The sequence below is a fragment of the Talpa europaea genome (assembly GCF_964194135.1).
Source record: "Talpa europaea genome assembly, chromosome: 1".
Taxonomy (NCBI): domain Eukaryota; kingdom Metazoa; phylum Chordata; class Mammalia; order Eulipotyphla; family Talpidae; genus Talpa; species Talpa europaea.
The window spans coordinates 120,565,096-120,637,184 of NC_140073.1; the positions used below are offsets into that span (position 1 = coordinate 120,565,096).

General features: G+C 35.9%; 1 protein-coding gene across 1 annotated transcript; it reads left to right on the plus strand.

Annotated features, from left to right (window-relative positions):
• Positions 1–28,449: 28,449 nt before the first annotated feature.
• Positions 28,450–50,578, plus strand: ZC3H15 (zinc finger CCCH-type containing 15; the record flags this gene model as incomplete). Its single annotated transcript, XM_084241283.1, has 10 exons — positions 28,450–28,593; positions 37,444–37,545; positions 42,319–42,430; positions 43,280–43,432; positions 44,132–44,223; positions 45,948–46,130; positions 47,317–47,463; positions 47,623–47,724; positions 48,744–48,867; positions 50,388–50,578. The coding sequence occupies exons 1-10, from the start codon at positions 28,519–28,521 to the stop codon at positions 50,576–50,578; spliced, it is 1,281 nt and encodes a 426-aa protein (XP_084097409.1). The 5' UTR covers positions 28,450–28,518.
• Positions 50,579–72,089: the final 21,511 nt, after the last annotated feature.

A 72,089-nucleotide genomic window follows, 5' to 3' on the forward strand; every position in this document is an offset into this window, starting at 1 on the left:
ACTTTAAACATAAATGTCTTAAAATTTGCTGCAAATGGGAAATATAAACTATATGACATCTTGCTCAATTTTCTTGGATACCTGAAGAACAGGCAATATAAATCATTTGAACTAAAACTAAATTGTGTTAAGTCTCAACAGAAATGTCCTGCCAATATTGCATTTTCAATCCAGCAATGTCCTGAAATTATGAAAATTATCTTTTTCATCTATTTGTTACTGCTCTTTATCTAATTATTTAAATTACCCAGATAACTGCTCGAATCTATTCAGTCATACAAACTATACCTTGTATGAATTTTAACGATGTATGATATGCTACAGCCTGTCCTGACACAGGAGAAATAGAACTTGAGTGTACAGTAAGGTGTTGCCTATGGCAGGAGGTAGAACATTGAGTGCTGACCTGACCAGTCTTGGGGTACCTGTGCCCTCTCCCTCACATTTTCTCATCTATGGTCTTACACTTTGGATACTACATTGATCATCAAATTAAGAGCAACTTCCCATGAGAAACTAGAAATTTCGAGGAACTGTATTTATTTGCCTATTTCTATCTGCTTCCCGTCTCAATTACTAGCTAAGCAGGAAATCAAAGAGAAAGTTATTTGAGCCAAATTAGACTCATAAAGTGTATCAATCCATAAACTTTGGCCAGTCTTTGAAATCTGACTTATCTATCTAGTAAGTGCCCAAATTTGTGCTAGATTTCAGTATACAAAGATGAATGAAAAACAACTTCAAATGGAAATAGCTCTCAAACATTTTGAAAGAGACCAATTTAACGGTAACAAGACCAACCCTGACTCACAATTTACAAACAAATTTTGGGAGCTTTATGTATTAACCTTCTTTAGCCAGAGAGCTATAAATGATTTTTTAACTAAAATGTCTTTGTGCCTCAAAGTCTATAATATTGTATAGGTTAAAATTCTTATTGATTTGATGCATCAATATCAAATTAAATGAGCAAATTAAAATTAGTCAATATGATCACCTTGAATTATCAGTGATTTTTCACTTAAAATCAAGAGCTTCTGTAATTTAAAAATCACAACTAAGAGATTATGAAGTAGTAAAAGTATCCTTCCAGAAATTACTGAGAATTACAACTAATAAACACTGCTTGAGGAAAAAGAGTTCTTAAAAGAAAGTAACATGCAATAACATGATAAAGTTTCTGATGCAAATTTCAGTAATCCTTATAAATGATTTTCATAAGTAACTCTTTGCTTTTACTCCTAACAAATTGATCTTGAGTATATTTTACATATACTAAGTCCTGGGAATGTAAAAGCAAATATAAATGCCCATGCCATTATGGCACACTCTAGTAGGGAAGTCATATCAATAAATTAATTAATTAAACAAAAATAAGAAATAGAAACTGTGACATCATATATGTGCTTTATGTATTTGTATATATGCATGTATATATGAGGATATGAAAACTAAGCAGGGAGGTTTCCTGAGTTAAGATCTGAAAAATGAGTATCAGTTAATTAAAAGAAGAAGATGGTTGCATTCATTTGGAACCTCAGGAAAAGAATATGCAATGCCTATTGTGGGAGGTTGGGGAGTATGATGGAGTTGTGAGTGCAGTGAGAGGGGGAGAACAGCGTATGATAAAAACAAAAATTTGGATTACAAACATGAGAAAACTTGTTAGGAATAACTAGCTAGCAAAATGGAATGGTTTAATTTAGTATTTAATTTACAGAAAATCCTGATGAGATCCTGAGTAAACTAGAAGAGAAATTAACATCTGTCAGAGATACTTAGTGTCTTCTCTTTGATGGGAGATAGATAATGAGCACCTTTTCATATACAAGAGACAGTGGCACTATGCTGCATCATATAGTTGCTATTATTGAAACATGTACAGTTCAAATTTGGATAATGTGGACTGTATTATATGCTATGTGTTGAGACTCAGGAGAATAATATATTACTTTCAGGGTCACATGAATATAAAATATGTAGTGTTATATTTGTAAATTTACAATAATAGCATCAAATACATGATCAAAGATATTCAGCATTTTCCTTGATCTTCCAAAATGTTCCATGATGCAACAACAACATCTTTGCAAACAATTCTCTGGTTTAAATTCTGTCCAAGAGAGAAACAATCATAAAATGTGGAAGATTGAAAAAATAAGGCATTGCACTACTCCAGAAGCAATGTGTAAAACATGTGTTTTGGACTGTAAACAAGACTTTGAGGGTAAATAGCTTGCTTTGGAGTTGATTCAGAAGCCAAGGAAGAGTGGAGAAGTTAACAGGGTAGGGAAGAAGCCAGTTATGAGACATTTACATGTGGATTATGACTGTTGTCGACTGGGACTCAATCCTGCTGGAGATTCTTGGAGGGACTCTGTAGAACATATTTCAGAACTGTACCAATGAAGGCAAGGAGTCTGCTACTTATTTACCAACTTCTGTCACTGAGTGGTTGAGGGTGGCAGCTGAGACATTCCTCCCTAGCACTTAGGGTATGCTCCATATGCTGCATGTCCTTACAATCCCACAAGTCCTCAGACAGAAACACAGCTTCTGAAATGTTCAGAAATTGATTCTGCAAAGTTTCAGGGCATGTTCAGGATGAGTCGAAGTCTACAGTGAAAGCAAAGCTCTTACTACTTGCTTCCGAACCGCAGGAAATGCAGATCATCAGAATCCATGCCCCTGTGCTTGATTCATGTTTAGATTTTCTAAATATCAGTAGCAATTTCTTTCTAATCTTCCTTCTCCCAGACTTCCAACAGTGTGGTGTCTAATTTCCCATATGGAATGATTTCCACCTAAAATAATTTCTGGTTTCCTGACCATCCTAATATGAGCAGTATAGAACAGTATAGAAATAGATATAGAAACAGTATAGGAACAGATATGAACAGTATAGAAATAAAGATATAGAGATATTCAGGAAATATTTAATATCTAGAAAAATTTTCCTTGGTCAATAATTGAACGAGGGGAAGGGGAAACTGAAAACAAGTAACTAAAGTAGGATCTATATAAGAAGCAGATGTATTCAAGTTGTGGGGGGCAAGGAGAGGGAGATAATTCTTTTTAAAAAAGAGAATTTCAAAAGTTCAAAATGATGGGCATAAAACTATGTGGAAACATTTATATGGAAATATATAGAGTTTGAATGAGACTCCAGGACACCTAGATAGGAATTACATTAAGAAGGCATTTTGATAGATGTAAGAGCCCTCATTTTAGAAGAGATACTTGTATTGATGACATAGATTAAGCAGCCATATGAGTTTCAGCAATATATGAAATCAGAAAAAATTTCCCATGAAGATTTTTTTTATTATTTTTATTTATTGTGTGTGTGTGTGTGTGTATTTATTTATTTATACAAGCACTGGGTTCAGTCAGACGTGCGCGGGAGGGTGAGAGATTTCACCAGAGCCAGAGTGGAGAGTAGAACAGGCAGAAGACCGAAGTACACTGCTGAGGGGAGCAGCGGGCGGCAGGAGAGGTCTGCGCGCCATGTGGGACCCTCTCAGCGGAGGCCAGGGTCCGAACTGGCACTTCAGAGGCTGCGGGCAGCTTTGCAGCCCAGCGCTCAACTGCTGGGCCTCCGGGGAGGCCCTCCCATGAAGACGTTTAAAAATGAAAGTAAGTGCAAATATTGAAATACAAGCCAGGAGAACCTGGGGAGAAATTGAGGAGTGGCCAGAAAAAAAAAAAAAAGGTAAAAAGAAAACTAGAAAAGAATGATGGCAAAGAAACGAAGGAAGAAAAATTTCCAAGACTGACCACAGCATCAGGTTGAACAGACTTGGCAAGAAAGATAAGGTCCTAACATGGCCTTTGAAATTTGCAATGATGAAATCATTTGTAATTGAAGCAAAGGATTTTCAGAGGTATAATTGGCAAAAAACTTGGCTGAAATAGGTTGGCATTTAGAAATTTGTAACTGTCAAAGTGAGAAGAGTGAGAGAGGTTACTAGAAAAAATATGAATTTATATGAATGTAAATGTCTATATTATAAATTTCATAATGGATTGATATATTATTCATTTACTTAGTATATATTCAAGTAAATAAAAACACGGAATACACATATGAACATCTAAGATTTTTAAATTTATTCAACATTTCATCAGATTTTTTAAGACTTACTTATATTGAAAAAGAATAATTCTCTTAATTTATTAGCTTACCTAAGGGCAGTTATTTTAAATGTACTTTTCTACACATTTAAGTAATAGCAAATAAAAATTTGAGCTCCCTTATATGCTCTATTTAGTTTCTATGCTTCCATATTTAAAGCATGCTAAAGCTTTTAATGCACTAAAGCTTTTAATACACTAAAAATCACAACTAGAAGCTTAGAAATGTTTATATTGAGTATTTGTAAGTATGTTACTCCTAACTGCACCGGGATAATTCACACTTGTATTAGCAAAGTTACAAAAAGGCAATGCAATAAGGCTTTACAATTTTTTGTTCTAACAAAAATCATAGCTTATAGTATATACTACCTCTTAAAATAAGAATTTGGAAAATTCTATGCTAAGCACAGAGGAAGCAGTGTTTTCCCCTGTATTAGAATTTACATCTGCAGCACTAACTAAATGAAATACACAAGCCCACGTTCAACCAAGGTTTCCAGATCCTATACTAAACACCAGAGATATGAGCTTCAGAAAGACATGTCTTGCAGCAACTTTTTTCAAACCCGCTTGAGATCAATGAGAGATTTGTAAATCAAAATACTGAGTTGTAACAATATTTCTAAATGAATGGAATGGAATGGCAAGTCATGGCATGAAAAATATCAGAGTACATTGCCCATAGTAAATATAAATGGTGCTTAATGAAATTTAATTACAGTTTTATGCATAAGTCATAAAATATATTTTGTACTATGATTGAAAGCAAAAAAATTGGTAAGCTTTTTAAAGTTGTATAGTTTAGGGCCTCCCTTGGCGGCGCAGGCGGTTGAGTGCAGCGCTGTGAGGCTGTCCAGCCTCTGCAGCGCCAGTTTGATCTCGGCCTGCCAGCGAGGGTCCCACATGGCATGGCAGACCTCTCCTGTCACGCCCGCTACTCACCTCAGCAGTGTATTTCAGTCAGTTTGCCTGTTCTGTTCCCCGCTCTGTCTCTGGTGAATCCTCTCACCCGCCTGGGAATCTAGCCTGTACCCCGGTTCTTGTGTAAATAAATAAATAAAAATCTTTAAAAAAAAAAGTTGTATAGTTTAGGGTGGTGGTTAGGGTTGGGGAGGTTGGTGACAGACATATAAAAAGAACATTTTTAATAACATAGTATGTAATATAATGTAATGTGATAATATAAGTGCTGTGATGAAAACATCATGTTTTCATGAAAACTGTAGAAAAGTTATTTAATCTGGCCTATGGTGAAACAGGAATCTTTAAAACAGAAATAAATGCAGATATCAACCAGTTATACTATCAATATGTCACAGCATGAGGTCATTTATTAGATAGATTATGTAAAATATATTATATAAAAATAATTTGAAATACTGAATCTGGAAATTTTATGCCTCTTAAAATTCTATACAATACCACTTAAATATTAAGACTTCAAAAGAGAAAAATAATGTAGTCTAATTCCATTAAGAAATAATGTACTTGATAATTTTTATCCACAAATTTTGCTTTAGAGTTTACCCTTTAATATGTGAGTATTTTTTTACTTATCTGATGTGTAAGGTGCATGTGATAACCACTACACTACAGAAATCTTACTCACCTGGTATGTGGGAGTCACTCAACTAATTTCTGGATCTCTCACAGAGGGAATTTTTTTGTGTGTAAATGTGCATTTGCTACATCCATGGGAGGAGGAAGTTTGTTCAGAAGCTTCTATGTCACCATCATGGTCCAGGGTATTTGATATATAATAGCAAAAAATCAGTAAACCTAAAGTTGGTAAATGAAGGAATAATAGAATTAGCAGATTATTTAGAAGTCTGAATAGAACTATTTTAAAACTTTTTTTAACTACTAAAAATTGATGGGTTAAATATATGAGCAAGAGTGATCATGGAAAAGGCTGGGGAACAAAGTACTTATTTTTTGTTGAATCCTTTTTTAATAATTATGTGCATGTATTGCCCTAATTTTTGCAAAGTAAATTTCAGTTTTTTAGAGTTGCCCAACACTGCAACAATGCATCTAATGCTTCTCAAAAGTATTATCAAATAGTTGGGGTAAAAAGAAAACTAAGGGCCTCTATGATGGCACAAGGGATTAAATATCAGCACTACGAAGCAATCCGCAGCACTGCAGCACGGCTTGAGTTCGATCCCCTGCAGGGAGCTGACCCACATATGCAGCAGACCTCTCCTGTCTCACCCGCTGCTCCTCTCACCAGTGTATTTCAGTCAATCCACCTGTTCTGTTCCCCATTCTGTCTCTAGTGAATCCTCTCATCTTCCCACCTCTGGCTTACACCCCAGCTCTTTTATGCATAAACAAGGAAATCTTTTTTAAAAAGAAAAAGAAAACTAAAAGAGGGCCTCCCCGGTGGCGCAGCAGTTGAGCGCTGGGTTGCGAAGCTGCCCGCAGCCTCTGTGGCGCCAGTTCGATCCCCGGCTGCTCCTCGGCCACCGGAGGAGGGTCCCACATGGCGCGCAGACCTCTCCTGCCGCCCGCTGCTCCCCTCAGCAGTGTACTTCGGTCCTTCTGCCTGCTCTGCTCCCCGCTCTGGCTCTGGTGAATTCTCTCACCCTCTCGCGCTTCTGACTGTACCCAGTGCTTGTATAAATAAATAAATAAATAAATAAAATAACTCTTTAAAAAAAAAAAAAACTAAAAGAGTCAGGATTGCTTGAGTGTTAAAACTGTTAAAAGATGTATGAATTTTTTACCATTTTGCGAAAGTCAGCCTTTTATCAAACCAAAAAAAAAATTTTATGTGTTATCATGTTTATAATAGATTAATTGCAAAATACGGCCCAATTCTCCACTTATTCCTATATCCATAATCTTTGCATAATTTTATAACAGTTCTCACCAAGAAGTAAAGTCTGGTTCCCTGGTCCATAAAGTCTTATCAATTAGCTTGTGGTGAAAGCGATAATATGGGCCTCCCTGGTGGCGCAGCGGTTGAGCGCTGGGTTCTGAAGCTGCCCGCAGCCTCTGCAGCGCCAGTTCGATCCCCGGCTGCTCCCCGGCCACCGGAGGAGGGCCCCACATGGCGTGCAGACCTCTCCTGCCGCCCGCTGCTCCCCTCAGCAGTGTACTTCGGTCCTTCTGCCTGCTCTGCTCCCCGCTCTGGCTCTGGTGAATTCTCTCACCCTCCCGCGCTTCTGACTGTACCCGGTGCTTGTATAAATAAATAAATAAAATATAAAAAAAAAAAAAAGAAAGCGATAATATGCCAATTTCAAGTCTAAAATCCAAGCATTACTATTTCTTGTGACCCTGCCATCACTATGATAATAAATCTTCATTAGGATGAAAGACCATAAAAACAGAGCCAAGTCTTTCCAGATAAAGACATGCTAGGTCAACTGGCTCCCAGTTAACCTACTGACCACAAACCCATGAGTAAGCCCAGTTGACATAGGTTAAGACCACCCTAGGTCAGCAAACCAAGTTAAACTACCCATATATCAAAAAGCAAAACATAAGTACATTTTTCATGTCACTAAGACTTTTTTATTGCATATTTCACTTTATTTGTGATTGCTCTTTTATGATACTAGATGGCTGATGCAGAATCCCAGTTCAGAAAGTCTCCAGTTAAAATATACTGGACAGGGAGCCATGACTGTTCACCTGTATCTATAGCAATTTTTTTTGATAGTTGGATGTTGATATTTCCCTTATCTCGTCTCATGAGAGATCAGGCATGGGAGGCAGTATGAAAAGAAGTAGACATGAACAGCTAGAGAGTAAAATTTTAAAGATTTATTTATTTATGCAAGAGCTGGGGTACAGGCCAGAGATGGTGGTGGGATGAGAGGATTCACCAGAGACAGAGCGGGGAACAGAACAAGCAGACTGACTGAAATACACTGCTGAGGGGAGCAGCAGGCGAGACAGGAGAGGTTTGCCACACCATGTGGGACCCTCGCGGGCCGGCTGGGGTGGAACTGGCGCTGCAGAGGCTGGACAGCTTCACAGCACTGCGACACCAGGGGAGGCCCAAGTAAAATTTTAATTGTGACTGTGCAACTAAGTAACAGGGTCCTTGGATAAGGTAATTTATTTCTCTGGGGTAGTTCTTCATGAATCTGACTGTGGACTAGAAGTACTAAGGAATTTTTTTGTTTTAGGAATTTTTTTAATAGATTCTTAATTGGTCAGAGGTGGTACCCAAAAAAGAGCTTCATAAAACTGACTATAAGAAAGACTTGTTATCTCAAAGCCTTAGTCTTCTGATTTACAAATTATTTCTATGGGTTGTTCCAGGTAATGTTCTTTGTGATGTATTTTCTTTGGTGAGTTATTTCTATAAATACATATATTTAGAAAATAAGTGGTGCCTCAGCACCTAATAAAATAAATAGGTAAAAGCTTCTCTCTCTAGTAGTAAATTAACCACTCCAACATGAAAATTTCTGTGTGTTTACTATAAAAGAGAGTGCTTGAAAGCACAATAAAAATAGTTTGTTGTGGTAAGCAGAATTCTAAAATGACCATCACATGTCCCTAATCCTGGTGCGCATGCATACTCTCTCTCAATTATTTAATCAACTCTAACCTAGATGCTGGTGTGAAAGCATTTTGTAGATGTAAGTAATATTTACCAATTAAGTTAACCTAAAGATAAGGAAATTATCACCGGCAAGTTTGGCCTAATCAGGTGAGACTTTAAAGAGAAATTGTTTCTTCCACATAAGATATTCTAAGCAAGAGAGGGACCAATGGACCAATGTAAAGATATCCTATATTGATGGTTTTTAATAAAGAAGAGCCCACATGGCAATGAATGTGGGTGATCTCCAAGGTTTAAAATCAGCACTTGCGTGACAATCAAACAAATGGGAATCTCAGTTTTACAACCACAAGGAATTGAATCTTGCCACGACCATCTGAGTTTAAGATGCAAACACAGCTGAGGCAATCATCAACTTTTAGTTTTTTGGTTTTGTTTTTTTTTTTTAAATACAAGCACTGGGTACAGTCAGAAGGCGGGAGGGTGAGAGAATTCACCAGAGCCAGAGCAGGGAGCAGAGCAGGCAGAAGGACCGAAGTACACTGCTGAGGGGAGCAGCGGGCGGCAGGAGAGGTCTGCGCGCCATGTGGGACCTTTCTCCGGTGGCTGGGGAGCAGCCGGGGATCAAACCGGTGCTGCAGAGGCTGCAGGCATCTTCGCAACCCAGTGCTCAACCGCTGCGCCACCGGGGAGAACCATCAACTTTTAGTTTTGAGATGCTGAATGAAAATTGATTTGAGCTATGCCCAGATTTCTGAATTACAGAATTTTGAGTCAATAAATGGGTAATTTATAAGCCACTAAGTTTGTGGTAATTTGATGCAAAAAATTAAATTACACACTGATGGAAAGAGTTATTTTCTGAATTCTGAGAAGTTGAATTTCCTACATTAATTAATTAATTTTTAAGATTTATTTATTTATTTATACAAGAACCAGGGTACAAGCCAGATGCGCGGGAGGGTGAGAGGATTCACCAGAAACAGAGCGGGGAACAGAACAGGCAGACTGACGAAATGCACTGCTGAGAGGAGCAGTGGGTGAGACAGGAGAGGTCTGCTCTCCCCATGTGGGACCCTCTCTGGCTGACCAGGACCGAATCGGTGCTGCACAGGCCTTGGGACAGCCTCACAGCGCTGCACTCAACAGCCTGCGCCACCAGGGGAGACCCCCGTACATTAATTTATAATAGATTAACGAACCAAAACAGGGCAATACCTTTCCTTATCCTATAGAATCCTTAATATTATAAAACATAATATATTAAGCTTAATATTATAAAACATAATATATTAAGACGTTCAAATAGTCCCTTAAATCAAATGTATAGCAAAATCTTCATTGTATTGGTCCTCTTTACTTGCATTATAGTCTCTCCCATCTGCCATAAAAATGGGTTAATTTTCATTATGAATTTAACCAAAAATGTTATTACAGGTTTTAGAAAACCTCAACAATCACTTCTGACACATTTTCTACATGATATTATTAGTATTTTACATGTTTAATTTTTAATGCCCATGAAATATTCATTAATATTGCCAGTTATTCTTTAGTCCTACTGCTCTATAGGTAATTCTAGGTTAAGACCTGGCTGAAACCACTGCTCTGAAAGCATGGGGAAAAGGAAAGACAGAACCTATTCAGTTTGTTTTGTAAAATACTCTGAGGAATCTCTAAAGCACACTTACATAATAAGATAGCTGTATTTAGAATTTCAGCTGTTTTTATTCTTTTAATGGTTGCTTTAGTACTGATGTTATTAAAATAAAGAAATCGTATTTAAATTACCATGATAAAATAGCGACATAATTCATGTACTTTACAAAAGGTGTTGGCTGCCATCTCTTGGACTTTTTGAGCATTGTGCTTTCAAAAAGACAAATTAGGTTCTTCACGTTTACATTGCTAAAATTTCTTCAAGAAATAAATAAGAAAAATAGTAAAGAACTGAGCAGCAAAAATTATAGTTGCATGTAGTTGATTATTTCATTAACAGGCTGGTTTATAAAACATTTACATATATGGTTAAGTTTTCCTGGATGTGTTAAGAGATTTATCCAAATAGCAGTCAAAAATGAAAAATGTATACCTTATCCTAACTAAAATCTTGTTTGTTTGTTTTTTTATTTATTTTTTATTTATTTACACAAGCACTGGGTACAGTCAGAAGCGCAGGAGGGTGAGAGAATTCACCAGAGCCTGAGAGGGGAGCAGAACAGGCAGACTGACGAAGTACACTGCTGAGGGGAGCCGCAGGCAGCAGGAGAGATCTGCGTGCCATGTGGGACCCTCGCCCGGCAGCCAGGGATGGAACCAGCACTGCAGAGGCTGCTGGCAGCTTCGCAACCCAGCACTCAACTGCTGCGCCACCGGGGAGGCCCTAAAATCTTGTTATTTTTAATATTGCTTACATACCTCCACTTAGTTATTCTTCCATCTTCTCAGGTAGTTGTGGCAATAACACTGTTCATTCCTTAATATACTAGTTAATAAAATACCAAGATTGATTCTGTTCCTCTGAGACTAGCTGACAATGTAAATCTTCAACAGGTACCTAACTGTTATTTTTCTTTAGAATAATTTTATTTTGGAAACACCATATAGTTGAGAATAATAATACAGAAAGGAGGCTTTTTGGTATAGAATTAGGTACAGAAAATTATACTCATTTTGTGGAAGTTAGTGATAAAAATGTACATTTTAATTTTCTTGCCACTTATTATTGCTTCTGTATGGCTTCTGTTCATATTTGTCTGATATTATAAATTAATGATTTTCTAAAATTTAAAAAAGAAAATATTTGAGATGCCTCTCTAAATATATATATATAGTTTTACTTACAAAATATATAAAGTACAAGACTATAAAAATTTAAAACACAGAATATTAAAACAAGAGCAGTCTATCTCTCATTTAAAAAGAAATCCTATAACAACTTTCAAATAGCTAAATGAAAAATCTTAAGTGATTCCATTTTTCAAAGTCCTAAGTGTTAATAAGCTCAAACATGATAGTCCATATGAGTGTATGAGGAGTAGCAATCTTTACCCATAATTCATGAGTTGCAGTAATGGGATGAAAATAAAAGAATATTTTCCCACTTTTTTAAAGTTTGAGTTTCAAATGTGTTCAATTAAACAATTTAAGAAGGCAAAAAGAAGGCCGTATAATTGTTTCTGAGGTTGTGAAAATTGCTCGGGTATTTGAGAAGATCTAACTTTATGTGCAAGTAATTCTTGATTATGTTCCTTCTCACTAGGCAGATCATATAGGATGAGACTTTAAAAAAAGGAAAGAAAGATGGATCTGATATACAAATATTTTTTATTTTTTTTTTTAAAGATTTATTTATTTGTGCATACAAGAGCTGGGGTACAGGCCAGAGATGCGGGGGCGGGGAGGGGTGAGAGGATCCACCAGAGACAGAGTGGGGAACAGAACAGACAGACTGACTGAAATACACTGCTGAGGGGAGCAGCGGGCAAGACATGAGAGGTCTGCTGCGTCATGTGGGTTGGTCCTTTGCCGGCCGGGGATTGAACTGGTACTGCAGAGGCTTCGGATTGCTTCATAGTGCGGTACTTAACCCCTTGCACCACCAGGGAGGCCCCACAAATAATTTTTAATTCTAACTTGTTTGGTTAAGTAGTAAAACCTGCATTGCTTGATTTCTTAATTAGGAGAAAACTTTAAGTGATACAAAATACAGGTAGAATTTCAACAAATGTGATCAAGAAAATTTGTTGATGCCACTGACTTCAAATGGTAAATTCATTGTGACACCTGGTGGATATTGTTGAAAAAGCAAGTAATAACAGTTGCGTTTCCTAAATAGGAGTCACTCACCGCCTGTGGTTATTGAGCACTTTGTATGTGACTAGCCCAAATTTAGATGCTGTATTCAAAGCCTTAATATGAAAAAATTGTATAATTTATCTTAAAAAATTTCTCACAAATACATGTTAAGATGATAATATTCTGCATGTGTTTATAAAATAAAATATTGTTTGTTTCTATTTATTTTTTAATATGGCTTCTAAAATTTTTTCAGTTATATATGTGATACATATTTGTGGCTTGGATTATATTTCTAGTAAGTATATGTTGCTGTGAGAGCATCTAAGTCTTATATATTATAAAGGTATTATAAAATTTCTTTGCTCATTTGTGAAAATAGGAAAAATGTTTGTAATTTAAGATTGATATATGTAGTAGGAAGAATTTTGTGATGACTTGCAGTGATCAACACCCTTTATAATCCTCTCCCCTTGAGTGAAGGCACGATCCATGAATGTGACCCAATATCATTTCCCTGTATGGCAAGGGAAAGGGACTTTGCAGATGTAATGAAAGCTCCTAACTTTCTGATTTTGAATTAATCAAAAAGGACTTTTTTAAGGGAGCTAAGTTAATCAGTTGAGTCTTTAAAAGAGACATATGACCTTATATGGTTGGCCTAGAAGAACTCTGGGGATGGTAAGAGGATTGTTCTAGGAGTTGAAGACCTTAGTCCATGAGTTATAAGAAACCAAATTCTGCCAGAAACCAAAGACCTTGGCAGAAGACTCAAGCCTCACTTTAGTTGCAGTTCCATCTAACATCTCCATGGCAGCCTTTTGAGATTCTGAGAGGACCCATCTAAGCTCTCCCCAAACTCCTGATACATAAAAACTGCAGGGAAACAAGTGTACGCTGTTTGAAACTACAAATTTTGTGATAATTTGTTATACAACAAAAGAAAACTAATAACTGTGCCTGTAAGTCACTTTTTTTACTGTACTTTTTTTGTGTGATATGACTAACAGTTCCTGCAGAAGTCAAAGTCAGCAATGAAAAAAACTATAGAAGGGGGAAAATCTCAACTTTATAATAGCATCTACTGCATGATAACTTTATTGTAGTATGCATATTATCATAAAATAGAAAATAGAAACAGAACTAAATACTAGAAAATTATATAAAGTCTATATAACCCTCTCAACAGAACTGTGCTATTATGTAAATAATAGTGTAACTCACCTGGAGTTCTTCTAAGTGTAAAGCAGTAATGCATTCGTTTTTCCTCATCATTTAGGGCTATTTTTGTACTTAAGGTTAATACAGGTTTTCCCCAATAACCAAAAGTAGAACGTTCCTATTTGGTAGACTTTGATAAGTTATTTTGGGGGTCTGAGAATGATATGATAATTTATATGAAAAAAATTTGATCATTCCCAGACCTTAAAAATAACCAACCAAACCATATTAAATAGGAGCATTCTGATTTAAACCTTCAGACTCTTAATGGTGAAGGACAAATGGGTGATAGTAAAGGAAAATTTGTGGCACATGGAGAAATAAAACCAATCCCAGTAATCTCACATGCCCATGCTGGGATCTCTAAACAGAACTTTCAGTATTCTGGAAGTTTATCTAGTATTGTAAGCCTTTCAACATTCTTCATTAAAAAATTTAAAACAGTCTTGACCCATAGTTCCTCATGTTGAAAAATAGTCAGGCATCAAGAGCTATGCCCTGCAGCTTTACCAAAAATTCTGCACGTGGCAGGGGCTATGGAACTTCCTTCAATCAGTTTATTATCTATCAAGTTCACCATAATTTTTCTATGTTGTTGAGCCTTTGCACAAGCACTTTGTTTTTTATAGAATAAATTTCCTATTACTTCTATGCCTGGAAAGCATCACTTGTCCTATGAACTTTCCCTAATACTTCCTATGTAGTTTTTGATTTTTCCCAGGTTAAAGGATTCTTTTATTCACTGAGGTCAACGGAGAACAAGTGTAGCAAAACAGTTTTGTATTGTGTTATCTGCACTGCTTTCATCAAAGTCAGGGAGTGAAACTGTAGTTTTGTGGTACCCAAAAGTTCTCAAAAGCACAGGCTTGGATATACATATTTATACAAAAAACAAAAACAAAAAACTCCTTTCTGACCACCTGGGATTGTGTTAGACCCACACCTTGACTGGTCCCATTTGCATGGTATTTTTTTTTATTTTTATATTCCCCATACAATTGCAACCCCCTTATTTTGACCCCAATCCCTACTTTCTCCACCCCCCCCATAGTGTGTCTCTGGTTCATAATTGTTTGTTGATTTTGATTTTTTCTTTCTTATAGTTATTCTTTTTCCCGGTCCCTTATTTAGGTTTTCTAAATTCCTGCTATGAGTGAGACCATCTGGTATTTTTCTTTTTCTTTCTGGCTTATTTCGCTGAGCATGATCCCTTCCAGCTCCATCCATGTTGCTGCAAATTGCAGTATTTATCTTTTTTGATTGCTGAGTAATATTCCATTGTGTATATGTACCACATCTTCTTGATCCAGTCATCTATTTTGAGCATTTGGGTTGTTTTCAAAGCTTAGCTATTGTAAATAGTGCTGCTATAAACATAGGTGCAGGTGACCTTTGGAATTAATGTTTCTGTGTCCTTTGGGTAAATACCTAGGAGTGGAATTGCTGGATCATGTGGAAACTCTATCTTTAGTAGGTTGAGGAATCTCCACACAGCTTTCCATAGTGGTTGGACCAGGTTTGCATATTATTTTAAAATCGGAGTTACCTATCTTCTTATTGTAAGATCTCCCTAAAGTCTATTGGTCATTGAGTTTGTTTTCTATTTTTTCATTATATTCTTATGTCCTTAAATTGCTTTTTTACTATGTCAACACATTTCCAACATACTGTAAATCTACTTTTATATTGTCTTACATGTCATCCTAAGTGACAACTGTGAATTATTCTTCGTACCATAGTCTCAGAATACTTTACAGATTTTGTTACAGAATTCACCATGCTGTACAGTGACTACTTTTTTTTTTAGTGAGACATTTTATTTATTTATTCATTTATATTTTAACATTTATCAATTTTTTTACATTTTTTAGAAAATATTTGCTTCCCCCTATCCCCTCGGATTGAGTCCCCATAGAATTTCCTTCCCCAAGGCACCCATGAACCATCACCACAGTCCCCTGTGCTCCTCCCTCCCTCCCTCTTACCCCTCTCCCTCCTCCTCCCCTGCAGTATGTCTCTGGTTTACAATTGTCTGTTTTTGCTTTGTTGTGGTTTGTACTGTAATTACTATTTTTTTACACTGATGTCCTATTTGGTTCCCCTATATTCCTGTTATAAGTGAAACCATCTGATATTTTTCTTTTTCCTTCTGGCTTATTTCACTGAGCATAATTCCTTCTAGCTCCATCCACGTTGCTGTAAATGGCATGAGTTTATCTTTTTTGATTGCTGAATAATATTCCATTGTATATATATATACCACATCTTCTTGATCCAGTCATCTATTTTTGGGCACTTGGGTTGTTTCCAGGTTTTACCTATTGTAAATAGTTAAAACAGTTTGGTACTGGAACCAAAACAAACACAAAGTGACTACTTTATTTAAACTAATTACAGGAGCTATGCCTTATTCAACCTTGAATTCCTAATTTCTAGAAGGCAACAAAATAAAACAAACAAAACCCACTAACTCACCTAAATTAAGATATTTGAGGTAAATGTGTATTATCATTAAGAGTAAATTCCCTCTACTATGACTGATGTTTTAGTTGGCTGAACCATGTGGAAAACCTGGAAGGGAAAAGGTGAGGGAGGATTAAGCATGAAGTTGCAACTGTGTGCTTCCTTCATCTCCGGTTCTCTGTTCCCACACTGACTTAACCATTGTCCTTATCTAAGGTTGCAGAGCTAGAACTTCTTTGACAAGTATGTAAGAATTGATTAAATGTAACTTTCCCATGGATAAATTTGATGTTGTAGATTATAGAAGAAGAAAGTGAGAATAGATAAAAAGGATAATTCTTTTTTTTTTAAGATTTATTTATTTATGCATAAAAGACCTGGGGTACAGGCCAGAAGGATGTGGGGGTGGAGGTGAGAGGATTCACCAGAGACAGAGTGGGGAGCAGAACAGGCAGGTTGACTGAAGTACACTGCTGAGGAGAGCAGTGGGGGAGTCAGGAGAGGTCTGCTGCGCCATGTGGGTTGCTCCCTGGCCGGCTGGGGATCAAACTTGTGCTGCAGTGGCTGCGGATAGCTTCATAGGTTGCGTCTTAACCCCTTGAGCCACCAGGGAGGCCCTGAAGGATAGTTCTTAGGAAAAAAAAGTTTAAAACTAAACTCTTGTTTTCCACACTAGAGGTCATGAATACCCTTTAGGAGTTTTGGCTAGCTTCACTTCTTATTACTGGTGATATTTATTTTAATAATTATGGTGTAAAACATTTTGACAGTGAACATTTTGTGACTCCTATATTTATCTGAGATATTATCTTTGTTTGAACTTAGCCATTATTTAGCCTGCCTCAGCCCAGTTTATCAGCAATTGCAGTCTCTTTGTGAACAACTTAAGAAGCACTCATTATAAACTAAAGTATACCCCAGTCCTTAGATGCCTCAGGTTCATAGAGCCAAATCAATAGAATCATTCAAATCCAAGGTTAACACTTATCCTATTGATTAAACTTTTATTTTTGCCTTATTATGAAGAACAAAAGACCCTTGGTGAACTAGAAACATAAAAGCACCATAAATAATCTATGTCCCTTTTTACTACCAATTAATTTATATGATTTTTACTTTTGTAATAAAATTTATTTCATTGTAAGTTTTTATACCTCATTTTTTAATAATGCCTATATTTAACTATATGACACAATTCCTGAAAATTCTGTGACCCATTTTGTGAACCAATACTAGCTGTGAGAAATGTCAAAAATCAAATAGCTGGCTGCAGTACCCCACTGATCTTACTATAGAGTGAAAAATACCAGAATTGACCATGATTGGAGCCCTAGATAATAAAAATTAACTCAACATCTGCAAACAAGGGTAACAGACCTAAAGTTTTTTATTTACCTCTTCTGGAAAAATAGCAACCTGGTCTGTTCAAATGAGACACCTAAGTTTCCCATTGGTCAGCTTTGTCAATTACCATCTACGACAAAAGTTCTCTAATTTGGTCTCATGATCACTTTGTGTTTTTAAAAATTATTAGGTAACCAAAGCACTTTTGTTTGTGAAAGACACTCTCAATATTTGCATTAGCAATTAAACCTGAGAAGTTTCTTTAATATTTATTTATTCATTTTAAAGTAACAACAAGTTAACATAACTTGATCAAAGTCATAAACTGAGGTTTGCTGTGTTTATTTGCCTTCTTTTACACAATGGCTTTTTCAAATCAGTGTGTGCTGCCTTTGTCTCACAATATGAACAATATATTTTTACTGAAGGGACACCATTTGCCTTTTGTATCTATGAATTTTATTTTTGCACTTGGCATTTGAATTAATATACCCCAATACTCCTTTCAATTTGTCTTTTATGCAGTTGGTTAAAAAAAAAAACCACAAACCTACAGGTAACTCAGGTAATAAACTGTGATTTACTTGACCATTAATCTTCTGTAATGTGTAGGAGTCAGAAAGCTGCACAACTGGTCTATCGCATTCAATAAGATAACTGATAATGAAGTAACATGTCACTTCCTCCACCCTATCTTGTGGGCTTCAATAAAGCAACCCATATTTTCTTTCTCTAACAATTTGATCACATATTCCTTAAAAAAATTCCTTCCCCCACAAAACACATAGGAAAGAATGAATTTTAAACACATTAAAAATGCCAACTAGGGTCTCCCCGGTAGTGCAGCCGGTTAAGCGCAGCACTGTGGAGCTGTCCACAGCCTCTGCAGAGGGGGTTCAATTCCTGGCACAACAGGGAGATACCCACATGGCATAACAGACATCTCCTATCTCGCCCGCTGCTCCCCTCATCAATGTATTTCTGTTTGTCTGCCTGTTCTGCTCCCTGCTCTGTCTCTGGTGAATTCTCTCACCCTCCCATGCCTCTGGTTTGTACCCAAGTTCTTGTATAAATAAATAAATCTTTAAAAAAAAAAACTAACATGATTTTCTCCAGCAGTACTCAATAGCAGATGAATTGGAGAGAAAATGTAAATTTTCAGAAAGACAGCTCAAGGAGGGAAAACTGATCTGCAATAGGCACAGAAACCCTCCCAGTGAGTTTGCAAGTTACACCCCTATTCTTTTTTTCTTTTAAAGATTTATTTATTTATTTATTTATTTATACAAGCACTGGGTACAGTGAGAAGGGCGGGAGGGTGAGAGAATTCACCAGAGCCAGAGTGGGGAGCAGAGCAGGCAGAAGGACCGAAGCACACTGCTGAGGGGAGCAGTGGGCCGCAGGAGAGGTCTGCGCACCATGTGCGACCCTCGTCCAGCGGCCCGGGATCTAAAGGGCGCTGCAGAGGCTGTGGACAGCTTCGCAACCCAGCGTTCAACCACTGCGCCACCGGGGAGGCCCTACACCCCTGTTCTTAACCAATGATCACTTAAAAAAAAAAACAAACTGAAAAAAAGTGGAATACTGTAAGGTTTGCCACCTGATCTTTTCTCTACCTCCAAATACCTATATTGTGTCCACTCATATTCCATTTCTACTTTTTTAAGAGTCTGGTACTTTCTCTACCTTTCCAAGGAGAACCCCTCACCCTATGTTCTCAGTCTAAAGGTATTCAGCCTGTTTGATTTTACTTCCTCAATAATTCACTTATAATTTCTGCCTTTGTCTTTCACTTCTCAACCTATAAACACACTCAAGTTTCCATACTATCTTGAATATCTTTCCTTGTTTTTATCATTCCTTCATTCCCCCTTCTTTTACTACCAAAATCCTTGAACCATTTATATTTACTGTTCACACTTCCTAGATGCTGTTTCTATACACTATGCCATGGATTTCCTCTCTATCAACTCTAATAAAATTGAATCTCATTAAATCACCAGCACCCTTCTAGCCAGACCCAGTAACCTTTTCCAATTGTGAATTGCATATACCATGTGAACAACTCCTCCTCCTAAAAACTCTTTCTTGATGTTTTTCAACACTGCCCTTTCTTTCCTTATTTCGCTTCTTGCTTTTTGATATTTCCTCATATTTTTCTTCAAGTCTTTTGTGTTAGTTATCTATTATTTTGTAACAAATTATCCTAAAACTTAATAATGAAAAACAACAACCATTAATTACTTCAGTGTTTGTTGGTGAGGAATTCAGAAGCAACATGAGAGAGGAGAGGCATTGACTTTCTGACACAGGGTCCCTGACAAAACTGCAGTCTAAGATGTTGCCCAGGGCTACAGTCATCTAAAGGCTTGGATGAGACTGTGGGATCTACTTCCATGTCAGTTCAAGCACAAGGCAATTGGCAGAAAGTCTCACTCATTTCCTCTCTAACTTTTTACACATCTCAGTTCCTCACCAACTGTATGCCAGTAGCCTCAGTTCCTTTCCATAGGCTGCCTGAGTGACTTCACAACATGGCAGATAATTTCTCCCAGACTAAGCAAAGAGAGACAGACAGACAAAAAAGTTGCAGTACATTTTATGCTATAGTTTTTGAATATCACATACTGTCACTTCTATTTTAATTCTGCTGGTTGGAAGGAAGTCACTAAAGTTCAGTCCAACATTCAAGAAGGGAGGAATCAGGTTTTACCTCTTGAAGAATAGCAGTTCATTTGTGGACATATTTTTATATATTACCACAAATATATTTCATTCCTTGAATGTTACTGTTATTTATGGGTCTTACCTTTGTCCTCTTACCATCTCGTTTTATTTCCAGGGGTGATCTCAGCTGCTATGTTCTAAGCATGATCTGTATCATAGATGAATCTCAAATCAGTTGAGATTCATTATTCTAGTTCTGAACTTTCTTCCAAAATCCATATTTATATTTTCAACTGTCTATCATACATATCCCCCAGCAAAGCCAACTCAGCCTGGCCAAAACCAAATCCCCTTGTTTTCTTTTCTTGCTTCAAATTTGGCCCTGTCTTCTATATCTTCATCCCAGTTACCCAAGATAGAAAGCATGAAGTCATCCTTAGTTCTTACCTCTCCTCACTTCTCATATCCCTTGATATAGATTTATCCCTATAGTTTATACCTTCTAAATAACTTTCAATTTATTTCTTCTTGCCATCATCACTATTTTTATAGAGGCTGTCATCATTTCTCTCAAGACTATTGCAGTAACCCAATAATAGATCACTATGTCTAATCTCTCCTTGTTCTAATTTATCTTTTGTCAGATTTATCTTGGCTAAAATATAGATCTGAGATCATAAATTTCTATAAAAACCTTGAACGGTTCACTAATAACTTCAGTTTAAAGCCCAAGTTCTTTAAAATGATTTATATGGTCCTTTAAATTTGGATGCTAATGTTTTTAACTTCATCTCTTGTCATTGCCTCAATACAATTTCTCATTTCCCAAAAATATGAACTTTCACATATTCATATATTTGCACATTCTACTTTCTCTTCCTGCAATACCCACCTCTACACTCTGTTTGGTAATTACCTATATTTAGAGTTCAAACAACACCTCCTCTAAGCTCCTCTCTCTGAGTTCCGAACGTAAGCAGTCATTTATCTACTGTTTCCACATCATCTTGTATATACTGATAACATATCTTTGTCACCTACACATCATATTTAGACTATTTCAATTTAAAACATTTTGTGTTTATGTGCTCATAAAAATATGAATAAATTTGTCATACCATGCTTCTTGCTTTTTAATTCAGAAAATATGATTGCTAGTGACACTAGGTGTCCCCTCTAGTTATTTCAGAAAAAAAAAAAAACCAATTGCAGGAAGAGACTTATCAGTCTTTTGCAGAATTTTTAAAATCTTTTCTTATTTTGTTACACACATGCATCATTGAATAAGGCAAATTTTCATTTCAAGCCCAGCACATAAGTAACATTTTATCAGTGTCTATACCCTTCTCCAGATTGCTCATTCCCCATTTACCACAATATTAACACACTATTACAAACCCACATGCTGTAATGAGCAGCTCAGATGTCATCAGGAGAACTGGAAGAAAGTAATCCTACAAAAGTGTCTGAAAACCTAATTAGTAGTGTTTATTCTCAGAAATCTTATCCACTAATTTTGCCCTTTTCTGTGGAATCTTGTCATTTAGTGACATATATTACATTCCCATTATTACTAGGAAATTCCCCAGAAAGAACTGAGCAGTTAGGACATCCTGACAGTCTTTTATTAAATCCATGCTCAATAGAAAAGATAAATAACAAAACTAAATGCACTCTTACATAGCAAATGAGAAAGAACTCTCAGTTCTTGCCTTAGTTCCCGGCCACCATTCATTTTTAACACATTTATTGCATTCTTTCTAAGTGACAAATATTAGACATTTATGTAACAGTAAATAAGAAAGTCAATATCCCTTCTTCCATTAAGCCTATATTTTGGGGAAAGAGACACCCAATGAGGAAATAAAGAGACAAAACACAATGTAATTACAGACTGTGATAAATGCTATTAAAAAAAATGAGGAGAGTGATGAGGGCTACATTAACTGGGATGGGGGAAGCCTTTAGATATAATAGCTAGAAATAGCCATTTTGGAGGGGCTGGTATTTGAGCTGACACCTCTGGGTTCAAAGTGAGTCAGTCATGTAGAGATCTGGGAGAATAGATCAAATTGGGAACAAAAGTAAAAATACCCTAAATGCAGCACCCTAAATGACAACAAAGACCCCTCAAAAATGCAGGTTATCAGCAGATGGCAAGTATCCATGTACCCAGAAAAAGAAATATAGGTCAAGACCTATATTTGAATATAGGTTTGAATATCTGCTAACGTCAGATCTGTATGTCTTAAATTGGATGTCCAGTATGATTCATCCTAATTCGGAATGAGCAGCCACATTTTGAAAGCAAACTCCAGCATCAAAATTACCTGTTGATAAACTCCTACCTTAAAGATTCTTCTCTCTACATGTCACTATCACACTTGGCTCTTCTCACATTCCTGTCTGAGATACTTTTTCCATATTTGCCTTTTAAATGTTCCCTCACATTTTTTTTTTTTCACTGTATAATCCCCATCAAAGTTTTCCATTCTTAATTATGCTCATATGTTCCCCAGTCTCTCCTGAGTTTCCAAGTCAAATACTCATAGCCATTGAATTTCTCCATATGGATACCCCACTAGAAACCTAAATCAACAGTTAAAACTGAAAGCCTTATATCTATCCTGCTTCCTTAACCCACCTATTACCATCACTGATCCTTTGCCTATGTTTGGCACCTAGAAGATCTTTCCTACTTTCTAATTTATTTCCTCTCAGCTCCTACATTTACTCACCCAACCTCCTAATTTACATTCTTAATATTTATTGGAGTGAGCTAATTTAGAAATTAATGAGTTAAACCTGAATTCTTTACTTATTTACAGTAGGGCCTAGCTTACATAGTAATGCCAACTAATTGTGTGCTTATCATGCGCTGGGCTCTCTGAGTGGTTTATGTGCATTATATCATTTCATCCTTCCAATAGCCCTATAAACTATGAACAGTATAATTATTCTCTTTTATATGTGAGGAAACAAAGCTTAGGAGTGCTCAGCAATTTGCCTGAAGTCATTTATAGAAATGGAAGGAATGAGATATAGTCCACGTATTTCTCTAAAGTTTGACTTTTAAACACTGTAGCAGAGAAAAAACATAAAAAATTAGCTTTCTGGACAGAAAAATTAAGCATTCAACTTACCAGTTCTTTCCAGGAAAAAACTTACCACTTCAACAATTTTTAGATTCTGGAATAACTGTCACTAAATCCAGCTACACAGATGGCAAGGTGTTTGATTAATTAAATCAAATATTCTGAAATGTGTTCCAGTAGCAAACATCTGGAAGTTGTGGTACTATTTGGGTATAACCAAAGAACTGGGAATTGAGCATTGATATACTTAATTCCACCAAAAATCTCAATATATTTCTAGTGGAGAATAAAACTACATGTCACATAAATATATCTACATTATTTAGAATGTATATAAAATATTTTTCACTCACTGAAATATTTTGTCTGTTGAAACTGATTCTTTATCCATTTGGTTATCTTCTAGCTGAAAAACACCAGCAACCTATAAGTTTTTTAAGAACAAGTGTGAAGGTGAGTTCTTGAAATTGCGATTAAGAGGTTATTGCAAAAGCCCAAGCAAGATATGTGGTCCTGAAATAAGCCACTGAAGTAAGGAGGGCAAAATTTGAAAGATGCTTGAGTCATGAAGACATGATTTGGATGTTGAAAGAGGAATCAAAGATGTCTAACCAGTTCCTATTTATGGTACCTAGATATAAGCTAGGTGATAATTTTTGTTTTGGGTTATATACAACTATTTATGAAAAGCTCTGAGGTAGTAGAGAGTAGTAGGTCGGGTGTGGAGGTGAGGAATAGGAAAAATTAGTCTCAAATGGGGAGTATAAACTAAAATAACAGAAGATTAAAAAGCAAATGCTATTGAACTGAGAAAGACATGGAATTTCTTGTATCTAATTCAAAGGGACATGGGAAACAATCAGAAAGCTATTACTCCGGGAATGACATGATTGATAGAAATCTCCAGAAATGGTTTTAGCTTCAGTGAAGCAAAAAATATTTGGAAATTGTACATCTTGATTTCTTGACAACTGCCATAATAACAATTACCATAATGGCATCAAGAAATATTTCAAATAGAAACAGATAAGTCACCCACGTAAGTCACCCATTTAAGAAATTTTATGTCAATATAGTGTAGGTTGAAGTGAAGATTTATGGATTTGAAACTCAAACTGACAAGTTAAAAGAGATTTTATATTGGCAAATCTTTTTAATAGTTTATTATTTTGGAGGGGAAAATGTCTTAACAGAAACTGCTTACATATCAGGAGCATTTTGAAGCATTCAATATTTAAATCAAAATACTTTTTAATATGTAATGCCTCAACCCACAACATGGATAGGAAGCTTATCTGGCCAAATTAGTCTCCTTATAAGAAATTATTTAGATGATAATGGCAATGCCCACAGCATATGTTTGGTCCTTTATCAACAAGAGTCTGCCTAGTTTTCTAGGGCTGCCATAATAAAATACCACAGACTAGGTAATTTAAACAATAGAACTTATTTTCTTATAGTTCTGGAAGCAAGATATTGTTCTAGAAGCTAGGTATAGTTCTAGAAGATCAAGGTGTTGATAGGGTTGGTTTATTTTGAGTCCTTTTTTTTTTTTTTTTTTTGGCTTGTAGATACCTGCTTTCATACCGTATCCTCAGGTTGTGTTAACTTTGTGTGTAGGCATCTCTAGTACCTTTGCGTATCCAGATTTCCTCTTTTCTTTTTTTTTTAAAGATTTATTTATTTATGAGTACAAGAGCTGGGGTACAGGCCAGAGGTGTGTGTGGGGGGTGGGGGGTGGCAAGAGGATTTACCAGAGACAAAGCAGGGAACAGAATAGTTAGATTGACTGAAATACACTGCTGAGGGGAGCAGAGGGCGAGACAGGAGAGGTCTGCCGCACCATGTGAGTATCTCACTGGCCAGCCAGGATCACACTCGCACTGCAGAGGCTATGGACAGCTTCAAAGCGCTGAGCTCAACCACCTGCGCCAGCAGGGAGACCCCAGATTTCCTCTTCTATGTACACCCGTTGGATTAGAGTAGAGCCCACTTTAACAGTTTTGTTTTAATTAACTCATCCCTGTTTATAAAGACCCTATTTCCAACTAGATTCTGAGGTTCTGGGGCTGAGGGCTTCAACATATGAATCTTATAGGAAGGAAGGACCATAATTTAGAACACAATAGAGTCCTTGTTGTAAATAACTAAACATAAGTCTCACTTAGATAAAAGAAAAATAACTTATTGAAAAGATTGTTCACAGAATCTAAGGGACCCTGGAAATCTTAGGAAGTCCAGAATTTTGGTAAGTCTGGGAAATCAGGTCAGAAAAACAAAAGGAGCAAGAGATAATGGTATGTGGATGCTGTCCCTGGCCTACCACCATTGGATTTGTAATACATATATTCTTCTAATGCCCTGAAGAACTCTTGAACTCAAGAAATTCAAGAGTTCCCTTGAAATTTCAATTCCCTTGAGATTATAAAGTTCAGGCATGTGGGAAGGGTGAGGGCAGAAATGATCTATCTGCCTTCTCAAACCTAAATTATGATTTCACTCATATGTGGAACAGAGAGAAGAAGAAAAAAAAAGAATTGACAAAATAAACCAAAACAAAATTTAGAAATGTGACTGCAGAATTGAGGTTATTAGAAAGACAGGAAGGGTGAAGATAGGAACAATGTGGGTAGGGGGCCCAATGACTTAAGTTAAAGGACTATGGGTGCTTTGATGATGGGGTAGCATGGAAATATATATATTTGAGGAGGTATAAACTTACTTCCTTAAATTACATACAGTGGTGTAAACCAATGTTACCACAACTAAGAAAAAAATTTTAAAACAAGATAACATTTAAAGATATTAGATAGAGAAAAAGTATTACTTTTATTCTAACAAAAATTATATTGGCAAATTTTGTTGAAATTGAGAATATTCCGCTTTTAAAATGAGAAGTTTCATCATATACGTTATATAATTAAGAGTTCTTCTGATTTCACACATTATTTTAATTCAATAATCCCAATGGACAAACAACAGAGTTTGATACATGCATGGATATAGATTTAACAAGGGAATATTGCTGGGTAAATGATTTATGATCTGAAAAAATTTAAAATTATAGGGATGTACTATATCGAAGGCAGTAAATTCAATCTACCAAATCGAACCAGCTGGGCTCACCATTATTTTTTCTTTTTTCATTATTTCAATGGGGAGGGGAGGTAGTTACTCCAAGTTTGCGTTTCCACTGTTCTCTAATGTATTTCATTCACCCTGATACCCAAGTTTATATTCATTATTTCTGGGGCATTTATCTGTGCTTTTAAAAAATGATTTTACTTATTTTTTTTAAGATTTATTTACTTATGCATACAAGAACGGGGTACAGGCCAGAGATGTGGGAGGTGAGAGGATTCACTAGAGACAGAGTGGGGAACAGAACAGGCAGATTGACTGAAATACACTGCTGAGGGGGGCAGCCGGCGAGTCAGGAGAGGTCTGCTGCACCATGAGGGTTGCTCCCGGGCCGGGGATTGAACTCTTGCTGCAGTGGCTGCCGTTGGCTTCATAGGTTGCATCTTAACCCATTGCGCCATTGCATAGAAAAACTGGGGTGTAGTTCTGGGGTGAGACAGAGTGGGGAGCATAACAGGCATATTTACTGAAAAACGCTGCTAAGGGGAGCAGTGGATGAGACAGGAGAGGTCTACTGCGCCATATGGAATTAGCTCGCGGGCCAGAATCGAACTCAGGCTGTGGTGGTGGTAGTACTGAGACTTAACGCCCAGGCCACCAGGGAGGCCTGGCATTTAAATTTGTAACCCTGGACTACACCCTTAATTTTGTTTTTTGAAAGTTTAGTTTGAATTTTAAAGATGTAGAATAGAAAATATAGAATTCCTAATCTTGCTTCCACACCACAAACTATTTCCTTATTTCAGAAAACAATAAATTCATTGGTTTTGACTTATTTCTTATCTATGAAAAAAATGACCAGACAGGAGAGGGCTATCAAACTAGCTTCCATATTTAGTAATGTATTCTTCCCACTTTAGGTGAGAGTCTTTTCTCTCTACCTACATCAAATTTTCAGTGCAGAAACAAAAGCAAAGAAAGGTCAGAGGGAGAGAGGAATTAGGGATTATGAATTATAATTTATGAAGTTCCAGATTCTTTGTAATTTTCCTGTATTTGTTACTTACAATTTATCTACTTCATAAGAATAATTCTCTAAGGGAAAAAATTTAAATAACCATAGAACAATAGGGACAGTCAAGTAATGTGTATTTTTAAAAGTCCTTTGGTTTGTACAAGTTAATAGGCCCTATTCAAGTACCTTACAAAAGTGACCTACATTTGTTAGGTTAGTGCTAAGTATTTAGTCTTTGAAGTCATACTGCAAAAGTTGGAATTCCCAGTCTTTTAAACATATCCTGGACATGCTTCCTCCTTTCTGTGCTTCATCTATAAAATGGAACAGTAACAACCACAATGTAACTGTGGTGATTAAAATGTGTGTTATGTGACAATTGGTTTCCCGATTTATCGATGAAGCCTATTCAGATATGCTCTGCTCTCTCAAACTTAGTGTAGACAATTTCACATTATAAAGTAACCTTTAGGAATTATCTAGCTATTCTCCTTAATCTGAAAATAACTTCATAAATACAGTTTATCTGCAGACGCTCTTCCTGTGAAAGGTATCCCTCACAGGAAGGACACTTTCCATTTCTTCTTAAAATATTCATAGGCGCCTGAGCACATCGCAGGGGCTGGTCAGCCGGCCGGGTAACCTGGCACTTCAACCAGCCGCTGGGGCTGCTCGGTGGTCACTCGGGACAGGTGTGGCGCAGGCGACCATAACGCTGACGGCACGACGAGTCTCCATGCGAGGCAAAGACCGCCAAGAGCTACCCCTGAGCACCTAAAGAGAATGCGGAAGAAGGACACACAGAAGTGGGCTTCCACCCCCGCGTCCCGATTCATCCTCCCACCTGCGCCGGCCTAGAAAGGGCCAGGTGGGTGAGCTACATCACGTGTGACGCGCCGTCACTTTCCCACGTCCCGCCCCTGCCCCCTCCCGGCCGGCCGCGGCAGAGGCGCACGCGCAGCTCCGCTTCCGGGCGCCGCTCCTCGCTACCCACAATGCTCTGCGACAGCGACCTGTCGCAAAGGCCGCATTTCGGCGGCGAGTGAGCGACTGGCTTTTCCGTGGTGCGGCGGCGACGCGGCCCGCGCCTTCCTGCACCTCCTGCCAGGGGCCAGCTTCCCCTGACGGTGTCCAGCTGCGCTTAAGCCTGGCCGGTGCCACCTGTCTCCGCGATGCCCCCCAAGAAACAGGCTCAGGCCGGGGGCAGCAAAAAGGCGGAGCAGAAAAAGAAGGAGAAGATTATCGAAGTGAGTACCCGCCCCTTCCCCCACCGACGCCGCGAGCCCTCCCGGCACAGCCTCCCGGCTCCCGGGCTCCGGCTCGTGTTTGCCGGGCCACGTGTCCCTCCCTTTGGCCGGGTGTCGCCCACTGCCCCTTCTCCTGGCCGATGCTGACGCCGGGGTGTCTCATCGCGATAGTGACGCTGCTGGCGCCCCCACACCCAGCCTTTGCTTCGCCGCCCACACGCCGGCCTAAGCCGACCCGGTGCGGAACGACCCCCCAGTGCCGGCTGCTGGGTTTTGTTCCTCCCCAGTCCTCAAATTTGAAGAGTTTTCTGGGCTTGTGTGTTAAAAAAAATAACGTTGAATGGCTCGGGCCAAAGTCTTCCTCGAAGACCTCCTCCCCACGAGCCTTTGTGTTTTTTTTTTCCTTTACGTCTCACCTAGGAATAGTCGTTACTTATTTCGAGCCAATAAATGACTGCTGAGGGGCTTTTTCGAGTCGTCTCTAATGTGTTTAAAGTTCTTTAAAGGGTGGAGATTTCTTTGAGTCGCAGCCCACCGTCTTGGACCATAGAGCTTGATGTATATATTCGAAATTTAATAGAACAACAGTTTTAAAGAGATTAGTTTCAGTGTCACTAGTTAAGTGCCATACCCGAATGTGAGAGATGAGAATATATTTTAGTGCGTTGAGACTGAAGAATGCCATTGACCTTAAAGTTTTTATATTTGTTTGTCTTCCAACAGCTATATCAGTGAATTTCCTTAAAAGAATGAACCACATTTGAGATTCCATAAACCTATCATACATCCTCCAAGAACATAGTCCTCCCCTCGGTTTTTGCTATTTATCCTTCTCACAGTTAAATAGTTCCTTGTGAGCTTCAGATGTAATTGGAAATGGCAATGGCATGTTCCTGCATAACGTATATCTGAATAATAGACAACCTTTTGCAAAAATACTTAATTTTTATCAGAACGGAACCAAAATACCTGTGGGTGTTGTGAAACAAAATGTTTTATAAGTGATTATTGTTTTTAATATTTGATATTTCAAGCTTTGAAAATAGCAAAGTCCTGAGGGTTTATTTGTTTAAGCCCAATTAACTTGTTTTGGTCAATTTTCACATAATTTTTGCAGTGTGCTGGTTTAAGTAAAACATGTTTATGAAAGAGTCTGGTAACTTTGGCCAAATTCCAACTCTGAAGAACCCTTATGATTGCCAGTTTGTATTATTTAAAACTGTCGTGAAGTGGTATATTCTGAATTATTTTAAAATAATGATTACTACCATCACACCTGTGTTTGCTGTTACCTTTTTGAGTAATCTGTATAGGTGGCACTTAGATCTCTGGGGGTGCTATGTAAGGCACAAAGGGATGCCATTTTACTTCTGATTTTCCTTTACTGAGATTAAATTAATATGGTAGGCCATGATGCAAAGTAAAACTCCCATATAGACATGTTTAAATTATTACATGACAATTTAAAGTACATATTATGTGTTACTTAGCTTTAACTGTATACGGCTATTTTCTTTTTTACTTGGTAGGACTGGCATTTTTGTTTTATGAAATTGTTCATAAAAGTTATTCATAGTGGCCCATCAACTGAAATTGAAAAATAAAAAAGAATTGCAAAATAAGACAGTTGCATTCCTTGACAGACTATCCTAATAGTGGTGAGATTAAGCCTGTCCTCCTCCCTGCCATGTACATATTTAACATATACATATGAGGAGTTCCTTTTCTTTTCTTTTTTTTTTTTTTAATGATAGTAAAGTTTTGCAGGCCCAAGTATTTTATATGAATGTTTGCTACCACTGGAGAGGCACAGACTGTATTATTAAGTTACATCATTTATTGTACAGCTAGATTTGTAACGAAAGTTCTGTTTTCCAGCCTGATTAGAACAGTATTTTTTCTAATCTAACACTGACTAAAAACTTCCTTAAAGCCCCACCATATCTCAGGGGCTTTTGTAAAGGGTTAAGAGAGAGGTATAGCTTCCAACTCCCCATCAGGTTTCATCCAAAACAAAATTTATTTAGTTTTTGTATAGACTTTCCTAATTTCTGTTACTGGAAAGTGTTACTAATGCATTTTAGAGTTGAAGTAAAATATCTTTTATGACAAATTCATGATGAATGTAATTGAAACTTGGCTCATACTGGTTATTGATCTTTATGACTATTATAATTTTCTTGTATACTCTGTAAACTATTTCTAAGTAGTTCTGCCTACTTGTCCCCTCTTCTGTACCTCCTTTGCTTCCATTGTCACCACCATTGGTGCTTACTAAGGAAAACAGCATCAGCTTGTAACTTGGGAACTCTTAAGGAAAGGAAATTAATATGGCCCTTTTTTTTTTAAGATTTATTTATTTATATACGAACCGGGGTACAGGTCAGATGTGTGGGACGGTGATAGAATTCACCAGAGACAGAGTGGGGAACAGAACAGGCAGACTGACTGATACACACTGCTGATGGGAGCAGCGGGTGAGATAAGAGAGGTCTGCCCCACCATGTGGGTATCTCCACGGCCAGCGGGGATCGAACCGGCACTGAAAAAGCTGCGGACAGCTTCAAAACAGCTGCGCACAGCCACCTGTGCCACCAGGGAGGCCCAAGGAAAGGAAATTAAAAGAGGCAGCATAATCTAATAAAGGAAGCACCTGCTTTGAAGTCAGATAGATGTGGATTTGTCATCCAATATTTGAAGTTAAAATTTCAAGCTCTGTACTTCCATGCAAGTTGCATGACCTATTCAAACCACAGTTTTTCATCAGCAAAATGAAGTTAATTCTATGTTACAGAGCATGATTTTAAATGAGATGACATGCAAAGTACCTCATGTGTGGTGTATAATATGTTCAGTAAATGACCATTGTTATTTATTGATATTATAAGAACTACTTAGGAGAAATAGACTAACCTGCACTATCTATATAGTGCTTACTTCTTGTCACTTGAAATAATTTCTTTATATTAACCTGTAATTTACCTTCTTTAAACGCCACCAAATTTCATGACTTCATTTGATTAGTAAGTTTCATCTTTCTGAATTGAGTTTATCAGACTCATTCATTATGGTTCTTGTAGACATTTACACAATTGTGTCAAATAGCAAAAACTAAAGCCAGTTTTAAAAAATAGGTTGATTATGAAAGGAGGGAATAATCTTTGGGTTTAGGGCAAGCATAGTAAAGCATGTCCAACTGTGAACTTGTAACAGCAAGGAAATAGTAATGAGATAAATAGGTGGAATCCTATTTATAAATAGGTGGGTCTGTGAAGCATGGAGAAATTATTGGTTGCCAATGAAAAATTTACTGAGGTCAGTTGATGACTTGAAGTTGGATTAAACATCTGCAGGAAAAGATCTAAGTAAAAACTCCTCCAAAGGAGACATTCAGATGGCCTGCAGGCACATGAGAAAATGCTAAACATCACTTATTATAAGGAAAATGCAAATCAGAACTTCAGTGAGATATCCTCTCACCTCTGTGAAAATGGCCTAAATCAAAAAGACAACATGTTGGTAAGGCTGTAGAGGAAAAGGAACACTCATCCATTGTTAGTTGGAATGTACTTTGGTTTAGCCTCTATGGAAAATAATATGAAACGCTTCAAAAAAAAAAAAAAGTAAAAGTGGAAATACCATGTGATCCTGCAATGCCATTGCAAGGTATTTTACCCAAAGAATATGAAAACAGTAATACAAAAAGAGATAGGCACTTCATGTTCGTAGCAGTGTTATTCACAATCGACAAACTAAGGAACCCATCTAAATGCTCATCAGCAATGAACTGGGTGAAAAAAAAAAAACACAAAACTGGAATATATATACTCAGTGGAATATTTGGGTATCTAAAAATATGAAGTAGTGCCTTTTGGGACAAAATGGATGGGCTTCAGGACAAAAAGGATGGACCATTATTTATTTTTGTAAATACATGAAATAAGTCAGAAAGCGAAAAACAGTTTCCAAATGGTCTCACACATTTGCAGAATATAAATAACTGAAAAAAGCAAATTAGCAACACAAGAATAATCCTTAGGCTCTATGGAAAATATACTGGTTACTAGAGGGGAGTTAGAGGAGAGGAGATAGGAGAGAGAAGGTGTTAGGGTTGTGTCATAGAATGTTGGTGGGGGGTTAGTGAGATATGTGCATTTGGAGCTGTGAGATTTTATCCCCGAATTATGTAGTTATTGTAAACTAGTGGCAAATCAATAAACCTTTAAGGGAAAAAACTGCACTGAATATCCATTGCCAGGTTGTTCAACATATTAGTGCATTTGTGGGGAAGGGGAGATTATTGAGGTAAAACTGCTAATTTCTGTTTTCCTTACTGTGTTCATCTGCACTCCCACTCTCCTCCTTTTTTCAAACATTTTGTCTAAGAAGTGGAGGCTTGCCTGAGAAGAGCGGCAGGGTTACTCAAGAATGGGAAGGGGCCAGGAATAAAGGGTCAGTTTCGTTTCTTTTCCTACAGCAGCCATTTATTTATTTTTGTAAAGCTATATTTATTGAAGTGATGTTGCTTCACATGACAGTATGTATCAGAGGTATTAAGGTTTACACCTCTACAGATACATGTTATTTCGCCACACCCACTACCAAAGCCCCAGTAACCCTCCATTGGTTCCCCCCTTCCCTTTGCTCTCACCCCGCCATACACCCCCTTCTGGAAGGCCAGTGTACTCTTCCTCCTCCAGTTTTTACCCCACCCCCTCACTTGGATGCCTCAGTTCTGTGGTTAGCTTTCAAGGTTTGTTTTTGTCTGACCTTTTGTTTGGTTTCTGTATATTCCAAATATAAGTGAAACTATCCAGTATTTATCTTTCTCCTTCTAATTTATTTCATTTAGCATAACCCCTTCCAGCTCCATCCCTGTTGCCACAAATGGCATGAATTTATCTTTTTTGATTGCTGAATAGGATTCCAGCTGATTGTGTATATAGGGTTCAAGCTGATTGTGTGTATAGACCACATCTTGGTCAATTCATCAATTTTAGGGCATTTAGATTGCATATCTTGGTTATTGTAAATAGTACTACAATAAACATAGGACTTGCAGGTATCTTTTTTAGTGTTTTTATGTTCTTTCGGTAAGATACCTAGTTTCTGTTTTAAGTGATGTCTGGAATTCTGAGCATTAAAACTCATGGATCCTCTGGTTGGGAACCATCCTTTTTTTTAGAATTACTATCGATTTCTAAACTCATTTTCCTAATTCTGAACACCCTTCCTTATAACCTAGTCTGTGGGACCTTTTTAATCCACTGAGGACCACTATTTCCCTTGTTTTATTTTAGTTTTATGACTTGGGTTTCATTGACTGCTTGTCTTCCCACCTCATATGCTCTAACCCCCAAATCCAGGTTAATCTTCAAGTAAGGTCTGTCCTAAACTGAAGAAAAATATAGGAAATATTTTGAAATGTTCTAAATTGCAAACCATCCCATTTTCAAGATGTGCTGTTGATACCCCATGTCCACAATTCAGGAAGTTTTTGTGTACCAGCCAGCACAGAAACCTAACTAAGTTTCTCAGGGAAGTAGTTTTTCATGGTGTAAAGAAGGATTTTGCTTGGAGTCAAATATACCTTGGTTTAGATAACATCTGTATCATTTCAATAGTTAAGGGCCAGACACAACTGCCTATTTTGAGGAAAGTGATAAATATACACAGCTCTTTCACAACAATCCTAAGAGGTTAGAGTGAGACCCACCTTACAAATAAGGAAACTGCGGCAAAGATGGTAATTCCCCCCATTCTGTTTGGTATCGGAACTGTCTGATTGTCTGACTCCAGAGTTTATACTCTTAAATCATTAGACTATCGGCCTGCCTCTTATTAGCAATGTTACTTGAAAAGAATTGTTGAACATTTATGAATCCCAGTATCCATATTTATAGAATGAGATGATAGTATATCATAGGATTAAGAGGAGTTGATAAAGTATGTATTCAACAGTTTTTGTTTAGTGAATGCTGGATAAGTTTCTCCTTTATGGAAAGAAATAATAACTTTTTAACACCAACCTAGAGACTTTGAAAATACCAATCATTTATTATCTCTTTAGACTGATTAATTATGTGCTAAAGCAGTGTGATTAAACCTGAAAAACTTTTTTCCTGGTATAGGAACTTTTATACCTCTACCAGAAGCTATCTTGAGTTCTAACTGGCCTCTTAGAGGACTTTTTCTTTCTTAAGTCTTCACTTATTATCTACCTTGCTAGTTGGACTTATTTATTAGGTTGTTTTTTTCCTGTAGTGACATATGGGACATGGGTTGGGCCTCAGTTTTTTTCTTCTCTAGTAAAGCTGTTGTACCTTTGACCTTGATATTTTTATCTAGAGTTTTCCCTTCACCTCATCTGAGCTCATTGTTTGTGAAAAGAAATGCAGGCATTTCACATTTGTTGTTCTGTTCCACTGTGATCATTTCTCTTGTATATCACATTATCTTTGACCATCTTTTCTTTTCTTTGGATTGGGCGTTAAATTCTCTTTGTAAACCGGAAAAGCCAGCCATTAAAAAAAAAAAAAAAATCAGTACAGGGAATTTCAGTTAACCTGTGCCTCTTACCACCTTTTTTACACTCATAGAAAATTCACATTGAATTTTGTAATAGGATATTAAAACAAACTAGACATTTAAGTAGGGGAAAGTGAAATTTTGGTGTATGGACAGATACAGATGTGATGAATAGAGGTATTTACCAGTCAGAAGTAAGACCTTTTAGAACTAAATCTCTTGAACTTTGCAACCTTAACATTAAAAGGTCAGTTTTACTAGTTTTTGAGATGCTCTTGTTGTGTTGGATGTTTTCAAATTCTGTCAGTGCTGTTTTCCATTTCCAATTCATCCACATAGATACATAGGTGTTCTGTACCGGTAATATTTTCATTTCCATGTCTCAGCTCTTAGAAATAATACCAAATAAGGACTTTAACTTATTTCAGTGGGGCTCTCAGAGGGGCTCAAGTTAGTTTCAGAAGTAAAGACTGTTTTGTCTCTTCTTCCTTTCTGAGACCCACCCATAAGGAGAATGAGAAAGTATTACAAACTCCATCTTGAAATTAGGAGACATCTGTAATTTTGAACATCAACAGATGAAGATTTGATAGTGAATGGATGAATTGGTAACTGGCTTACCTCAAAGCAGTCAAACCTTAGTACCCAGCTAGGAGTATGCCATTGAGGAACAAATGGATTTGCTCTGCAAAATTCTGGAAAAGTCCCAACAGTAGCATGCAGTAAGTAATACAGAAGGTGAGAGGCTAAAAACTGGTGGTTAAAAGTGTAGATGTAGCAGATAGTTCTTGCCTATAAACCACTAAAATGAAAAATATCTCTGCAAGTAACAGGAGAGGGAAGAATATAAATCAAGAGGCCTCTGCTTCTGGAGCTGAAGTACAAAGGTGTGGTTAAACTGTGATTGTGAAATGGCCACTAAATGTGCTATAAACCTCTCACTCCCCCCACATGGCTCTCTTTTCCAGTACTGTACCCAGGCTTATTGCATTATAGAGGATTGCAGCTCGGATTCTGTTACTCCAGAGAAACAGAAAAGTGGGGGAGGGGAAATTTAGATGCCAGTATTTAGTGGTTTCTTGATAGCTTTGCCATCTGTTCGCCAAAGGATGATGCTCACTAGTTAAGCCTTCTGTATTAGTTTCCTACAGCTACCTTAACAAAGTACCACAAACTGGAAATTTATTGTCTCAAAGATATGTGGACAGGGTCAGGGTCTACAGGCTCTAGGGAAGAATCCACCCCTGCCTTTTTCTGGTTTCCTGTGATTTCTCGCAGTCCTTTGAATTCCTTGCTTTAGATTTGTGTGGCTCCAATCTGTCTGCCTGTCTTCACATTGTTTTCTGTTTTTGTCCTTTCCTCTTACAAAGATACCAGTCCTTGGATTTAGGGCCCATTTTAATCCAGTGTGGCCTCAACTTGCTATTTGCAAAGACCTATTTCTAAATAAAGTTGTATTTTGAGGTACTTGGTAGACATGAAATGGGGGGGAGAACACTATACGGCCCACACACTTGTGCAAAGGCTTCCAAATGCTTTTAGACTGCATCCTTATTAAATATAAATAGATAACCATTAGCACTTTGCACCTAATGAACATTCCATATGTATTTAATATTCTATTAAATTAGTATGATAACTGCTATCAATAATTTTCCCAAATTACTATATTCCATATTTAAATACAGTGTTCCTTTTCAATTAAGTGTGCCTCAATTTTTAATATTTCCATTTTAGCATAAACGAAGTATACATTTCAGTAGTTTGAGCTCTTTAATTATTTTGGATGAATAACTTGACTGACCAAAAAACCAGTCCAAAATTTAATGTATTGGGTTGTCAGAAAAGTCTTGATGTATTTTTTTCTGTTTTTCAAGCAAAAATGTATCATGACTTTTCCAGCAAACCAATGCTTTCTTGCGCAATATTCCCCAAAATGGGTTCAGTAGTGCATAATCTCTCAGGCTACTGTGAGAAGAATGCATACTGAAGAAATAGAAGTTATGGAATTACTGCATATAAGAAGTTAATGGAATTACTGCAAGCATTTTTCTAAATTTATTTGACTATGGACTTCTTACTCTGTTATAACTACTCTGCCCCATTAGAGCTGATATTCCAAAGCACACTTTGGGAAAGGTATCATAGACTAACAGATTCAACAATAGTTTTAAGCCTGTATTGAATTGTAAAGACTCTTGGGTGGTATTTTGAGGTCAGATTTTATACCAGTAAATTAATGAGATTAATACTTGATGTGATTAGAAAAATAGATAAAATAATATAGATTGCTAAGATACTTCTATACTGTTTCTCATTCAGGACAAAACCTTTGGCCTCAAGAATAAGAAAGGAGCAAAGCAACAGAAGTTTATCAAGGCTGTTACTCATCAAGTTAAATTTGGTCAACAAAATCCTCGTCAGGTAAATAAAATTTCTGTGTTTCCTTCTTAAGGGTTTAATACATTGTATGGCATGTTATAGACAAAAATACTTGGTTATTTTAATTGTATTTCAAAATGGAATCCTGCTCACAAACTATTCTGTATCTTTGTTACTCAGTGTCTCTTACATACTCCTCCAGTCCATTTGCTAATTTATTCTAGTGGCTGCACACTAGTCTACAATGTAGATACACTGTATCCATTCAGTTTATAACTGAGGATTCTCCCCTCAGGTGTATTTACAGTGGCTCTCCTACCACTAAAGCACCCCTAGTCATTTACCATAGTCCTTTGAGCTGTGTTCCCACCCCACCACATTCTCAGTCTCTCCCTCTGGATGCCTCAGATCTGTAGTCAGACTAAGAATAATACTGTAAGAAATATCCCTATGTTCTTACATGCATATTGCTTTTTTTCATTTGGCATAATTTCGTCACATATTTCTAGATTGAGGGTTTCTAATTTTAAATAAATTTGCCTGATTATATTTCACATTTTCGTTTAGAGTGCGTAATAGGTACTAAAGATCTATGATGTTTTCTAATTTGTTAAGTCTAAAATAATACTTCATTTTTACTTTGTTTCTCTCACTGCTGGTGAATTTGAGTGTTTTCATATGCTTGTTGACTGACTGAGTTTGTACTTCTCTGACTTGTCTTATCATATCTTGCTTTTTTCAGTTATTTGTATTTTTCTTGTGAGTTAATGAGAAATACCCTTTGTCTGCATTATGGATAATTGGTGTTTTAGTTGCATTTTGCTATACAATAATTTTTAGTTTTTATATTGTCAGGTATGTCTAGCTTTGCTGTACGTTTAAATGCTCTCCCTTGCCTACTACACTGTGAATTGCCTAGATTTTTTTCAATTTTATTTTTACAGTCTGTAATTTGTCATATAAATTAATTTACTGTGTCAATGTGTTTATTTCAAAGGAATCACTAGTTAGGTCAACATTTGTCCCACTGAAAATAGAATGCCACTATTAAAACATTAAAGTCTCAAATATGTCGGATCTGTTTCTGGATTCTCTTTTCTGATCTATTTATTAACTGTCCCTAAACCAATATCAAATTGAATTTGATTGTAATGGCCTTGTAGCATATTCTGTTGGCTGTTAAGGCAAGTCTTTTTCACCAAGTCTTGCTCCATTTCTGTCTTTCTTAACTGTTTGTAGGCATTTATTTTTCCATGTGAATATTGAAATTATGTCCATTAACAAGTTTTTTTTATTTAAGATTTTTATTTATTTATACATACAGAACTGGGGTGTAGACCAGTGGTGTGGTGGGTGTGAGGATTCACCTGAGACAGAGTGGGGAGCAGAATAGGCAGATCTACTGAAATACACTGTTGAAGGGAGCAGGGGGCAAGACAGGAGAGGTCTGATACACCATGTGGTTAGCTTCCTGGCCGGGGATTATGCCACAGTGGCTGGGGATAGCTTGATAGCACTGAGACTTTAATTCCTGCACCACCAGGGAGGCCCACCATTAACAAGTTATTCAAAAAAGCTGAGCCTATATAGATTCTTTACATCTTTCACTTCTTAAGAGAAAACACAGGTCTGTGTTTTTGAAAGTATTTTTTCCACCACCCTCTCTCTTTTAACTTTGGAAAATGCTTTGTTTTATCCGAGAATATCAGGATATATATTTGTGAGGTGGTTAACTCCTACATGAAACAAATCTCTCCCTTTCATGCTGTCTGCAATTTGGTGCCACCAGCACTCTCCTTCCTCTTATATACAGTTCTATTCAGAGCTGAAAACTATTGATTTTTCACACTGTTAACTTAGTAACCTGGTTAACCTGGTTTAATTAATATATATGTTCAGACCTTGGAGTAATATCTTGGGTATGATTCCTTAAATTCTTTAGCAGCATTGGTCTTTGTATATTGTCAGGATATTGCTCTTTTGGGTTTACTATGGTGGTTTATTGAGATGATAACATAAGTCTTCTTACGTGATGCAGGTTTGTAACAAGAATTTGCTTTCTTCCTTTATCCCCCTTTTCAGCCCTGTTCCCATTTTTCCATTTCTTTCATCTAGAGGGCATGGTATTAATTGCTAATTTCAGATTTCAAACACTTGAGAAAGCCATAAAATCTATGATGGTAGTTAGGTTTGATAACACATTAATTTTTTTGATGATTTCATGGGTACCTGGGCTTTTACCTGGGAACATGAGATACCTACCCACAATATTTAACATTGGAAATGAGCAGCAGTCCTGCTGTTAGAGCCAGAGAAGAGATGCCCCATCCTAGGTACTGTGCTATAAGAGCACTATCTAACTCTATTCTCCAGGCAAGGATTTGGTGAAACCAAAGGATATACCATCCAGAGTGTGTGCCACCCCTCACAGCAGCCCAGGGCCTACAAAGGTCATGCCACCCAATGTCCATCTTAGGGTATACTGCTCAGACGGTATGCCTGAACCTGGTCAAAGAGGAGATATGTGCTGGGAGTGTGGACAGAGCCTCGATCCGTAGCATGTTCTCCTTGACTCCTATCTACTCACATTCACAATGGGTGTGAGAAGAGGAGTCAGGGATTGACTCCTGTTTTATTGCCATGCTCCAGTGTGGAACGCAAAACAACCCTGAGCATTTATTTATTTATTTTTTAATGCATTGAAGAACTGGGGTGTTTTCCAGAAGTGTGAAGGGTGATAGGATTCACCAGAGACAGAATGGGGAGCAGAACAGGCAGATTTACTGAATTACACTGTAAGGGGAGCGGTGGGTGAGACAGGAAAAGTCTGTTGCGCCATGTGGATTAACTCCCTGGCCAGGGATCGAACTCAGGCCACAGCAATGATAGCATGACATTGCTGAGACTTAACCCCTAAGCCAACAGGGAGGCCCCACCCTGAGCATTTTTAATATAAATCTGTCCTTCTAAGTGATAAGTTATATTTATCAGATGAGAGTATAAGCCAAATTTTATTTAACACTAGTTTGATTTCTCACTTTAAAATGTTTACAAAGATAGTTTGTTGGCCTTCATTGTACTCTTGCTCTGAGCCCCCACAAATGTTTGAGATGAGCAGAGGATACTGTTATTAAAAATAAATTGACTTAAATTTTTTTCTTAAAATATTTTCCCATTTTTCTCTTAAAATACATCTACCGTGTGGTCAAAGTTGGGATTTTGGAATGTTTTTTACCATTATTATAGCATTTAGCCATTTCCATCCTAAAATTTGTTCTTGTTGAGTTTGTCCTGAATATCTACCTTTTTTTTTTTGATGTTACTTCATTCCTTTGATGAGTTTTTTTAAGGTTATATTGCCCATTTAATATTAGCATTCTTCAGGGAACTCTCTTCTGCTCGTCACTTTTGTATATTGTCCTTGTGTAATCTCATCTACTAATTATTAAATATAAGCAACTCTTTCTAAAATGTTTACCTCATACCAGGAACCAAGATCCATATCCAGTTGTTTTCTAAATAGTATCTCATACTTAGTATTTTCAACACTGAGTATCTGTCTCCTATCCTGAAACCTGTTCTTCCTGTATTTCCTGTCTTGTTTAATAGCACATGAAAAGATCCAGGAGAAAATAGCAATACATATGATAATCTTAAACTCCTCCCTATCTCTTATACTTCATATTGAGTTTCTTGGCCCCATCACTTATACTTCTTAAAGAGCTCTCCTATCTCACCTTTTCTCCAGCCTTGCTTTTAATGCCTGTTTTAAGCTCTTGTGTTTTCTTACCTACAGCAATTGTAATAACCTCTTGGTTTTCCTTGCCTTCATTCTTAGACTCCTTCTAGTTGACCCTTCACTAAGTTACCATCTTGAGTCTTATAAAATACAACCCGTTTGTGTCACTAGCTTACTTTAAACCCTTGAGTCTTATCTTGTCACTACTGATAAAGTCCATATTTCTCATTAATGTTTCTCATGCCTTGTTCTTTCTGCCTCCTATATTTTTGCATTGACTTGCTCTCTCTATAGTCCCTTTCTTGCCCATCTGAAGAATTCATCAATAAGGTTTTAATTTAGTCTAAGTTTCTTAGGCATATAGGGATTCCTTGTTCTCAGAGCACCATGTATAATTTTATAGGGGTTGACATGTCTGTCTGTCCACTAGATTCTGAGCTTTAAGCATCTTTATCTTTTCATCTTTATATTTCCTGTCATCTAACATAGGACCTGACATATAAATGTTTGGATGAATCCTCTAATCATATTAGGTATGTAAATTGTGTGCCTGGACCTATGTCACATGCTATGTTTGTTTGGTTTTGATCTCCCACATTGACCTAGCCCAGTGTTTTTTTCCCCACAAGATTACGGTAAGTATTTTGAGGGTACAATCATTTATTGTGTGGGACTGCACATTGCAGGAGGCTTGCCTCTCTTCAAAATCACCCATGTTTCTGGGAGTGGGTTGTCACAAAAAGAAAATCCTGATTGAGAACCATTTGCTAAAAATGCTGAGCATGTAGTAAGTGCTTAAAAAAGTGCTTATCACTAAACTTTTGAACATATTTTCAGCTTGGCATGGTACTATTTATTGTTTGGGTTTTTTTTAAGTCATTATAGAATTAGCCCTTTTGTTTAATAGTTTAACCACATCATTTAATACTGAAAGACCATGTAACACTGATGTTCAGAGGTGTAAGGACTATACATGAAAATATATAAATTTACTTGTTATGCTTGTAAAATATTACTATATTTTTATATGTAATAAAAGCAGTTTTAGTACATGAAATCAAATTTATATACTACAGGTAGCACAAAGTGAAGCTGAAAAGAAATTGAAGAAAGATGATAAGAAGAAAGAATTACAAGAGTTAAATGAGCTATTCAAACCTGTAGTTGCTGCTCAAAAAATAAGTAAAGGTAAACTTTAAATTTCAGTGTTTTGTTTTTTTTTGTTGTTTTTTTTTTTAAGATTATTTATTCACACAAGAACCGGGTATAGGCCAGATGTGCAGGAGGGTGAGAGGATTCACCAGAGACAGAGCAGGGAACATAACAGGCAGACTGAAGAAATACACTGCTGAGGGGAGCAGCGGGTATGACAGAAGAGGTCTGGTACATGCCGCGCTCAACCACCGACGCCACCAGGGGAGGCCCTCAGTTTTGTTTGTAATCAAATATAATTCATATTTAAAAGTTCTTCATTTGTTTTCATCTATTTTCTCATTATAAGCCAATTGTTTCTGCTGTGAATATAATACCCCTTTTGTGAGAATTACATCAATGACTTTCTTAGGGTTCCTCTATATGTGCACGGCTTCATTGTATGACTATCACTGTAGCAATTAGCTCCTTATTCAAGTGAAATTAGAGAGAGATTGAAAAAAACCTTAGTTGGTTTGTAACAGCCAGTCTTTGGTAGTAGCTAAGGCAGACCTATGTTTGGATAAACTAACTCTTACAGGTATACCTCCATTTATATTTCTCTTTTATGTCCTGCCTCATTGACTCCCAGCTAGAAAAGTGGCTATGGAATAATTTATGGTTTTATTTGGTTTCTAACTCCCTGCCCTCTTTTTTGGTAAGAGTAAACAAAAATAGATATAAAATGCTATAGAAAGAACTTTAAGAAAATGTCTTACAAGTCTTCTATAAATAGTACTTTCCTCCCAAATCAGTTAATCAAACATAATTATATCTTAAGATAGATGCTATATACTTTATGATGTCTCAAATTGTAATGCAAATACCATATGTCATTTCACATAGGTGCAGATCCCAAATCTGTGGTGTGTGCGTTTTTCAAGCAGGGACAGTGTACTAAAGGAGATAAGTGTAAGTTTTCTCATGACTTGACTCTGGAGAGAAAGTGTGAAAAGCGAAGTGTTTACATTGATGCAAGAGATGAAGAACTTGAAAAAGGTATTTTGAAGAACATTCTCTTAAAAATAAATGCCTATTACTTTTGGTTTGTTATTACTAAGATATTTAGTAGCTTGAAGAATATTTCAGTCTTAGGAATATGTAAACAGTGATTGTTTTTCATAAAATCTGAATTTACCACATTATGCCCTTTGATTAACTAAATGAAAATGCTTAAAAAGCAATGACTTACTTTAGATTTGTTTTCTCTTTTCTCCAACTCTCCTTTATTTATTTATTTTTTTTTTTAGTTTTATTTATGCATACAAGGACTGGGGTATGGGCCAGAGGTGTGGGGGTTGAGAGGATTCACCAGAGACAGTGGAGAGCAGAACAGCCACATCAGCTGAAATACGCTGCTGAGGGGAGCAGCGGGCTGGACAGGAGAGGTCTGCTCCACCATATGGGTTAGCTCCATAGCCAGGGATGGAACTTGTACTGCTGATAGCTTCATAGTGCTGAGACTTAACTCCTTGTGCCACCAGGGAAGCCCCCAACTCTACTTTCTTATTTGTCTGAACCTGATAGAATTTTATGTGAAAAAACTCACAACACTGTTTATTCCTAGTTTTAAAGAAAAGGTGCTATGTCTTCAGACTTGTAATATCGCCTGTCTAAGGAGATATGCAGTGTTTGGGAACAGTACATGACAGTAGAAAAATTATAGTACTTAGTCTTCATATCTCTTTCTTTATTTAGATACTATGGATAATTGGGATGAGAAAAAACTGGAAGAAGTAGTGAACAAGAAGCACGGTGAGGCGGAAAAGAAAAAACCAAAAACTCAAATAGTATGTCCTTTTCTTGAGTTGTTGTGGTATTTATCATTAGAGAGAATTATGTAGCAAGGCATCTGTTATTTTCTCCTGGATCTTTTCAAAAGATAAAGTACATCAAGCTTTGTTTTTGGAATTTACAAGTGTAAGTTATATGACATTAGATTCTTGTTTGGAAATATCCTTTGAAAACCTTGTGACTACAGTGCTTCCAACCCCATTCTTTGAGAGGAACTTACTTTGTCAAGTAAAGATGAGCCCAGTGAGAGGTTCAGATAAGAATTTTGTTTTTAACTGTTTTTATTTATTCATGCATACAAAACTATGGTATAGGCCACATGTGCTGGAGGGTGAGAGTATTCACCAGAGACAGAGCGGGGAAAGAACAGGCAGACTAACTGAAATACACTGCTGAGAGGAGCAGGGGGTGAGAAAGGAGTGGTCTGCCCTGCCATGTGGGTATATCCCTAGCTGGCCAGGATCAAACCCATGCTGCAGAGGCTGTGGACAGCTTCACAGCGCTGTGCTCAACTACCTGTGCCACCAGGAAGGCCCCCCAGATAAAAATTCTTATTTTTCCCACAAAATGAATGAAAAAAGAACTGCTAAACTAACCCACATTATAACTTCTGGGTTTTTTTAAACAATTCTTTTTTTTTTTTTTTTAAGATTTATTTATTTTATTTATGCATACAAGTACTGGGATGTACAGGCCAGATGTGCGGGAGGGTCAGAGGATTTAACGGAGACAGAGCGGGGAACAGAACAGGCAGACTGAAATACACTACTGAGGGGAGCAGCAGGTGAGACAGGAGAGGCCTGCCACGCCATGTGGGCATCTCCCCGGCCGGTTGGGATGAAACCTGTGCTGCAGAAGTTGCACAGCTTCACAGCGCTGCACTCAACTGCCTGCGCCACCAGGGAGGCCAATAACTTCTGTTTTAATGGTAGGGAGACATTTTCCATCACAAAAGTGAAAATATTGTTACATACCAGTTCCCAAATGAGTTTTTGTAATGGCTCTAGAATTTCAGGAAATGTACTTTTGGAAATTGGTGCCTTATTTCTCAGATCTGCTTTCTTGTCAGTGTATTTTTCTGTATTGCAGTTATGGTTAGAAACCTTGCTATGCTAGGAAAAAAGTCTTAGTGTCACATACATCTTTTGTATTTTGGAGGGTAAGATAATGTTTATTCATTTTTCCTTCTTAATACTTGAAAATGTATTACCTGAAGCTTCAGTACAATTGCATTTGTACCCATTTGTGTTATGGAGGATCACTATCCTTGTATTCCTTTTGAACCTTTTTTCTTCTTAGATGTAAGAAACTGCTTCATAATTTCAGGTAATTCAGGTAGTGTTTATGTCATCACTACATGTGATTAGTTTTTAGAAAAGACCAAATCAAAATAATTGGTTTTGTGTATTTATAGCCATCTCTGCTTTCTCTTATTTAAAAATCAGTCTTTGGGATTCTATTTACAAAGACTAAACTGTGGCAAGTCCTTTTTGTGTAATTCAGAATTAAGAACAATGTTGAATGTAGAAATTTTATGTAGATCTTTTCTAAAGGTAATTTGTTGTGGTATTAATTATTTAATACACACACACACACATGCTCTATGCATAAGTGGTTAGCCTAAGGATGTGAATGAGAATGTGCTTGTTCCAGATACTTAAGTGTTTGTTTGGAAATGTACTACACTGAGCCACTACTTATGTTTAAATTGTCTCTATAGGTGTGCAAACATTTTCTTGAAGCTATTGAAAACAATAAATATGGCTGGTTTTGGGTATGCCCTGGAGGGGGTGATATTTGCATGTATCGGCATGCACTTCCTCCTGGATTTGTGTTGAAAAAGGATAAAAAGAAAGAAGAGAAAGAAGATGAAATTTCATTAGAAGATCTAATTGAAAGAGAGGTAATTAGTATCTTTACTCCCTATAAAGAAACTAAAGCAATATTAATTGCGAAGTTCTGATATCTGCCACTTGGGGGCAATAACATATTGGTTTCAAAGGGAAAAAAATAATGTCTTTTTCTCAAAGTTGCCTTATGAAGTACCAGCCATTAACTTATCAAATAAGTTGTTTCCATAAAATTGATATACTATTGTATCAGTTCTTAACATGCTTAGTCAACATACAGATTGATTTGAACTTGAAGTTTTAGATGTCTTCCCTCATGTCTTTACATTTTCACCATTTTCTTATTAACGTATTAAAGTCAGCACCTCCACTATTATTTTTCAATTATGTGTTTTATCATTCCTGGACTCAAAACATTTATTGTGTTCATAGGGGCATGAGTGATTGAAGAGGGCATTTAGCTACTCATCTGTATGTCCACATGAAAGAGTTGTTATTTTATGAATTAGCAGAAAAGATATTGAGTAATCAAACATGGCTATTGGAAGTGAAATGGAAACATTGATATTATTAGAAATAATAGATTTAGAGTTGTATATTTCAAACTATCCTTTTCCCCTTGTCTTGAATAAATGTGTAAATGTCTAATGTCCTGGTAATATGCGTTTGTTGATTAACAGACATATTGCTTCTTGTCTCACATAGGAGGGAATGTATTAGAAAATGTAGACTTGAGAGATATATATGTGAGTTTTTTGTGTTCTAATTTTACTATGTCTCAGCTGTAAACCTTTGGTAAATTGCCTGTTCTCCTCTGCTTATTTGTGGAGGTCAAATGTGTTAATATATGTATAAAGCACTTAACACTAAATACCTGGTGGATTTACTTGGTCATTGACCCTGAGAAACAGGTAGTTGTTCCTCCTGAGGAACACAGATAAAATTTGGGTATTGTCATGACACTTTTCATATTTATTTTTTTCAGCAATTATGTTAAATAATTTCTCATGACAGGTTTTCTCACCTTCAATTTTGAAAAGAAATCTAATTCAGAATATTTTTAGAAATATTTGTATTTCTGTACACTCATTTTGCTAATGGACGTGTAAAATAAAAAATCAGTTTATTCTAAATGTCTCCATGTCAGTCTTAGATAAGAACTCAACTGCATTAAAAGAAACATGTTAAATACTATTGTACACAACTCTAGGGGGAAAATTAACTCTTTTTTCTTTGCAGCGTTCTGCCCTAGGGCCAAATGTAACCAAAATCACCCTAGAATCTTTTCTTGCATGGAAAAAAAGGAAAAGACAAGAAAAGATTGATAAACTTGAGCAAGATATGGAAAGAAGGAAAGCAGACTTCAAAGCAGGGAAAGCTCTAGTGGTATGTCTCAGATTCTCATGAATAAATTCTTCACTCCTCCGTTCATTTTATAATTTATCAAACAAGCTTTTGTACTTACTTAATCATATGTCATCTAAAATCAGTCACCATGAAATTTTGAATTTTGTCCTAAGTTGAAATATTTGTATATCCGAGTAGATCAGTGGTCGTGAGGTGTTTGAATTTCGACCTGAACTGGTTGATGATGATGATGAGGAAGCAGATGATACCCGTTACACCCAGGGAACAGGTGGTGATGAGGTAAGGAGGGAGGCTTGGCACCTTATCTTTGCATGTTGGTTTAGAGCAAGAATAGAGAATGACAAGAGTGGAGAATGGACTCTTAAACTGGGAAATTGTCTGTACTCTAGGCCTCTGTAATATGGACATAATGATAGACCCTACATTACAGGGAACTTAATGGGCATTTAATGTATACTTATGATTCTTTGTAGAATTTAAGATAGTGGTTGTTATATAGGTAAGCGCTATATGTATTAGCCGTAGAAACGTATTTCCCTCTAAGGCAAAAAAATGTGGGGTTTTTGTTTGTTTGTTTTTTGCTGTTTTATACCATTAAAAAAAAGCATGGGATAGAGACACTAAAAATACAGTAAAGAACAGCAAACAACAGCAGAATGATTTGGTTGCAGACTCACTTACTAATTGCATATAGCTGACTGTTCATTTTTTGTATGGTTATAAAATTACAACTTCTGTCTTCTGAGTTAGAAGATAATAAACGTCATTCTCTATATGTAAAAATGTGATGTCAGAGAAATTTCAAATATGGCATTGCTCAACTTCTTTCATGATGTTGGGCCTCCCAGGTGGCGCAGCGGTTGAGCGCTGGGTTGCGAAGCTGCCCGCGGCCTCTGCGGCGCCGGTTCGATCCCCGGCTGCTCCCCGGCCACCGGAGGAGGGTCCCACATGGCGTGCAGACCTCTCCTGCCGCCCGCTGCTCCCCTCAGCAGTGTGCTTCGGTCCTTCTGCCTGCTCTGCTCCCCGCTCTGGCTCTGGTGAATTCTCTCACCCTCCCGGCTTCTGACTGTACCCAGTGCATGTATAAACCAAACAAACAAACAAACAAATAGATAAATAAATAAGACATGCCTCTAGAAAATTAAAAAAAAAAAAAAAAATTTGGCAGTACTTGATCATTTGTTTTCACTGGCATTAGTAAGCATTTTATTTCATTAAGATAAATATTACAGGTATAAAGACAAGTAATTCATGAAAACAGTTCTTATTTGTAACAGTGTTCTGTTCTGTTTTTAAAGGTTGATGATTCAGTGAGCGTAAATGACATAGATTTAAGCCTGTACATCCCAAGAGCTGTAGATGAGACAGGTATTACTGTAGCCAGTCTTGAAAGATTCAGCACATATACTTCAGAAAAGGATGGTAAGTATGTTAACTTTTGTGTAATTCTAAGAGTTAGAAAGCCGTGTAAAGAGGATTCAGTTTGGCTTGAGAAATTTAGATATCTGCACATACCGGACTGTAACGTAGATGTATAATTTGGTGGTATATAAAGGTGCTAAGTAGTGGAGGCTATAGAAATGAGTGACTGGGTGAATATCAGTCATTAAATGAAACTAGAAGGAAACAAAATTAATTTGGATTTGTAGCTAATAGTTCAAGTCAGGGTCTCATGCATTTATCACAGTTGGCGTGGTCTAGAAACTGTGTGGATATTTGCAGGAGAAATAGGTTTGGAAGTCATCTGCATTGATAGTTGAGAGGGATTGAGCTCACCTAAGCATAATCAAAGGATGAGAACGTTCTTGAACATGCTGCAAACACCAATGTTTTTGAATAGACAAAAGAGCAAAAACTTGGGAAAGAGACTGAGGACAGATTTAAATATATATGGAGGCCAAAGAGAAAGGATCTGAGAGAGGAGATACAATTAAAGATGAAAGAATTTTGGAGAAGCAAGATCTGGAAGTACGGTTTGAAGTTTGGCTAAGAATAAGAATGAGATGGTTGGCTAGGTGTATTTAGAGATAAGGATTATTGAATATAATTTGTATCTAATTGTTCTTTGGGTGAAGGGAAAAAGTAAAAGTATGGCATGGCTGTGATGGGAGGAAAATGCAGAAGAGTACTAATCAAGGCAAAAATTGAGAGAAAGCAAAAACCTTATTTTTAAAATAAGAGAAATACAAGTTGCAACTTGAAAAACTGGTCTGTCCTCCTGAGATCTGAGAATGGGATCAGTCTGCAGACTGATTTACTCCTTGTAAAAACAGGACTTTGGTGACTGTAGGCACAATTGAAAATATTTCAGATTATAATACCCAAGATTTTGTCATCAGCGGTATTTGAAATAGCTGACATCTAAATTAGGCTATTAAAAATTTTTTGTGTGAAAGTTGGTGTCATTGAACAAGGCAGCATTTTCGTGTTCTCAGTCATTTCTGTCCTGTAAGCAAAAGTAGCTGCACAGCCCTGGATTCTTTCTTCACAATTTGTTGAAGGTGAAATGTTTTTGGATTCTCATTTGTTGACAGCATTGCATTCACTGTGATTTTTAACTACTATCTGCAAAACCAAAAGCTGGTAATACTGCTGTTTATATCATAAGCTTTATTTCATAACCAAAATATGTGACAGTTAAATACCTAATTGCTGGGTCATGTAGGGAACACAAAATTGAATAAGATATGTATAAGATAAATTTTGTCCTCAAATATGTGAACCAGTCAGATATCTATAGTAAAAGATAGTATATTATACTGCATATAGGTTAGAAAAAGAAAATTAGTTTAGAAAAAGATAAGTTTATGATGGAGTGACCTCAGGGAAGGTGCTCATGAAAAAGGAAAAGATAAGGTATACTATCAGTCTGTGACTTTCAATTACTAATGGAATAGTGTTTTCTGTTTCTAGGCCTTATTGATTTCAATTTTTATTTTTAGAAAACAAATTAAGTGAAGCTTCTGGTGGTAGGGCTGAAAATGGTGAAAGAAGTGATTTGGAAGAGGACAACGAAGGGGAGGGACAGGAAAATGGAGTCATTGATGCTGTTCCTGTTGATGAAAATCTTTTCACTGGGGAAGATTTGGATGAACTAGAAGAAGAATTAAACACACTTGACTTAGAAGAATGACATCAAACAAGTCAATGAAAAAATTGTCAGCTCAGCATGAGTTGAAATTGACTACATTAATTTCTTTCCACCTAGAATTCTTCAAACAGGATGTTTATTTCCCATGCTGATTCTGGAGGGCTTGCTCTCCTCCAAAAAAGGAATATTCTTCCTACGTCTTGTCTTCTGACTTTGGCTGCATCTCATAGTAAGTTCAGAGTAGTTCATGATAAATTCAAAATATAATGGTCATTACAGAAAATAATTGATTGTTGTAACTGTTCACTCAAGTAGGAAGTGTAACTGCTTTACCAGCTTTTGATTTTCATTGGGCATGTGTTATTTAAGGACAACAAATTTAAAATTAAATACTCTCCATTTAATGCAGTTCTAATGAGTGATTCATTTCCTTTGCATTTATATGTTTAAAGGGATGCCTAAAATAAGAGCACTGTACTTCATAAAGGAAACTGCGTACACAGATTCAGTATTGTATATCTTGACAATTAGATATTTAAAATGAAACTCATTTAAAATGAAATCTGACAGGATCAGCTGCAATGCCCTGTGTTAAATTGTTTTAAACTTTTCACTCTTCTTTTTTGCCAATAAAGTTGTAAATAAAGACCATCATACATTAAAATCCAAATACGGGCTTTTTTTTTTAATTCTCTATGAATATTTTCTTAGCATTCTAGTTTGAAGATTCTTACTAAGTATCTGATAGAGTTAACTATTACAGAAGACTCAGACAATATTACAAAACTAGGTAGAGTAACACCAGTACTGCTATGAGCTTAGTAACCTTGAAAAGAAAACTATAGGTGATGTAATACAAAGGAGTAATTCTTAAATTGCTGTATTATCAACCTTAATTAAATATTATTTGCAATTGAGTCAAATACTACTTAAGCATTGTGGAGATTCATGGGGTTATAATAATTCATACTAAAATTTGATTATTCTGTTTTTGAAAGTGTGGGCTGAGTGCCTTTGACTTTGAGATCTATGAAAAAGTAGGGTGATGCACATAATTTCCTAATGACATGTTTAGTACTAGTTACACCTTTTAATCATTTGCACCTAAGTATATTCTAGATATGTACACAGCATTTTTTGTTGTTGTTACTTGCAAATATATTTTAATGCAACTGAAGTAGCATTAAAATGTCAGGTGACCTGTGCCCTAATTTCATTTCTGCCTCAGATAAGTTACATAATTTCAAATTTCTGAATCTGAATTCTTTGTCTACATATGAAAATTAAAACTTAAAATATGTCTGAATTATGAAACCTAAGAAAACACTATAAATCACGTTAAATGTTAACATCAAAATTAATAAAAATGGACTTCATAGCTATTCAGTACTAGTTCTATAATTGACAGTTTTCAAATTTAGAACATCATGGACATAAGTTTATTTCCCATCTACAGTGAAAAGTATACTTAAATATTTTGTATATAAACAGAGGCTGCTTGAGTTTTAAAGTTTATGTCTATGAACATTTGTTCCATTCTTTCTATGAATAAGTTTTAAATGTTACCTACTGCATTATTTAATAATGAAATATTTTTTCAATAATCTGAAGTTTAAATCTTTCCAAATCTATTTTTGAGACCATTTAAAAAACTTATCCTAAGAATTATAAAAGTTAGAATCTATTTACTTTAGATGCTAAATTGTTAGCTTTTTTGTAGTGTATGTAAGATAGTCCCTTAAAATAAGTGATGTTGAACATTCTTTTATGTTCCTATATGAAAATGTACCCCCAAAGTTATATAGATATGTAAATGACTGGCAAATTAATTTTTAAAAAACAAAAGACCCATGTAGACAAAAGTATGCTGAAGGCTTCGGTTGTTTAAATTTAAAATACTGTAGAAGATATGATTTTGAAAACCAAGTTTTCTTTAATATGTGAGTCAAAAGAAAATTAATACAGTGCAGAAAAGATTTTTGATACAGTTTTTTAAATGTAGAATGGCTTTCATCTATTTTGCCGTTAGGTCTCTTACATTATAAATATTGGGTTGTCAGAAAAGTCATGAGGCATTTTTGCTTGAAAGAGAGTACAGTTACCTGTCTTAGTATAGAAATTGACTTTTCTGAATTTGACTTTTCTTTGAAACCTATTTATATAGAATTTTTAATTTTAAAGTTTTTTTCTTACAGATTGCTCTTTTATGTAATTCCCATTGTTACCATAGCAGATCTCTGTAATTTGATTTTGATCATGTGACTAAGCTTCATTTTAAGTTTGTGGTTTAGAAACTTTGAAAATTAAAATGTAAACCCCCACGGGAAGGGAGCTATGACTTTGTACTTACTTCCTTATAGTGTATAAAATTAGGCAATTTCCCCAACTGTGAGGATTTTTATTTTTCCTTTATGTCTAGATTACTTAACCCCACACTCTTTAGCCTGTATTCAGTAATAGTTACAACCAATAGACATCTCACATTCACCAAAATCTTCTGTTTTTGAATAAATTGTGTTTTGTATATTGTGAGCTTTGACATAGGTGATACTGTAAGTCCACCATAGACTGATATAAAATTGCTTAATTGTTTACCATGTACTTTTCGTATTTTATTTAGTCAACTCTAACTTGTAGTGTTTTAGAATATTATAGTAATGAAACTTATAGGATCATACATTTTTTTAGGTGTAGCAGATCATTAAGTTAAAGTATTGCATCCACCCTCAGGTTTTCATGCTCAATGGAGAAAATTCAGCATTCATACAGATGATTATATTATTGTTTGAGTTCTGTTTACATCCCTGGTAATGAATTCTGTATAAGAATTTTCAGGGTCACATGTTACTCATACAAAGTTCAGGACTGTGATTCTGATACATATACTACTATGTTACTGCTTTTAGGTACTTAACACACTGTGATCATACCACGTGAACTCATAAACATGTTGCCATGAATATATCTCAAGGAATCCCAGATGAGAGGTAGATTACCAAAATCTTGTGTTCTGGGTTTTTGGTTTTTTAGCTACGTATTCTACTGGTAATAGCAGTGTTGATACCTTGTTTCTCAATAAAAATTACCTTTTATAAAAGTCACAGCATTTGAACTCTAGTTAAGTTAGAATTTAGTAATAACTGTAAAATTTCATAACATTTTCAGAAACAAACCTGAAACTGGTACAAAATAAATTTTCCTCTGGTTTAATACTAACGGCTTTTTGTTAATATGCAAAGAAGTCAGATAGTAATTAGTTTTCATTCATCCAATTAACATTTTTGTGCTTTACACAAAGCAACCATTTGTAGTAGGCACTATAGATAACTTGAACATTATGTCATAACTTTTAGTACTCAGTCTTTATACCTGATTTTGAATATATATTTTAGAAGGAGAAAATCATGTAACAGTATAAGGCTGTGAAATTTTAAGCTATGAAACACTATCCATTAATAGGAATGACTTTTTAATCAAACTACAAGCAAACTTTGCAGTTATTTTGTGTTCAGATTCCATTACATGCTAGAGTTTTTTTGTTTTTATGAAAATGTCCTAGGTAAAAATATTATGATAGATATTTTTCAGGCAAAGGTGGTTATTTTATACTTGGTCTTCAGAGACATTACACTAGTTTCTGTATCAGTTTCATTCCACATTTGTAACTGTTTCTTTCCACCTGTGAATCCTTTAAATTATATTTTTATCTTAAGTCTTAGGGAACTTTGTTTAGTGACAAAGGTCATCAGTTCCACTTTTACTGCTCTTAAGTATTTTAAGAATTTTTTATGTTCCCATATTTAATTGGTAGTTATTTATTTTGAGTATTCTTGCTTACAAATTAATAGTAAATGGAGAAATATATGTAGTTTTTAAAGAAAGTATTTGAATAACTGAAACCTCTCAAGTTAGAAATATAGTGTAGAATAATAAATTAATGTGTGGATCACTTCATGATGTGCATTATTGTATATATTTCACTTAAAGTTAGAAAAGTTCAGTGTGAGTGAGGTGGAATCCACTTCATTCGTAGAAATGGTCATACCTGGAATTTTACTCAGTATTGAATAGGTAGTGAAAATAAAGACTTTAATACTGAAATTCTTTTTGTGAATTAACATGTGGTTAAGATAGTTAATTTGTGGAGATACTAAACTACCTGTTACTTATTCCCATGTGTATAAGCTAATTAACCATATTGGTGATTCACTCTATAGGTCTTTTTTTCCTAGTATGCTAAGAATTATTAGGTATTTAATAAGACTCACCATAGAAGGAAAAGTAAATAATTAACTCATATCCCAAACCTATCTTCCACTTCTTAAGGGTGGGGAAGAATTAATCACAAATTAGCTTCAGCCTGTTTACCTTCAAGAAAAAAAGTAGGACTAAAAAGAGCTATGATGATGTGTCAGTTTGGTTATGACCATTCTCTGATTTCTTGATTGGTCTTTTTTCTTTTTTCCACTAGAGCAGTATTCTAATGGGAAGGGTAAAGGCTCAGCTATCTAATTACAGCATTCAAGAACCCTTAGATATATAGAACAGCAGACCCTATCCATCCCTTGACACTCCACACCACATCTATTATCTCCCAGGAGAATTTTTGACAGCAAAGAATTCTTTTTAATTATCTTTTAAATTATTCTTTCAACATTAGAGATAACTTTAAAAGATCATTTAATTTGTAGGTTTATTGCACAGATGGTTTCTGATTAATGATATCTGTAAAAAATAAACGTGAAGGGTGAAAATTGATACTCTTAAAAAAAAAAAGGCAGAATGATTAGAAGTAACAGAAGTATCAGTGCAGGTGCATTGTCTGTACCAAGTTCATGTTTGGAAGTCTGAGAGGGCATTCGTAGGATAATAATTTAACATGATAGATTTCAATGTTCCTTATATAGTATGCTACTATATAAAAATAATACTATCAAGAACAGAATTGTACTTTTTATCCTTTACATGTGAGTGTCATGTACATACAAAAGGAAGAACTCTTAAAGAAGAGTTATAAAACTGGATATGAAGAAGTCTTTATTAATAAGAGTGAGCATGTTGAATTATATCTAATATGTTCCCTTTACCTGAAATGTTTTAACGTATACTAACACTTTTTTAAAAACACAGGTCCTTGTCCTCTATGTTTCAAATTTTGGGAATATCACTAGAGACACTTGGCAGTTAATTTCAATCAGCTTGTCTCTACTATGGTAAAATTATCAAAATTGCAAGAATCAAGTGTATCTTATCCAGATTTCTTCATTTCTCCTTTTCCCTGACATAGAGTATGATTATGTAAGCATAAGTGTTCAAAGAAATGTATACGATGAAATAAGGTGAATACAAGATAGTATCTATGGCTGTTTTGAAATTACTGAGTTTGAGTTTTCAAAGGAATGAATTTGAGGATAATATGGTATCCATACCAATATGGTATACCATACCATTTCAGCAAGCATCTTAAAATTTTTCATGGAAAAATGGAAATTTTTCAAAATTGAAAATTTTCAATGGAAAAACAAAGCATACTAGACTATGTTCAGTAAAACAACCGCCTTTTTTTTTTCAAATCAGTATTTTTTTTTTTTTACATTTGTTGAGTAAATCTATGAGTGTTTCCAAAGCATTTTTGGAAATTTTAGCTAAAAGAAATTAGTATGAGAAAGAGACAATGGTAAATATTGACCACTATTCCCTTCACCCCCCCACAGAATGTCATTCATGGAGTAGAAAGAGCACAATAACAACTCGTTTTCTAAAACCAGCTTAGCCAGCGAGCATTTTAAATAGTGTTTTAAAGCCATTTATTTACCTTTTCATAATTTTTATTAGAAATAACATTCCAATTTATAGGTGGTTTATATACTGGCTTGAACTCTGATAGTTTATGTGAACTCAAGTGAAAATAAGTATAGCTAAGATTTTTAAGTGTATAATGTGAAGTATTACTATCACTGCTCATTCTTCCTGAAGAGAATCACCTGGTGCTAACAGTTTTTTAAAAGTTTGTCTTTTTTATTGTCTCTTACCTTTGAGTGTGGAACATTTGAGGACCAAAATTGACTGTCAGATCTTGTCCAGAGGCAAACAAATAAGCATAGGAAAAAAGTTAAAGTGAGCCAACAGGATTTCAGAGGATTTGACAACAAATTCAGACTGCTAACAGGTTTATCCTTGCACTTAACATTTTTTATATCTAATTTAATCACATACATAAATGAGTCACCATATTTGCCTATAAAATTGAGAACAAGCCCTTCCATGAGGAAACAGTATTCAGGGATTTACTCTGTAATGGCTTTCATATGGAGACTTAAACACAGTTTTAAATGAAATACATTTTTCAAAATGTGAGCTTATAGTGAGTCACTAACATTTACAAGTATAAAATAAGCCAAATTCAAAAAAAAGTGATAGGGATGTCTGAATTAATTCCTCTGATAAAACTAAATGGCTTTTAATAGATCTTTTACTAACCTTTTTAAACAGCTTCATTGAGGTATAATTCATACAATGAAATGCACATTTTTAATAACACAACTTGATGTTTGACAAATGTATATATCTGTAGAACCATAATCATAAGATACATATATATGCTCTACCAAAAGATTCTTCATGCCCTTTATAATCCTTCCTTCCCCAAGCAAAAACTCAATACCATAGATCAGTTACAATTTTTATAATTTTATATAAGTAGAATCATAATATATACTTTTTTTTTTTTTTTTGGCTTTCAGTATAATTATTGGGAGACCTATCCTTGTTGCATGTATTGATGGTGCATCCTTTTTTATTGCTAAGTTATATTCCTTTGTATGGATAAAACAGTTTATCCATTCACTTATTGATAAACTTCGGGATTATTTACAATTTGGGGTTTTTATAAATAAAGCTATGAGTATTCATGAAAAGTCTTGTGTGACTATATGGTTTCACTTTGGGAAAATATGTGAAAGTGCAATGTCTGGTTCATACATTTTACCTTTTAAGAAATTTTCACAATGTTTTCAAAGTGTACCATTTTATATTCTCACTAGCAGTATATAGGATTTCCAGTTGTTCCACATCCTTGCTAACACTGATGTAGTCAGTTTATTTAAGTGTATTTCTCATTTTGAGCTAAAATTTTGTGTAGTTCAAAGTATGGGTAAAATTTCTTTTTTTTTGCGTGTGGTGAACATATAATTGTTGCAGCATTTTTTTTTAAAGGACGGTCCTGCACTGAATTGCCTTTTCACTTTTGTTGAAAGTCAACTGACCATCAATCAGCCATTCAGCTCTTTATTAATTTTATTCTGATTTATCTTTTTATCTTTGTATCAATACCATATTTTCATGGCTGTAGTTTCAATGAAGCCTTGAAATCAGGAAGAATAAATGTTACTTTGTTAATGTTCTACCAAATTGCTCTGACTATTCTAGATTCTTTCTATTTGACATGTGCATTTTTCAACTGAGTGTATCTATTTTTATCCAAAAACACAGTAGAAATTTTGATTGGGCTTGTGTTATAACTGTAGATCAGATTTATAAAGAAATGGCATCTCAATAGTATGTCTTCTGATCCATAAATATGGTTTCTCTCCATTTATTTTGGTGTTCTTGAATTTTAGCAGTGTTTTATAGTTCTTAGTGCACAGGCCTCGCATATCTTTGGTCAGATCCTTAAGTATCATTTTTTATGTTATTGTAAATGTATTTTTATTTCAATTTGTAATTGTTCATTGCTAGTATACAGAAGTGAAATTGATTTTTGCAGTTTATATTTCACAACCTTCCTAAGCTTATTTATTGTTAGCATTTTTATACATTTCATAGTATTCTACACAGATAGTCACCTATGTATATAAAGACAGATGATTTCCAGTCTGGGTAAGTTATTCAATATGGTTAAGTTTTATTTCTCTTTCTTTGATTATTGCATGAGTCAGCAACCCTGTTTTTGTGAATAAAGTTTTATTCAAACATATCCACTCCCATTCATGTTATTTTACCTTCTTTTATGCTACTGTGGTAGAGTAGACTAGTTGCCCACAAAGACTGAAAGACTCCACAAAACCTGTGATGCTTTAAAGAAAAGACTGGTTAAAATTTGCTTTTTTTGCACTGACTTAGGACCTTTAGTAAGATGGTAAGAGCAAGCTTTCTTACCTTGTTTGTGATCTTAGGTGGAAAGCATTTAACCATTTACCATTTATAATGATGTTATCTATAGATGTTTCATACATTCCTTTTGTCAGGTTGAACAAATATGCTTCTATTTCTAGTTTACTTAGAGTTGGGTTTTGTTTTAATAAAAAAATGGATGTCGGATTTGTCAGATATTCTGTTATCTATTGAAGTGATTATATGGTTTTATTTCACCTTGTTAATATGAAGAAACCAGCTTTGAATTCCTGACATAACCCTACTTAATCCTGACATACTTTACGTTTTGTTAAATTTTGATAAAATTTTGTTTAGAATACTTAATATCTATGTTCATAATTGATGCCTTTTGGTCTAGTTTTCTTACACTTTTCTTTGGCTTTTGGATCAAGGTAACCTCATTGAATGAGTTAGAAGTATTTACTGCTCTTTGATTTTCTGGAATATGTTGTGTATATCATCATGTTTTCCTTAAATATGTGGAAGGGTTCACCAGTGAAACCATTTGGACCTGTTCCCTTTTGGGAAGGTTTTTAATTAAAAATTCAATGTGTTTTAATAGATTTAGGGCTACTTAGGTTATTCTATGTGAACTTTGTTAAATTGTCTTGAATGAATTTGTTCATTTCATGTTAGTTTTTGGTGTGTTAGCATGAACTTGTTCAGAATTTTTCTTGTAGTATCATTGGATTTGTATCAATGTTAATTAAATCTTTCATCCTGATACTAGTGTAATAGTGTTTTATCTTTTTTTCACCTTCTGGAAACTTAGTATCTTTTGAGCATCTTAGAGAGCCAGTTCTAGTTTTATTGATACCTTTCTGTAATTTTACTATTTTCTGTGTCATTGATTTTCACTCTGATCTTTATTATTTCTTCTTTTGTTTACTAGGGTTTAATTTGCTCTCTTACAGTTTAACATGGCAGCTAAAGTTACCATTTGATACTTTTCAAAATAGACGTTGAATATTTCCTTCCACTCCTTTTAGCTGTATCCCTTAAAGTTTTGATGTTAAATTCCATAAATTTTCATTTTTATTCAGATCAAAATACTTTCTGATTTCATTTTGACCAGTGGGCTATTTAGAAATGTGCTATTTCATAAATACTTGAAAAATTTCCAGAGATTCCAATTCTATTGTGGCCAGAAAACGTACTTTCTGTAATGGGGATATTTGCATAAAATCACTGAGACTGGTTTTACGACGCAGAATAGTGTTCATCTTGGTATTTCTGATGTTATTGGTTGGTATGTTCTATAAGTGAATAGAGTTTTTCAAATTTTTGTATCCTGCTGACAAGTGCTAACATGGCATATCTTTTCCATCCTTCTACATTTAAACTATTTGTGTCTCTATGTTTAAAATGAGCTTCTTTTAGGCAGCATATTATTATCTTGCTTTTTTTTATTACTCTAATCATCTGTCTTTTAATTGGCTGCTCAGACCATTTACGTGTAACATGATTATTCTTGTGTTTGATAAAAGTCTGTCATCTTATTTGTTTTGAACTTAGCATTTTTTTCAGGTGTATACCATTAAAATGTGTATGTACTATATTTAGTTCACCACTAGAAGTCCAATTCTGACTTACATTGTCTAGTTGTCCCCTTTTACTTGATTGACAGAGCTCCCCTTCCCTTATCGCAACCATTAATTGATATTAAAGCCTAAAGTTTTGTTTTCGTTTATATGTTGTCCCTGTATACCACATGAGTGAAATCATCCACTGTTTGTCTTGTTAAATTTCAGCTTTCTGTACAGTTAGATGAAGTTTGTACTTGGGGTGCTTTCATATAGCTTTGTTTTAAGGGCAAAAGAATTTTCATTTGCTTTTACAAAATGTGAAATTCCTACATGTACTTTTTTCCTCATTCATCAAAGTAGCCTTGAAATTGAATTTTAATTCCTTTCATATGTTTATCAATTTCATATAATTTTAAGGTGTAAGTTTACAGTCTTTCCTGGGTGCGATTTATATCTCTGTAAATGAAACAGTAAGTCATGGATGTTCACGTTTAAAATTACACAACTAGTCAATAGTAGTGTGCAAATGTAGTTCTGAATACATAGATAATACAGAACTAAGTTCTGTTCTATAATCTTCATGCCAGCACTGCTAATTGTGGGATAACCCTCAGCTTAATAGGCTGGCAAATTATGTAGGAAACAAGAGTTGATAAAGATGTCTATAAACAGGAAACAGTTTGTGAAGTTACCCTTTGGTTTCCCTGTCAAACTCAGCATTCCACATAGGCAGTTGGTAATTTTGTTCTAGCTCAAATGATCAGGTAATTATAGGATTAACTGTGAACTACCCATTGACTTCATTTATATTTACAATTTTAAGATTTGCTAAATAGCTTTCCTTGAGGCTTCCGTGCCTTGCTGCCATCTTTGATTATACTCTAGTCCTTGGTAATCTCAGTCACTTTGATTATTTCAATTATAACTCCATAAGGGTGGGGAACTAGACTTCCAGCCTCACACTTCCAGTAAGTTACTGCACAGCTCAATAAGTTACATGAGCATCCTGCTGGTATGTCAGATTCCAAACTTAATTCATGTGTGTTCTTAATCTTCTCTTTTTCCTTTTCTCCCCCTCCCACCCAGTTGAGATTTCATTATCCAGACACTTGAATTAAAAAATACTTGGTTTTTCTGTCACATCAAGGTTTCTCTCATATTCACTGCCCTATATTACTCAGGTTCCTCTCCCACCATAATTATTAAGTATTATTTCTCTTCCAAACTGGGATATTTTGAGTTGGACAGGAACTTTAGGGAGAAGGAACAAGGCTCTTTCAATACGTGTACTAGGATATCAGATATGCATTGAGTCTGCCCCTGGCCAACCTGCGCATATACACTGTACTTTACTTTCCTTCCTAACACTTAAAAAGTGTTATCAGACTTAGCTTCTTAAAGCAATGTTCTAAATCAAGAGGTTTCCATATTTATCATCCTTAAGTGGCTCTAAATTGTCTACCAAATAAAATTTAAACAGCCTACGATCTTCAAAGTCGTCTTGGTTTGGTTCCTGGTTCCCTCTTCTCACTGCCTTTTTTTTTCTTATAGTTTTAATGAGATATAATTGTCATACAGCACTGTGTAAGTTTAAGGTGTACAGCATAAACACCTGACTTACATAGATTGTGAAATGATTACCACAGCTAAGTTTAGTTAAATCCGTCATATAGATGGGGGGGCGGAGGGGGTAGAAAAAGTAGTTTTCCTTGTGAAAAAATGATTTTCCTGTGGATTTTTCATATGTAGTTTTGTATTATGTTGAGATTACTTTCCTTCTATTCCTATTTATTGAGTCGTTTATCATGTCTGGGTATTGGCTTTTGTCACATGCTTTTCTGCATTAATTTATAATCATCTGGTTTTTCTACTTCATTCTGGTAATGTGATATATATTACCTTGCTTTCTTATGTTCTTTCTGTTTTATATATTTGTTTTGTTTATATCATTTTTACAGGGATTGTTATTCTAAAATCTGAAAACTCTGTTGAGTGTTTTTGTATGTTTGTGTGCATATGTACAAAAGCAAGACAGATATCTTTACCATCTAAAAATAAACGTCTTAAAAGTAAAAATGTGTCTATAGAAAATCTGAAAAATACAGAATATATTTGAGAAAATGAAAACCATCCAAATACTGTGAACTCATAACTACCCAGTTAATATTTTTATGTTATTGGAATTATTGGTATTTTCACTTATTACAGTATATTTTCTTGCCTTAAAGAGCAATATTTGCATCATATTAAGAGATTGAGTGCAGAAAGGTTTCCTTTTTGTGACACTGTACCTAAATTCCTAAAATATACATGGCATGTATGTATTTAGATTTATATTTTATTATAAATATGTTATAATTATAAAAGCTGAAGATAGTAGAATTAATTACTGAATATTTGAAAGTACTTTAAAAGATTTTTTTGGCCTATTTGTGCTTTGTTAATTATTTTTTCTTTAGTTGGTATTTAAACTCTATTGATTTGAGGGGGAATAGTACATGTAGAAGGAGGATGATAATGCTGATATTAACACTTTATATCTACTGAGAACATACTGTATCCTAGGCATTATGCTAAATTCTTTACATGCTAGCAGCTCCTGCCTGCTTGTGATTCTGTAGGCATTTCTTTTCACAAATCTTTTCCCTTTGCAAAGCAGCAGCAGCTCTTTCTGGCCACTTTGTCTGGGCAAGGTCTTCTCCCTTTTCCTAATAAACCTGTCCTTTTAAAATATAATAAATAAATTCTTTACATGCTAATTTCATGTATCCCTCATAACAGCCTTGTGAGCTGAGTCCTCTAACCCCATGCTACATGAAAGGTAAATGAGGCCCAGTGAGGGTAAGGAAATGTACGAAGGGCAAATAGCCAGTGTTAGAAGCAGAATGAAATCTCACAGTTTTATGGTCATTATTTTATGAATAGTTCTTTATTAACCTTACTAATATACTGTGGGGCTATTGTGATTGCCAATATAAAAATCAACATCGCTATGATTTAATTAGAAGACAATCTAAACCACTACTCACTTCTGGGCAATGAATCTGCAACATGAATTAATTGGGCTAAAGGCACAGCAGACCCATTCAGAATGAATACTGAACCCTGGGACCTTGATGGTGCAATGACACTAGTGAACTCGTAAAGCAAAATTTAGCCATTTAATGACTTCATTTGTTCCATTCTTTGATCTACTCATTCTTTCTTTCTCACTCTGAGACATTCTCACAGCAGTCCTTATAACTGGAACTTTTTACCCAAAAATTACATGCTATCATTATACATTGCTTTAACTCCAGAAGTTAATATACTTACATTTCATGGACAAATTGTTGCTATTGAGTAATTCATCTGATATTTTTATATAAGAGATGAATATAGATAATGATTTCTGGTGCTATCTCTACTTAACAACTTTAGCTCAAATATGGAGGAAACAGTCAAATCCCCACCGTTTTGTCCCTTTGTTAAGTATCATCTTCTTTAATTTACTCAACACTTGGTGTGCAGCTACTCGGCAAAAACTAGGGTAGTATTGGTGGTGACAGTGGTTAAATTGTTGAAATAATAGCTGTATCCATGAGGCATCAACTTAATGGGGAAGACAGAAATTTAGTGAATGACTGTAATGCATTGTAATAGAGAAAGGCACATGTCCTATGAGATTGCATGTCAAATCTTCAAGTGCAGAGGTAGCAAAGTGTGAGCAAGTGTGATTTAGTTCAGTGGAAGAGTGGAGAGGTTTCTGATTTCATGGCTGAAAACATTTGAGGCATAAGAAAACCATAATTAAGATTCTTTAAAATCCAAAAGCAAACCTTCACAGTCAAATAACATTGCTAAAAGTAAAAAAGTTCTATTCTTTGTATTCTTCCCAAAATGTCAAAACTTGGATTTTTTTTAAAGGTCTTTAATGACATAAGTAAATCTAATTTTCCTAGCCTTTGGATTACACTAGAAAGAGATTTGAAACCCCGAGGTACTGAGGTAACTTGTGCAGGGAAAAGGCATGGTTCAAGAAAGGCCATATAGCAAAAAAACAAATCAGGCCTGCTTGAAATGGCAGAAAAGCCTTTGCTTTTCTGAAATGTTACTAGAGATAGTGATCTTCAGCAGTCAATTTCATCAAACCCAAGCAGTAGCCAAGTTAATTCCGTTGACTGTGTTATGCTACTTAAAATGCTTAGATTATGATCTTCAAAAGGTGGGACTTTCCCCTTATTTACATATCCTATCCACCCCAGCTTCCTCAATGAATTACTTAATTACTCCAGTAAGGGCCTTCCTGGTGGCACAAGGGGTTAAGACACTGCACTATGAAGCTATCCCCAGCCAGGGAGCTGACCCACATGGCGCTGCAGACCTCCCCTGTCTCGCCCACTGCTCCCCTCAGAAGTGTATTTCAGTTACTCTGCCTGTTCTGCTCCCCACTCTGTCTCTGGTGAATCCTCTCAAACCCTCCCCCACTCCCCAATCTCTGGCCTGTACCCAGTTCTTGTATGCATATTTTTTAAAAAATTAACTCAGCAATCATGTTCAAATATAGTTTTATTAATATCTCAGTCTAACATGCTTTTTTTTAAAAAGATTTATGTATACATACAGAGACAGTGGGGACGAGAACGGGCCAGACCGATTGAAATACGCTGCTGAGGGGAGCAGCGGGCGAGACGGGAGAGGTCTGCTGTGCCTTGTGGGTCAGCTCCCTGGTCGGGGATTGAACTTGTGCTGCAGTGGCTGCAGACAGCTTCATAGTGCTGAGACTTAACCCCTTGTACCAGCGAGGCCCTAACATGCTTTTAAATTGATAGACATTAGCCTACTTACAGAGCGTGAATAAGATTTTTATTTACACTGACCAAATTCTCAGATCTATTAAGTTATATGAATTGGAAAAAAAGAAATAATAATGTCTAATTAATTTGATAAATGAAAATTTGAAACAAGAGATTTAATGATATATGTCTACTGTTAATACCCAAGTCTGTTGAATTATTTCATATCTTCAACATTAAAATGAAAAAACTTCCCAATTTCAAACTAATACCTATCAACTGTAGGTTTTTCAATCATAACCTGAATTTTTTTTTTTCTAAAAAATAACAATGATACTTTGGAGCTTAATATTTCTCACTAAATTGGAAAATGTTACTATATTTTTGGAGTCTCATACTTTAACGTAGACTATTTTTTTCTTACACTACTTCATCCTTGTCCTTCAGACATATGCACATCACAAGCTGACAAAAGCTATATATCCCATAACTGGGTAAAAAAGAAAGAATAAAATTAGTAGTCATGATTTCTTCCTGAAATCAGGAAGGTCCCTGAAAATTGCCGTATGTGGATGCATTAAAAAAATATCTTAGATACCTCACCCAATCTCCAAAAACTAACATGTGCTCCATGACTGCCAATACTAACAGTGTTTCTTGAATCTGGACCCTCAAGAGTCCAAAGTCCAGAAGTGCAGGCATAAGGGCTCTCTTGGCCTAGGAAGTAAACATTCATAGCCCATGTGTCATCCTTACTCTTCTCACAGCTGTATTTGTAGTCTTGTTTGCCAAGTGTTTTTCCCGTTCATGTACAGACACTGCTATATATGTGTTGAAAGGTGTGGTTGATTTGAACTTAAATAAACTTTTTCTTGGACTCTTAACTGTATAACATTGTGAACAACTTCCTTGTTACATGAAAGGAAAGCAAGATGACACAGTGGTGGCCCCAAACGGAGATTGGCTGCTATTGCAAATTCTAAAAAGAACAGAAATAAACACACAGACAAAATAGTGTAGTATAGTTTTAATAAATAATACTAAACAATAAAATATTGTTTGTCATAGCACAAATGTTAATGGGATGAGGATATTTTGAACAAGTGAACTGAATATTGATCTTACAAGGAAAATTGAATATCAAACTAACAGCAAGAATATCAATAATAAACCTTGGTAGGGCATCTGTCCCCAACAAAAAACCCATACTGATGACTTTTTTCAATATATACGTCTTCACACAAATTACTGGGAAATTTAAGTATCCATTTCTCTATCAGTGCTGGTAATACATAAAGTATTTTGGAACAGATTCAAAGAATAGCAATACATGTGCAAAACAGGTTAATTTAGAAGATACTTAAAGGAGTAAATGTAGATTGGCAATGAGATTGTGAAAGAATACCCTGCCATTACTTTAATTTTCCTTGCTCCATGAAGATGAACTAACCAACTTAAATGACTGGTTTGTGCTCGTCTCAAATAGCTTTTGCATTGCCTGGGAACTCACAAAAGAAGGGTCGCTCAAGGCTAGAGACTATGAACTAGTTTGAGTACACCATGCTTTCTTTGTATGTAGTATCCAGCAGAGTTCAAAGTACAAGTAGAACCTAATAAATAATACTGACTTCAGTGAATTAGCTGTATATTTTATTGCAGTTTAATCTTTCTTGAGACAAGTTAATTTTCTTTAAATGTTTCTAATGTAATACATTCTAAACTACAATGTGAAAGAATAATCATAATTTTCTAGGAATACTATTTCAAATTTTTTGCACACTGAAGTCAAGTTCAGGGAGCCCCTTAATCCAACCATAACCATAGGTACTAAATTTTACTGCATCTGGTAAGAATAGATGAGCTAATATGTTCTACTTAGAGTTGACTCATAATCTTCATAGGATAGGTCCTGGGAAATAAGTGTCACTATGGAAAACATTTTATCATTCATTAACTTCTTAAATGCTGATGAAATATTCTTCATAATTCTATAAAAGCCTGGGTTGCAAGATTTTAAGTTCAATGTTAAGAACACAGCTACATATGATCACCCTTGACATTTGCAGACTGAAAAGAATTCTTTTTTCCAGTTGGTTTCTGGCTTCACTCACTGAGACTCAATAAGCAGGACTTAGTTACTGTAGAAAGATTTAAAGACCAATCCCAGCATGCTAAAAATGGCAAGAGCATAGTGTTTTGGAGTTACAGAGCCCGAGTCATGAATGCTGACTATTGTCCTCAATAGGTAGATGACCTTAATCTTCATTTGTAAAATGTGGAGAAAAAAGACTCACACTGGGGATGCTGAATTTTGAAGAAAATGCATATGAAGCACTTGGCACAAAGCCTAACAGTTTATAACTGTCAGTCTCCATCCCTTTGTCTCCTTCCCCTTTCTTCTTCTTTTGTATAATATGCCTCCAAAAGGAACTGTTAAGCCAGACCTTTCTCCAGCTCTTATTTACATAATTACAATTTTCTTTCTGCTAGTACTCATCAATTGCAGCACATTAAAATATGAACAATTCTAAATTATGATTAAATATATACTACCAATAATGATGTTTTTCATGTACGGTGCCTTCCAAGTTATTTGAAAAATTTCCTAGAATTGTTATAAAATCAAAAATGTATGAGTACCTCATATACAGTTCAGTGGTAAGACAATCATTAGTCAAGGCTTGTTCCAGATGCTCAAGGATTACATTCAGGCCCCAACTTTGTAGTGTTGACTTAATCATAAGCCAAGTCCCCCCCTCATATACCTAATGATGCAAGAGAGAAAAATTATTTGAAATAGATAGGCAGAAAGGGATGAGCAGAGACATTTGAGCAGATTATCGGGGTGGTGGGGGGGAATGGACATTTCAGGCAGATGGGAAATCTAACACAAAGATGATGCAGGAACAAGTATATTTGAGAAACAGCAAGGAGGCTAATGTGCTGATACAGAGTGACCACATAGAAAGAAAGGTAAGAGGAGATCAGAGGAGGAACAAAGGACAATTATCTGATACCATGTAGACCACTGCCTAGATACTGGCTTTTGCTCTGAGTAATATGGGCAGCAATTGGAGGATTCAGAACAAAGGAGTGACATGATCTGACTTGAGTTTTACAAAGATCATTCTAGTGAGTGTTGAACCAGATGAAAGGGAAATAAGAAAAAGCAGAGACTAAGCAGGTAATTGCAATAGAGCAGACAGGAGATGTTTTGGACTAGGATATAGTGGTGCAATATTGGGAAGATTTAGATTCTGTAAGTATTTTGAAGATATAACCACCATAATAAACTAGTGGAGAATATAACAGAAACTAAAGAGTTAAGTATATCTGGGAAGTGTGCAGAAGGGATACCTAAGAGAGAGAAATTGGAAATTTGTTTTTGAACATGTGACATCCTTAATACCTGCAAAACAGTCAGCAAGTTTATAACTGATAAAGTAATTATAAAGTGAATTTATATGACATTTTAGTAAGTATCTTTATAAATTCATTTACTCTTCACCACAACCCTATAGATTGGATATTTTTATTTGATGAATTTTTAGTCATCAATAATACTTAAAAACATGAATCTGGATGAGCTCACCAAGAAAATGAAGTACAGATACAAAAAAGACCAAAGACTGAGCTCAGTATACTCCAACAAGGAACATGAGGGGAAAGCAGCAAAGGATGCTAAAATAAAGTCTGACCCATAATGGAGGTGAACATTAAAAATGGGTGTCTCTGGCCAAGTGAAGTAAGTCTATCAAGAAAGGAAGAAATGTGTCAAAAACTTCTCATATTTCAGGCATCCCTGGTGGCACAATGGGTTAAGCGTCAGCACTATGAGCAATCCACAGATACTGCAGCATGAGTTTGATTCCTGGCGAGGGAGGTGACCCACATGGCGTGCAGACCTCTCCTGTCGCACCCGTTGCTCCCCTCAGCAGTGTATTTCAGTCAGTCTGCCTGTTCTGCTCCCCACTCTGTCTCTGGTGAGTCCTCTCAACACCCCCCCACCATACACTTCTGGCCTGTACCCTGGTTCTTGTATGCATAAATAAATCAATCTTTAAAAAAAGAAACAGCAACCCATTTCAAGATGAAGACTAAGAATTGATGACATTTTATTGGAAAAGTGAGTGGGCAAAAGTCTGGTCGGTAATAATTCAAGAGAGGAGGGAAGAAGGGAAAGAGATGGTGAACACAGGGAACTCCACTGCATTTTTCTCTAAAAGGAAGCAAAGAAATGAGGTGGCTGGAAGGAATGTGAGATCTAGGGAAGGTTTATTTTTTTAATTTGTTTTTTTATTTCGTTTGCTCTGAAAAAAATAAGCATATGCTAGATTTCCCGTATACTTGAACACGCACACACACACACAGCCTCTCCCTATCAAGATCCCTCCCTTACCAGGTACATTTGTTACAACTGATAAACCCACATCAACACATCATCATCATCACTCTTAAGTTCATAGTGTGCATTATGGTTCACTCTTGATAGTATGTTTTCAATGGATTTTCCTCAAATATGTAGTGACATATACCCACCACTATAGTCTCCTGCACAGTAGTGTCAAGTTCTGTGCTTCACCAATTCATCACTCCCTCCCCTCATAGCTACTTCTCCTTTTACTTTACCCACCATTTTGCCTTTTCAGGATGAATTTCTGTGATTTTTCAGATGGTTCCAATTTTCAGAGCCATTTTTTCTAAAAATTGCCTGTGTTCTGCCTATTCATACCCATACCTTCACACCTGATCTTTTCTTTAAAGATTTATTTACTGGGCCTCCCCTGGTGGTGCAGCGGTTGAGCTCTGGGCTGCGAGGCTGCCCGCAGCCTCTGCAACGCTGGTTCGTTTCCCGGCCGCCAGCGTGGGTCCCACAAAAATAAATAAAAATATTTATTTACTTATGCATATGAGAACTGGGGTGCAGGCCAGAGGTGTGGGGGTGAGAGCATTCACCAGAGACAGAGTGAGGAACAGAACAGGCAGACTGACTGAAATACACTGCTGAGGGGAGCAACAGGCGAGTCAGGAGAGGTCTGCTGCGCCATGTGGGTAGCTCCCTGGCCGGGAATCGAACTCATGCTGCAATGGCTACAGAAGCTTCATAGGTGCGTCTTAATCCCTTGCACCACCATGGAGGTCCCACACCTGATCTTTTCATTGTCTCCATAGTTTTGCCCTTTCGCTTGTATTGGGAGTCATGCAGTACATAACATTTTCAGATTGGCTTCTTTCACTTAGTAACATACATTTAAAGTGCCTTTACATATTTTCGTGGTCTGATAACTCACTTCTTTCTAGCACCAAATAATACTTCATTGTCTGGATATACCACAGATTATCTATCTGCCTACTGAAGGACATCTTGGCTGCTCCTATGTTTGGGCAATTATGAATAAAGTTGCTATAAACATTTTTATGTGCAATTGTTTTTGTGGACATAACTTTTCAGCTAATTTGAGTAAATAGCAAGGATATCTTTTGGTAAGATATATTCAGTTTTGGAAGAAATTGCCAAACTTCCATCCAAAGTGGCTGTACCACTTTGCAGTCCCAGCAGCACTGATCATTCCTGTTACTGCATGTTTTCACCAGCACTTGATGGTGTTAGTGTTTTGGATTTTGGTCATTCTAACAGGTGTATAGTAATACATCATGATTATAACTTGGAGTTCCCTATTGACATCTGAAGGTGATTAGTTTTTCATGTGCTGATTTGCCATTTGTGTATTTCCTTTGAAATATCTGTTCAGATATTTGCTCATTTTTTAAAAATTATTTCCTTACATCATTATGCATTTCTGTACAGTAATTGTTTTCTCCCCTCAGGTGTCGTCCCTGTAGCCCTCCCACCACCATAGCACCCATAAACCATCACCATAGACCCTTGTGCTCTTTATTTGGCTCATTTATTAATGGATTTGTTGATCTTATTGTTGAGTTTTAATAACTCTTGTGTTTTTTGGTAAAGTCCTTTATCAGATATGTCTTTCAGAAATGTTTCCCCCACTCAGATGACTTTCTGCTCATTTTCTTGACATTGTTTTTTGCAGAGAAGTGCTTATTTTAATTGGAGTAACATTGGTTTATAGCTTTTGATAGGTTTCAGTGTACAACCTTTTCAATCAACATCTGTAAGTACTACCTTATGGCTGTCACCAGAATTCTAGATTCATCCATCAGCATACATAGTTGATCCCTTTTACTGGATTTATACCCACTTCCCTAACCCCTTCCGATAACTATTTTGTTCTTATAGTATGAGTTTATTTTTGTTTTACTTAATTTAGTGCAATCATTTGTTTTGAGATCTCATGCACCATAAATGAGCAAAATTGTATTTTTCTTCTCTGTCTGACATACTTCACCAAGCATAATTCCCTCCATTTCCATCTATATTGTTGTAAATGGCAGGATTTTTTTTTTTTTTGTAGCAGAGTAATATTCCATCTACACATGAAAACAAAAAGACACCCTACCAAGCAGGAGAAAATATTTGCAGATCAGATTGCTTGGATTTAAATCATAGTCCTATATTGCAGTTATATAGTCTTGAACAATTTTTTCGGATTCCTAATCTGTGAAATGATTACAGCCTGTTTCCCATTTATAGAGACTAAAAGCGTTCGGAAAAAATATTTCACGTGCTTCCACCATCCTGTCACCCAACCAATCTGCATATGGACCCTCGTACTCGCCCATAAACTCATAGGGTACCATTGAGTTCATCAGTATACAGTGCTTAGAACAGTGGCTGCACTTAGAAAATAAAATGGAAGTGCTTTATTACCCGTTAAAGAGAGTAAAATGGAGGAAGAATGCAGCAAAAAAGCAGAGTGTAAACAATGGAGTGATTAAAGTGATGAATAATGAAAGGAGAAACATATGGCAAGAAAGCGGCTTTTCCTGTAATTACTTCAGTAGTATAAGATTGACTTTAATCCCTGCTTAAAAGTAGCTTTAGAGCTGTTTTCGTACTACCAGTTTCAAGAATCTAGAGTTACATGGTGGCTTGCAGCATATCTTAAGTATTCCATGTTCATTGGCCACAAAATTACTTCCATATTCTCATTTGTTGAAGAAACAGAAGTTCCAGTA